Below are 72,089 nucleotides of genomic sequence, written 5' to 3'. Positions count from 1 at the left end.
ACCCCCTAAATAAAGACACACCCCAGAGAACCCGTATACAAGAGACCCCCCAGAGGTCCCCTCAGGTAAAGAGACCCCCAGAGACCCCCTAAGGAAAGGGACTGCCCGCAGAGACCCCCCCCCCCCCCCCCCCCCACAGACATCCCAAATAAGGACCCCTGTCAGGAAGCCCCCGTGAAAAGAGTCATTTGTGGAAATGAGTTCCAAACCTCCACCACCCTTTGGGTGTAGAAGTGGTTCACAGTTCACTTAGCAGGTCGGGCGCCATACCCATATATGGAAGCTAGAGAGCAATCCAGACAGAGGCAGTGAAAAATATTACTGTTCAAATATTCACCGGGTAATACACCTGCTGGCTCAGACAGAGGAAGCACCAGGTGTCAATTCCTGGAAAGAGAAACCAGGCAGCTGTGTTTAAACCCCTCAGATCATAGAACTGCAAGCCATTCATTCATTTCCTTTACTAGGCTGTGACAGGTTCCACTCACACGCAGCTGTCAGCTTTGCTTCATTTGTCTTCTTTTAAGGTTGAATACATCTGAAGTGCTCTAACCACAATCACTTTAAACATCAATCACTTCAAAGAGAGTTAAGTGGTCAATTTCTAGCTGAGTACTTCAAAATCACTCAAGCGTAAAGTGGGGTGATTGGAATGCACTGAACCTTTGGTGCAAATAAACAAGAATTCCTGAATTAGCACATGCCATTTCATAAGAACCTTTCTGGTGCTTTTTATTCGCTGCTCCCTCCTTCAAGGGAGTATTATGTGACCTGGTTAATATGGTCTTAATGCAACTGGTTATCAGTCCATACAAACTATGGAGTAAGTGATGTAAAAAAGCATCTATAACTGCTAATATCATTGCAGTAACTGAATACAAAACAGAACTATAATGTCAATGTATTAGCAATATTACAGAAACAGAATGCTGTGGATGCTTGAATACTAAAATAAAAACAAAAAATACTGGAAATACTCAATAGGTCTGGCAGCATCTGTGGAGGGAGAATCAAAAATGCAAATGAAGACACCTCCCCCACCACGCCATGTTAGATTCTCTCTACTGTCGGCATGAAACATGTTCGTACAACATGGTCCGCAGACGTCAGGACTCATCTGAACAATGCCTGGAACTGCCTCCAAAGTTCAGGATGGAGGCCGCCCGCATCCCTGGAACACCATAGGTCGGGGGAGCATCTGCAGGTGGATCTTCCAGATTAGGTGTCTTGGAGGGGGTCAATCTTCCAGCCTCAAAGGGCAGCACAGTGGCGCAGTGGTTAGCACTGCTGTCTCATGGCGCCGAGGTCCCAAGTTTGATCCTGGCTCTGGGTCACTGTCCGTGGAGTTTGCACATTCTCCCCATATGTGCATGGATTTCGCCCCCACAACTCAAAGATGTGCAGGTTAGGTGGATTGGCCTCGCTAAATTGCCCCTTAATTGGAAAAAATTAATTGGGCACTCTAAATTTCAAAAGAAAAAATCTTCCAGTTTCAGGACGCTCCTGGAAATCCATCTTCTTTCTCACGAGCTCCATCTTCCCATCTCAGAATGCTCCTGCGGGTCCATCTTCATTTTCAGGAGGCCCACTTTCTTTCTTCAATGGTGTATCAGTGATGTTGGCCGCCTTTTCAATACGGCACCATCCTATTTGTAGCTTGAACTTTTTAGTTGTGCCTGGTGCTGCTCCTGGCATGCCACCTTTCATTTTTAATTGAACCAGGTTTGATCCCCTGGCTTGTTGGTAATGGTAGAGTGGGAGATATGCTGGGCCATGAGGTTACAGATCATGATTGAATACAATTCTGTTGTTGTTGAAGGCCCGCAGTGCCTCATGGGCCCAGTCTTGCGTTCTTAGATCTGTTTGAAGTCTATTCCATTTAGTATCCTCAATGTGAAGACAGGACTTGGTCTCCACAAGGAGCGTGTGATGGTCACTCCTACCGGTACTTTCATGGACAGATGCGTCTGCAGCAAGCAGGATGGTGAGGATGAGGTCAAGTATGTGTTTCCCTCTTGTTGGTTCTCTTGCCACCAGCTGCACACCCAGTCTAGCAGCTATATCCTTTAGGACTCAACCAGTTTGGGCAGTAGTGCTGCTGCCGAGCCACTCTGATAATGGGCACTGAATCTTCCATCCAGAGTACATTCTGCAGCATTGCCACGGTCAGTGCTTCCACCAAATGGTGTTCAACATTGAGGAGTACTGATTGTTCAGCTGAGGGGGGACGGTACTTGGCAATCAAGAGGAGGTTTCCTTTCCCATGTTTGACCTGGTGGCATGAGACTTCTTGGGGTCCAGAGTTGATATTGAAGACTCCCAGGGCAACTCTCTCCCGACTGTATGCCACTGTGCCACAGACACCTCTGCTGGGTCCTTCCAGCCAGTGGGACAGGATATACCCAGGAATAGTGATGGTGGCATCTGTAAGGTATGACTCTGTGAGCATGACTATGTCAGGTTGTTGCTTAACTAGTCTGTGAGACAGATCTTCCAACTTTGACACAAGTCCCCAGATATTAGTGAGGAGGGCTTTGTAGGGGCGACAGGGCTGCGTTTGCCGTTGTCGTTTCCGGTGCCTAGGTCGATGCCGGGTGGTCTGTCCAGTTTAATTCCTTTGTGACCTTTTCAGAGTTCGATGTAACTGAGTGGCTTATAGGTAATTGTTGCAAAGGTATATAGAACATACAGTGCCGAAGGAGGCCATTTGGCCCATCGAGGCTGCACCGACCCACTTAAGCCCTCACTTCCACCCTATCCCCTTAACCCAATAACTCCTCCTAACCTTTTTGGTCACTAAGGGCAATTTTTCGTGGCCAATCCACCTAACCTGCACCTCTTTGGACAGCGGTAGGAAACCGGAGCACCTGGAGGAAACACACGCAGACACGTGGAGAACAGCAGACTCCGCACAGACAGTGACCCAGCGGAGAATCGAACCTGGGACCCTGGCGCTGTGAAGCCACAGTGCTATCCAATTGTGCTACCGTGCTGCCCAAGAATGGCTTGCGAGGCCATTTTGGAGTTTCAGAGGGCATTTAACTGTCAACCGCATTATTTTAAGCCTGGAGTCACACATAGACCAGATCAGGTAAGGACGGACAGGAGATTTGTTTTCCCCATCTATAATAAAGGTATTAACTCATTGAAAAGACTAATTTATTCACTTTGTATCAAATCCTTCTCACTGCTATTTTAACAAAGTGTCAAATGATTCAAAGATAGCATTGACTACAGTAATTTGTACCCCACATCCTCTTAATGGTAGTATATTGGATTAAATGCTCACATTTTCTTGCTTAATGCTCACATAATTATCTCAATCTTCTTTATGCAGACAGTTTGACTGGTGCCTTGCTGGATGGAAAATAACCATCATGTCACATTCATATCAAGAGTAGCTCACAAGATTACAAAATTACAAGATAATTAGAGATGACAAAGGCCATTTAACTGATCTTAGCCATGCAGCCAGAATGATCCTAAAGTCTTCACAGGAGAGAATCCAATCAGTTTTTAAATGACTCTCAGGTTTTCACTTCTACAGCTCCATGATCTTCGCATCTTTGTAATGATAAAGATGTTTCAGATGATGGCCGTTAGAATTACAAGGGTTAATTTTCCCCTGCGACATTGTCTGGAATACACTAATACATAGTGCGAGTCTGCCAGGTCCAGGGGCTGAGCACCTGAAGGCTCTTAGGCCACATCTAAAAGAAGGAGGATCCAGTTAGCTGCATGCAGGGGGTTGAATAGTGCAAGGGTGCATCCCCCTCCCACCCCACCCCAGAAGCAAAGTTGGTGTGGAACGATGGCATGCAGCTAAACGAAGGCCAAGTGGCACTTCGGCCCCTCACTGGAAAGCAAGTCACGCCCTCTGGACCTGATGCCCAATCGGATTGGCCAGCAGTCAGTTCCAGCAGCACCAGGATAATGTCAGTGGCAGCTGCCAAGACTAGGAGGAGAAGAAAGAAGGCCTCTGGATACCTGGATCAGGTATGTCTGGGGTCTGGGAGGGTTTGGGTAAGTCAAGGAGGGGATAGTTTTAAGGCTATGGGTGGGTAGGAAGGAAGGGAGATTCAATCGTACGGGGAGCTACCCACGATCGGCAAAGGTGAAGAGCAAACCCGGTCTTCCTTCCTGTCCTTTGAAGAGGTTTTCTTTAATAATCAGGCTGTTGGCTCCTACCCCACTACATACAGCAAACGTTTTGGCATGGGCAGCATATTATCAGGGTAAATTAGCTTGATAACAAGCCTATTGGACCCTTGATTATATATTTGAATATTGTGGGCGGGCTGGCGAATTTGGTACCTGCCCACCTTGGGGTGAAGGTGGGTGGGAAGGTGGTGGGGTGCATGGTGGTGGGCACCCATGCACCTCTTTTATGTGTACCCACCACCCAAAATGTATCCAGCAGGCGCAGGTAAAATGCAGCCTAGGATGTGTAAATTGTCACTTTTTGTTTCTTTAAAAAAAAATGTTGAGTATCCAATTATTTATTTTTCCAATTAAGGGACAATTTAGCGTGGCCAGTTCACCTATCCTGCACATCGTTTGAGTTGTGGAGGTGAGAATGTGCAAACTCCACATGGACAGTGACCCAGGCACAACTGGGACCTCAACACCGTGAGGCAGCAGTGCTAACCACTGCGCAGCCCTGCCGCCCTTTCACTTTTTGTTTCAAAGTTTAGGAATTAAAAACTTTATTTCAAAGCTCCAGTGTCCCATCCTTCACATTGTTGCCTGTCATATGCTAAGTGTCCTTCAACTTTGAGGAAAATGGTACGACGAGAGTAGAAAACACAGAATAGGTGTCAGTGTGGGGGACAGTTTCTTGACCACGGCACTGCTTCTGTGCTGTGAACAGTGAGGCACAGTGAGATCAGAATTGGTGTACCAGATGGCGCAATGCCTGAGGTAAGCTGAAACAGGCCTGAATGAGCCCGCCCCAGGCATGCCAGCCAGCAAAGTGAACAACTGCAGGTACCCGCACCACCTCAGGCCCCTCTTCCTCTTCCTCCTGTGGCTTGTCCTCTGCCTCCTGTGAGGGAGTAGCCAAGTGGTCCTCCTCTTCCTCGTCCTGCAGCCCCAGTCCTCTCTCCTGTGCCATGTGGTGCCATGGTCACTCTGGGGATCCTGTCTGTTGCACACTGAATGGCACTCCCACATCTGTCCACGCACATGAATCGCACCTTCCACATCCTGATGGCCTGCTCACTGATCAATCCTATGCTCACAGGGTTGCAATTGTGTCTGCGGTAGGTCTCTTTACAAGTGTCAACAATCATGTCCTTAGAAGGTAGCTTTTGTTTCCAATGGTGCAAGTGTCTTTGGCAGACATGACGAGCACAGAATGAAAACATCACGGTAGCTTCCTGAGTACTGTTCACACATACATGATAACCTTTCAGTGGTTGCATACCAGATGAGCAATAATGGAAAGGAAATTAAAGTGGTTCATCTCCGGGTGTCTTGATTGCCGCATGGGTGTACTCTATGACTCTTTATATCTGTGGGAATCCAGCCAAAAACAGCAAATTCTGACTCGTCACACCAGTAACGAAGTGAATGTAAGCGGCAGCCCTGACAACACAAGGCATCAACACCTGGGAGATACATCGGTGTGTACCAGATTGTGAGATTCTCCAGATGACACCTTGCAGGTTCCTGAAAGGAGCCAGAAGCAAAGGAATTTGGGCTGTAGTGACCGTAATTGCCATTGGTCGTGAATGATCACCTGGTTCACTTGGCAAGACTTCTTCCAGGAGACTGCAAATGTTAGCAATGACCTGACATGAAACCCTTGAGTTTCCTGAGGCGCTGGGGCACAGTCATGCAGAAAGCTAATCCTCTCCCTGTGTGCCCTATTTAGGAGTATCATTTCCAGTGAGCAGCACTTCTGTGCTCATCTTTTCTCTCCTGTGGAAACGCAAGTGGTTGAAATGAAGGGCGGGATAATCCGTTGCCCGATGCCGATATCATAATTGGCGATCGGGCGGAGAATCCACTCCGATGCCCATATCGGGGCTGGCGGCGGTGTGACGCCAGTCAGCCATGCTCCGCCCCCTCGGAAGAGGCATAATCGCGTCACGTGCCACACGCCATTGCACCAGGGTCTGAGCATCACCAGCAGGCTCTCCCGCGATGCTCCGCTCCCGATGGGCTAAGTTCCCAACCGCGTGGGGGACGTGTGCCTGAGTGGTCGGTAACCCAGCATGGCTGCTGTGGACTGTGTTCCACGCCACCACACTCGGCCGGGATCCGTGCTACTGGCCATGGGGGCTTCCGCGAGGGCTGGGGGACTGGTGGGGTGTGGCCAGGGTGGCCAGGGCGTAGCAGGGGGGTGGCCTGTGGGGTTGCGGATGGCAGGTCGGGTCCGCACACGGCTGCCGCCATGATGTGCAGCGCGGCCGCTGCAGGTCATTGCCGCTCGCATGCACGGCCTGGGACCCGGCCACTCTCAGGTTGTTTTCGGCGCGGAAGGTGGGGGTTTCACCCAGCGCCGCTGCCAGCCCCTCACCGGTCCTGGAATCGGTGGGGGTTCACCGCTGATGTTGGCCTTGTAAAACGCCCACAAATTCTCTGTTTGAGCCGGCACTTAGCTGCTGAAACGGAGGATACAGCCCGAAGTCTTCTTGTACTTCTTCAGAATCTAAGTTGGAACTGCATCAGCTGGTCCCATGGTGCTGAAGAAGGCTGACAGCTGGCAACTAAAGATCAAAGGCAAAATTGTCCTTAAAAAAAAAAGTGGCAGAAATGACCGCCAATGTTTTGAAAATCCAAGCAGCGAAAGTACAGCCTCAGAAAATGTCCTGTGAGCTAAAGCCTTTCATCTAGGCTAAGAGGCAGCTGTCTCATTCCAGTATTTAAACATTCTCCAGCTTGCCAATTGCTCAGTCCCATCAATCACCTGCTGTCCTCTCACCTTGTTCAGCCTGGCGCTGATAAACAAAAACTGAATCTATGGTTAAAAATGCACTTATGCCATTTAGCTTATTTTCACAGCGGACCCACCTGTGGTTCCCTGTTTCACCAAATACATTCAATTTAAACACAACTTCCTAACTTGCCAGCATTCACTGTTTCTTATCAGCTTCATCCATTTGGCCACTCCGGAAGGTTAAGATTCCCCTATCAAGTTTGAAAGATTGATTCTGCAATTAAAGGAGGATAATGTTGGATTGGGAATAATGTTTCTCTTTTTATTCATGGTGGCGTGGCACAATAGTACAGCTGGACGAAGCTCTTTATTTTGTGGTAGGGAGACAGGGGTTTGTTGCTTAACGACCCGGCAAATTACTTCACCAGCCGTTAAGGGGTCTTGTGGCTGATTCCGCTCACCTGTCTTGAAGTAAACCACATCACAAAAAGACAGGTAGGTATTTGGTAGTACAGAACTTCAGTATTGCTGAAACTGATGGCGGCTGCCATCGCCACCTGGTGCAGTATCCATGGCAACTCCTCCACCAAGCAGAGTCCACTTGCCAACCAATCAGCATTCCCTTCTTATACAGCATATAGGCGGGTTTTCAACAGAACCCGCTGCGTGTTTCACCGTGGCGGAGGCGAACTGCCATTGGTAGGCGGCAGGATCTTCTGGCCCTGCCGTTGTCAACAAGGTATCCCGTTGAATGCACTGCTCACCGCCTGGAAATTTGTTGATTTCACTTACATTGTATTCTTGCAAATTTCCTGATGAGTGCAAGGTGAAAAGCTTCGACAAAAATGTATTTTTTTCTCAGCAAAAGACAGGTACGACACCAATTGCGGCCTCGTTGTTATGCGTAAAATTGTAGTGGCATTCCAACAAGCATTAAAACAACAAAGCTGTTTTTGTGCAACAGATCAAAATATATTATGAGTCCATTCATTGCCTGTTTTAAGCATGAGTAAAGACTGCTTTTTGGAAGAGTGCGCATACATTTGCTGCCATTTTGGAGCCTCGGGTGACCATTCAGAGTTCAAAAAACAGATGCTGCACAAAGTGATTTCTCAGTCCAAGTTCATAGATTTCCCCAATGGTTCCGTAGCTTCATCCATTGAGCAAATGACCCAAACAGAACATGAGTTTCTCAGTACATTCAATACTCTGTACTGGATGACAAGGTTAATGTACACAGCTTCTAGTATAAAGTAGCAGCTCTATTTTTAAAACCTCAGCGACTGTCAAATAGAAAGGATACTGAGGAAATAGAAAGACCGCAGCAGGGATTCTGTGGAACCAGAATGTGAGCTTAGAAGGTGTAATAAAGGGGAAATCGAGAACCAAAATAAAAGAACAACATCACCCTCAGGCAGAGCAAAAAAGGTGACAAGTGTGAAAACGGAGGTGGTCAATGCAGGATTAAGGGTGTTGTACCTAAATGCGCACAGTATACGGAACAAATGAGCTTGTTGCGCACAATGAAATTGGCCGGTATTGTATCACAGAGACGTGGCTGCAAAGGGATCAGGGCTGGGATCTAAATATCCAAGGATATGTCCTATCGAAAGGACAGGCAGATGGGCAAAGGGGGCGGGGTTGCCTTGTTAGTAAGGAATGAAGTTAAATCGATAGCAAGGAGCGATATAGGATCAGAACGCATAGAATCTCTGTCGGTAGAGTTGAGGAATCGCAAAGGTAAAAAGACCCTGATGGGAGTTATGTACAGGCCCCCGAGCAGTAGTCAGAATGTGGGGCAGAAAATAAATCAGGAGATAGAAAAGGCATGTAAAAAAGGCAATATTACAATATTCATGGGGGACTTCAATATGCAGGAGGACTGGGAAAATCAGGTTGGTAGTGGATCCCAAGAAAAGGAATTTGTGGAAGATCTAAGAGATGTTTTTTTGGAGCAGAGTGTGACAGAGCATACTAGGGAACAGGCAATTCTGGATTTGGTGATGTGTAATGAGGCAGACTTGATTAGGGAACTTAAGGTGAAGGAACCCTTAGGGAGCAGTGACGACAATATGATAGAATTTACCCTGCAGTTTGAAAGGGAGAAGGTGCAATCAAATGTAACAGTATTACAATTAAATAAGGGTAACTACAAAGACATGAGGGAGGAACTGGCCAAAGTTGATTGGAAAAGGAGTCTACTAGGGGAGACAGTGGAACATCAATGGCAGGGATTTGGGGGCAGTTATTCAGGAGGCACAACAGAAATGAAATGAAATGAAAATCGCTTATTGTCACAAGTTGGCTTCAAATGAAGTTACTGTGAAAAGCCCCTAGTCGCTACATTCCGGCGCCTGTTCGGGGAGGCTGGTACGGAAATTTCATCCCAAGGAGAAGGAAACATGTTAAGGGGAGGACAAGGCATCCATGGCTGACAAGGGAAGTCAAGGACAGCATAAAAGAAAAAGCATACAGTGGTGAGGATTAGTGGGAAGCCAGAGGATTGGGAAGCCTTTAAAAGCGAGCAGAGGGCAACTAAAAAAGCAATAAGGAGAGCGATGATGAAATATGAGTGCAAGCTAGCTAGTAACATAAAGGAAGATAGGAAGACGTTTTTTCAATATATAAAAGGTAAGAGAGAGGCAAAAATAGACATTGGACCACTGGAAAATGTGGCTGGAGAAGTAATAATAGGAAACAAAGAAATGGCAGACAAACTGAATAGTTACTTTGCATCAGTCTTCACGGTGGAAGACACCAGTGGGATGCCAGAGTTCCAGGAGAACCGGGGGGCAGAGGTGAGTGCAGTGATCATTACTAAGGAGAATGCGCCGGGGAAACTGAGAGGTCTGAAGGTGGATAAATCACCTGGACTGGATGGACTACACCCCGGGTCTAAAAGAGATAGCTCAGGAGATTGTGGAGGCATTGGTGATGATCTTTCAGGAATCACTGGAGGCAGGAAGGGTCCCAGAGGACTGGAAAGTGGCTAATGTAACACCTCTGTTTAAGAAGGGAGGGAGGTAGAAGACGGGAAATTATAGGCAAGTTAGCCTGACTTCGGTCATTGGTAAGATTTTAGAGTCCATTATTAAAGATGAGATTGCGGAGTACTTGGAAGTGCATGATAAAATAGGACTGAGTCAGCATGGCTTCGTCAAGGGGAGGTCATGTCTGACAAATCTGTTAGAGTTCTTTGAGGAAGTAGCAAGGACGTTAGACAAAGAAGAACCAGTGGACGGGATTTTTTAGATTTCCAGAAGGCATTTGACAAAGTGCCGCATAGGAGACTGTTAAATAAGTTAAGAGCCCATGGTGTTAAGGGTAAGATCCTGGCATGAATAGAGGATTAGCTGACTGGCAGAAGGCAGAGAGTGGGGATAAAGGGGTCTTTTTCAGGATGGCAGCCAGTGACTAGTGGTGTGCCTCAGGGGTCGGTGCTGGGACCACAACTTTTCACAATATACATTAATGATCTGGAAGAAGGAACTGAAGGCACTGTTGCTAAGTTTGCAGATGATACAAAGATCTGTAGAGGGGCAGGCAGTATTGAGAAAGCAAGCGGGCTGCAAAAGGACTTGGACAGGCTAGGAGAGTGGGCAAAGAAGTGGCAGATGGAATACATGTGGAAAAGTGTGAGGTTATGCACTTTGGAAGGAGAAATGGAGGCATAGAATATTTTCTAAATGGGAAGACGCTGAGGAAATAAGAAGCACAAAGGGACTTGGGAGTCCTTGGTCATGATTCTCTTAAGGTTAACGTGGAAGGCAAATGCAATGTTAGCATTCATGTCGAGAGGGCTAGAATATAAGACCAGAGATGTACTTCTGAGGCTATATAAGGCTCTGGTCAGACCCCATTTGGAGTATTGCGACAGTCTTGGGGCCCCCTATCTCAGGAAGGATGTGCTGGCTTTGGAAAGGGTCCAGAGGATGTTCACGAGAATGATCCATGGAATGAAGAGCTTGTCGTATGAGGAACGGTTGAGGACTCTGGGCCTGTACTCGTTGGAGTTTAGAAGGATGAGGGGGGTCTTATTGAAACTTACAAGATACTGCGAGGCCTGGATAGAGTGGACCTGGAGAGGATATTTCTACTTGCAGGAAAAACTAGAAGCAAAGGACACAATCTCAGACTAAAGGGATGATCCTTTAAAACAGAGATGAGGAGGATTTTCTTCAGCCAGAGGGTGGTGAATCTGTGGAACCCTTTGCCGCAGAAGGCTGTGTAGGCCAAATCATTGAGTGTCTTTAAGACAGAGATAGATAGGTTTTTGATCAATCAGGGGTTATGGGGAGAAGGCAGGAAAATGGGGATGAGAAAAATATCAACCATGATTGGATGGCGGAGCAGACTCGATGGGCGGAGAGGCCTAATTATGCTCCTATATCTGATGGTCTTATGGTCTTATGGAATGCTGTCTGGTTTGAAAAAGCACAAATATATTACAAAAAGGAAACAAATTTGAATTCAGGGTCCCTTAAGGGCAGATAAGAAATAACAGGACGGGATAAAGTGTTCAATGCATCCAAACTAACTGGTTACTTGTTACTTATTAATTTTCATAACAATGTATAAATTAAATATTGGAAACACCAAAGTTCCCCACCACCAACTCTGTTCCATGGTTACCAACTCCGTCGCTCACTCTGGCAACTGCTGGAGGCAGAACCAGACTGTTCGCAACCTACGTATCCTATTTGATCCCAAGATGAGCCCAATCGCAATGTCAGGCAAAGGAGAATCTACTCCCTTATGTGTTACATATCCATAGGGTTCTCTTGTCTGATGCAAAGTCTGTGGGAACCTCAAAGAAATTTAAACCACATCACCAGTGTTTCCACATCTTTTCTGCTGAAGTTAAAGCATATTATCAGGGGAACCCTCTCAGAAATGTAACTCTAAATTTCAGCTCTGTGAGGACATAGGGAAATGGACTATTTGTTTAAAGAGCATATTGGCATCTTAAAAGGGAAAATGTTGCGGTATGTTCAGAGTGACACTGACCACAGCAAGCATAAATGGCGTCCGCAGACTCGAGTTGTATCGGCCGCAGTTTGGAAGAGTAAGAGGCAACTTGATTGAAACATTAAAAATCCTGAGGGGACTTGACAGGGTGGATGTGGAAAGGATGTTTCCTCTTGTGGGAGAATCTAGAGCTAGCGGACAGGGTCACTATTAAGGGGTTTCCCATTTAAAACTTTGTTGAGATGAGAACTTTGTTTTCTCTCCGAGGGTTGTGAGTCTTTGGAACTCTCTTCCTCAAAAGGCGGTAGAGGCAGAGTTTGAATATTTTTAAGGCAGAAGTGGATAGATTCTTGATAAGCCAGGGGGTGAAAGGTTATTGAGGGCAGGCAGGAATGTGGGGCGAAATTCTCCGGAAACGGCGCGATGTCCGCCGACTGGCGCCCAAAACGGCGCAAATCAGACGGGCATTGTGCCGCCCCAAAGGTGCGGAATGCTCCGCATCTTTGGGAGCCGAGCCCCAACCTTGAGGGGCTAGGCCCGCGCCGGATGTATTTCCGCCCCGCCAGCTGGCGGAAAAGGCCTTTGGTGCCCTGCCAGCTGGCGCGGGAATGACATCTCCGGGCGGCGCATGCGCGGGAGCGTTAGCGGCCGCTGTCAGCATTCCCGCGCATGCGCAGTGGAGAGAGTCTCTTCCGCCTCCGCCATGGTGGAGACCGTGGTGGAGGCGGAAGGGAAAGAGTGCCCCCACGACACAGGCCCGCCCGCGGATCGATGGGCCCCGATCGCGGGCCAGGCAACCGTGGGAGCACCCCCCGGGGCCAGATTGCCCCGCGCCCCCCCAGGACCCCGGAGCCCGCCCGCACCGCCTTGTCCCGCCGGTAAGGTAGGTGGTTTAATTTACGCCGGCGGGACAGGCATTTTAGCAGCGGGACTTCGGCCCATCCGGGCCGGAGAATCGCGCGGGGGGGGGCCCGCCAACCGGCACGGAGCGATTCCCGCCCCCGCCGAATATCCGGTGCTGGAGACTTCGGCAACCGGCGGGTGCGGGATTCACGCCAGCCCCCGGCGATCCTCCGACCCGGCGGGGGGTCGGAGGATTTCGCCCGTGGAGTTGACATCGCCGGGGTCCTGGGGGGGGCGCGAGGCGATCTGGCCCCAGGGGGTGCCCCGGCCTGCGATCGGGGCCCACCGATCCGCGGGCGGGCCTTTGCCTTGGGGGCACGCTTTCCCTTCCGCCTCCGCCACGGTCTCCACCATGGCAGAGGCGGAAGAGACTTCCTGCACCGCGCATGCGTGGGAAACTGTCAGCGGCCGCTGACGCTCCCGCGCATGCGCCGCCCCGAGATGTCATTCCCGCACCAGCTGGCGGGGCAACAAAGGCCGTTTCCGCCAGCTGGCGGGGCGGAAATTCCTCCGGCGTCGGCCTAGCCCCTCAATGTTGGGGCTCAGCCCCCAAAGATGCGGAGCATTCCGCACCTTTGGGGCGGCGCGATGCCTGTCTGATTGGCGCCGTTTTGGGCGCCAGTTGGCGGACATCGCGCCGATTCGGGAGAAATTCGCCCCTGATCAGCCACAATCTTAGTGAATGGGCCATTGAATAAAGAAGGAAAAAACAGTTCAGACCAGTTTTTTATTTCCCCATTTTACTGTTTTTTAAGGCTTGCTCCTGCTCTTAATTCACAGGGGATGAAAGAAAGCAACATTCCATCACCCAAGCAATGGAGCTAGAATTCAAAGAAATATAGTGTTCCAACCTAGTTGATTCCAAACCTTAATTTTTGAAATGTAGAGTTTCGGTAAAGTGGCAGATAAAAAGAGAGATATTGATGAAAGAACTCAAGTTACTTCCTTTGAAGGATATAAAGCAGCAGCTGTGGATTTCTGGCACATTTGTAATGTATCATTAAGTACCAAATCTCTCTTCATATAATTGTTGTTTTATGTTGGGTCTGATTGTTTATTGCACTATTGCTAGGGCTATGGTTATTAAAAAAAAGTTATATTTAGAAGCTGCCTCTTCCGCAGATACAGACAAACAGCATGTTCAGCAGTAAGCATTATATAGGTCCACCACAACACTATCAGTAATGAACTGCGATTGCTATGCTGTTCAAATCACAGATATGTATTATTATTTCATAAATGCATTTCTTCTGACTGCCTAAATCAAAAATGAACCCTTCTCACTGACAAATATTGTACAGTTTTTCAAAGCATTTGCAGCATTTTGGAAAACATTTATTTTAAACTGATAGATTGGCAGTCTTTCAGACTTGGCATGGTTTTAACAAATAACCATCTGTAAACTTTCAAATGAAAACATTTGAAATGGAAACTAACTCACAGCTTGTTGCAAAAAACGTCACTGCATATGGAAGCGGATTTAGGAAATTCAAATGTACTTCTTTCGTGCATCATGACTTTGGTGATAAAAAGAGCAACTGGATGACAGCATTTGGAGGATTTTCATATTAGGGCCCAGCAAATACTTAGCCAGACCAAAAGGTAGTGGGAATAATTCTGACCCTGAGAAGAATAACTGATTTCAGTCCAGGCAGCAGGAGGAGCACTACATTTGGCTGTAAGGACCCTGAACTGGTGAGGAAGGAGAGCATTCAGGCTGGGTCGCTTTCAGATGAGATGCTAAAATAAGGCCTTGTCTTTCCTCTCATATGAACACACATCTCACAGATAATAATAATCGCTTATTGTTACAAGTAGGCTTCAATGAAGCTACTGTGAAAAGCCCCTAGTCACCACATTCCGGCGCCTGTTCGGGGAGGCCGGTACGGGAATTGAACCCGCGCTGCTGCCTTGTTCTGCATTACAAGCCAGCTATTTAGCTCACTGTGCTCAACCAGCCATTCTATTTAGAAGAAGAGCAGGGGAGCTCTCTCTCGTGGCCTTGCCAATATTTATCCCTCAAACAAAATCACTGAAAAAAGAAGAAATCAGGTTATCACCACATTGGCAAACGTTATAATGTTCTCCAGCATCCAGCAATAGTGAAGACATCAAGTAGGCTAAGGAACCAATGAGAATGAAGAATTCTCACAGACAGCAATCCAGGGAGTAACAAGCACGTCTTATCATTCACTTTTTAAAATAATTTTATTGAAAAATAAGATCAAAGTTTTACAAAGACATGGGATTAAAGTAGAAGATGAAATTTCATAAACAAACTCCATTGAAAAGAAATAAAATCAACAAAATGTTTATCATGGAGTATGTAAGGGTCACTCATGTCTGTTCCCTGTCTATTCCTTTATTTACCCTTTTTTATTTTTGCTGTTACATTTTTGATCCATGGATGGCTTATGGACATATGTTTATTAGGGAGCCTGTATCTTTAATCAAAACAGAAGAAAGTAGTGGCATTTAATTCAAGCAGAGGGTTTCAACAGCAGGAGAGATCAGTGATGACTCGGTTTGATTGATTTATCTGGTAGCCAATGAATTGGCCCAAAGGCTGTGCTCTGCCCAGTAACAGGTGGTGATTTGATCTGATCCCACTGAACGGTTCAGAGGCCTAAGGAGCTTTCAGTTTCATTTTGACATCTTAGAGAGAAGACCCACTCTCTTTCCATTCCATTTTTCTCCAGAAAGATTATGTTTCTGACCTGGCAAGTGATGACAGGGTAGGTTTCTTCCAGTGTTGACATATATCAGCTGTATTGACTGGCCCCATTTGATCAGTATTCCTTGCAGACAAACCTGGCCTGGCTTCCCTCTCGCTGTCCAGTAGCTGTTACTGTCGTACTGGCCACTTCCCGACCCATACTTCAGCTCATGGTAATACAAGTGAACATTGCATGGGCCGTTATGCAGCTTGACCTCGGAGCCGCAGAGCACATACTGCCGATCGGTGACGAGGGACGAGCTGAGAATGGCACAGAGGGTGAGCCCCAGTGCGGAGCTCCAAGCTGGGGCCACCACCGTTAGCATCTCATGCCCACCTGGCCGCCCGTCACCACCTGCTCCCCCCCCCCCCCCATTGTGCACGGTGACCTGGACACAGCCCAGCCTCGCGCTGCCCCACCCCCTCAAATTCTGCAGCCAATCGGGGACTTCCCGTGGGCGGCATTCTTAAAGGTCCGTTGTGGCAGCTAGAGACTTCTTCCCCCAATCGGGAATGTCGCGACCAATCACTCCATGATCCTCCAGACACCCACTCTTTGAAAAACCCTGGGTGGGATTCTCCGACCCTGCGCCGGGTCAGAGAATCTCCGGGGGAGCGCAATTCACGCAACGCCGCTGCGACACCGGTCTGCCGATTCTCCGGTCACTGGAGAATTGGCGCCGGCGCGGTCGGCGAGGCGCCGGTCGGGGGCCATTGATAGCGGCCCCCCCCCCAAGCAATTCACCCCGCGCGATGGGCCGAGTGCCTGCCGAGTTCGGCCGAGTCCCACCGGCACTGTTCTCGTATGGTCCTACCCGGCGGGACCTCGCCGTTCATGTTGTGGGGGACGGCCTGGTCGGGGGAAGGGGGGATCCAACCCCAGAAGTGGCCTCCATGGTGGCCTGGTCTGCGATCGGGGCTTACCGATCGGCGTGTGGGCTTATCCTGGTGAGGCCTATGTTCCTCCGCGCCGGTCCCTGTAGCTCTCTGCCATGTTGAGTCGGGGCCAACGCGGAGAAGGCAACCCAAGCGCATGCATGAACTCGCGCCGGCCATAGCGTGCATGCCCGCATCCGCGACGCCCGTTCTGACACCCGTATCGGCAGCTGGAGCAGCATGAGGTTCTCCAGTGCTGTGCTGGCCCCCTGTGTGGTGCAGGATCGCTGATCCTAAGGGCCTGTTGAAGCCATCGTATAACGCTCTGGCGTTTACGACGGCGTCAACACTTATCCCCAGGATCAGAGAATCCCATCCCCTATTCTAAACTCTTAACTGCCTTCAGAAATCCAGAATTGGCTGAGTGGCAGGAAGCAGAGGGTGATGGTCGAGGGGTGATTTTCTAACTGGAAGCCTGTGTCCAGTGAGATCCCACAGGAATTATTGTTGAGGCCTTTGCTGTTGTGGTTTATATAAATGATTTAGATATGAATATAGGAGGGTTGATCTGTAAGTTTGCAGATGATACAAAAATTGGTGGGACGATAAAAAGTGAGGAGGAAAGCCTTCTTTATAGTAGGATATAGGCAGGCTGGTCAGATCAGCTGATCACTGGCAAATGGAATTCAATCTGGATAAGTGAGGTGAAGCACTTGGGCTAGATAAACAAGGCAAGAGAATACATGATAAATGGTAGGACCCTAGGAAGCACCAGGGATCAGGGAGACCTTGATGTGCTTGTACAGTGGCCCCTGAAGGCAGCAGAGCAAGTAGATTCAGTGGTTAAGAAGGCATATGGTATACTTGCCTTTATTAGCCGAAGCGTAGAGTTTAGGAGCAGGGAGATTATGCTGGAACTGTATAAAACGTTGGTTAGGCCACATCTAGACTATTTTGTGCAGTTCTGGAATCCACATTTTAGGAGGGATGTGATCACATTGGAAAGAGTGCAGAGGAGATTTACCAGAATGTTGCCTGGGCTGGAGAGTTTTAGTTATGAAGAGAGGTTGGACAGAATTAGATTGCTTTCCTTGATTGAGGTGTATAAAATTGCGAGGGGCAAAGATAGAGTAGACAGAAACAAACTTTTCCCCTTGGTGGAGGGGTCATAGATTTAAGTTGAGGAGCCGGGGGTTTAGAGGGGATGTGAGGAAAAACGTTTTTACCCAGAGGGTGGTGGGAGTTTGGAATTCACTGCCTGAAAGGTTGGGGGAGACTGAGACCTTCAGAGCTATTTAGATGTGCACTTGCGATCCCAAGGAAGACAAGGCTATAGGCCAAGTGCTGGAAAATGGAATTAGAATGGTTCGGTGGTTGTTTTTGCCCAGCTCAGATGCGGTGGGCCGAAGGGCCTTTTCTGTGATGTATGATTCTATGACTCTGTGACTCGAAATGGCTGAGTAAGTCAGGGTGGGTAACAAATGCTGACCTTGTCAATGATGGCCACATCCCATCAAAGACAAAAGATGAAATAGTAGAGAGCAATATAATGCCAGTGCCTTAGGTGTTCATACAATGACATTACTCATTGTAATTTAGAAGCCATTTTCTTTTATCTCTTTAGCACTTAAATATTCCTGAAAATTGCCACCAGTATTTTTTGCTTGCCTTGGAACCAGTTATATACACAATATAAGAGCTCAGCATCCAATGTGGAATTTGCTACTAGTGTATATGATCATACGATTCTCCTCTGAGAAATAATTGTACTGAATCAAATGTGAAACTAAGTGCTGATTAATAACCATCAATGAACTATGTAATTTCTAATTGCAATTTTAAAATAACTATTTGTACCTAAATAGCATATTATCCTACGCAGAGATTTAGTTGAGTAGAAAGTTGAAGTGTCTCAAAATGCTTCACAGACGGTGCAGTGATACTTGTAATGGCAGCTTACAGGGTGGTCATCTGGCAAGCAGGAAGATCGTACAAACAGTAATGAGATGAATGACCAGTTGGTGCCTCTTTAGTTGTCTACGTTGAGGGAGCAATGTTGACCTGTGCACAGGGAAAGCTTCCCACTCTTCCCCATAAAGTGTAGCGGAATTCTAAATGCTCACCTAAAGCTATGGTACACATTTCAGTTTAACATCTTATATGAAGGACTGCATTTTCAACACTGCAACATTTCCTCAGTAGAGCAATAATGTGTCACAAAGTACTTGGCCCAAATTGTCCTTTCAGCAGTGAAGCTATGACAGTTGCTACTCACCACGATAAAAACTGTTTCATTAACTTTTTGCACTGGAGTTTTAGGGACTTGATGTTCCAGCCGAGGGACTCAGCCATCAGCAAAGGCAGCTACGAGGTACAGAAGCATAGGGGTCTTGCCCTCCCACAGCATGGAAGGAATGTCCTATTAAATCCAGCAGGCTTGTCGAAGGTATGGTGAGGTTTCTAAAGTTCTTGAGTATTTTTTAAAACCATTTTAATCTTTTAAAATGTTTTAAAGCTTTCCTCCGGGTGCTCCAGTTTCCTCCCACGGTCCAAGGATGTGCAGGTTAGGTGGATTGGCCATGCTAAATTGCCCTTAGTGTCCAAAAGGTTAAGTCGGGTTATTGGGCTTACGGGGATAGGCCAGATTACTGAGTTTCCGGGGAAAGGGTAGAGGCGTGGGCTTAAGTAGGGTGCACTTTCCAAGGGTGGTGCTGACCCGATGGGCTGAATGGCCTCCTTCTGCACTGTAAATTCTATGATTCTATGATAATGTATTTTACGAGCTTGCATAACCTTTAATTTAATATGAGTAAATGTAGAAAAGTCTTGACATGAATTTTAAAAAGTGAAAGAATTGGCAAAGTGCATTAGGTTGTTGGGAATCTGTTCACTCCAAATTCACTGCATTACTTCTTTTTTATTGTTTGCCCAATGGATTAGAAGTGGACACATCTGTTCCCGAATGCATTAGAGCTCATGGGTGGGAGGCTCATTTGGGAGTGTAGGGTTGGTTGGGAGATTGGGGATTTGGGTTAGGTTGGGGGTGGCTGGGCTTGTGGTGCGGTTTGGGAAGGGTTGTCTGTTATAGTTGGGTTCTCTCGGAAGACAATGGATGTCTTTAGCAAGGGAGCTGCTAAAGTACTTTCCCTTAGAAGTACTTTTATTAACTGTATACAAGATTACAGAGCACCAGGTCTGCGTGATATTGCTCCTCTCTTCAGTTCTTCTCACTCACCTCTCTCGCAATGATATCATTATGACAGAGCTCCTTACACACACGCTCAATAGCTACTATTAGAGAAGTGTTAGAGTTAACCCTTTACTCTGCATCACCCCTCAAGTCAATGGGCCCGATTCTCCCAAAAATATGTCTGTTAATTTGTAACCTGTTTTTCAGGGAGTTTCCCGTCGGCTCTGCCGGTGAGCTCCCCACCGCTATCTGCAGCTAGGGGGGGGGGGGGGGGGGGGGTAGAAATCTGTCACAGTGAAATGTTTATTAAAACATGTCACACTTCATACATGTGAAGCCTCTGTCACGTCAATATTCACAGCGTGCCTTTCTGATTCCCCAACCCCTGTTGCCGGCCACTACCCCCCCCCCCCCCCCCCCCCCGAGCATAGTGATCCAAGATAAAAAGCCGCCCAATGCAGATCCCGTTCAGAGGATGGGTGGGAGTGCGCTGTCAGCAGTCAGACAGGAATCAGACATCAGCAGAAACTGAGGAGCACTAGAGCTATCCTGACAGTGAGTTAGCACTCTCCTGCCTTGTATATTGACCCGCTGACAGTGCCTGTGTTGCTTATTTAGGATGGTTGGCGTAGAGTTCCACAAAGATCACAGTATAGCTTTTACTTAAACAAAGCTATGATTTTATTTACACTACTAAACTGGGTTTCGATACTTAGTCCTTTAGAATACAAAATTGATCAATAACATCTAACTGCACTCATCTACTGCTAATCTCACTACAGGTATGAACTATAATCTAACCTTCTCACACTAACTGCTCTGGTGACCTTCATTAGCTGTCTCCTGCATACATTCCTCTCCTAAGGTCCAGCAGCACTGCTTTATAGAGTTGTATCTGCAGCTCCCTCTAGTGGCAACTCTTGACACTACATTAACCCTTGTAATTTGATAGTTATGATAATACCACAGTGCCAAAGCAGGACCTTCACCCTGGGGTGATGTTACACAGACCTTTGGAGGGGGAAGCAGGGTGGTCGGGGCGGGGGTGGTATTATGGAGGGTTAATAGAGGGTATATTGGGAAGAGGGGGGGTTGTGGGGGTAGGGAAATGGGAAGGGAGGGGAATTTTGAGGCAATGGAGGGAAATGGATGAGGGGGGATTGGGGGTGGGTGGGAAAATTAGGGGTTTTGGAGGGATCGGAGTTGGGGGAATGAGGTGGAGGGAGGAAAATGGGTTTGGCAGGCAGGTTGGGGAGAGAAGGGGAATGTGGGAGGGAAATGGGGGCATGGGAATGGCGGGAGGTAGGGAAATAGGGAAGGGGGATAGTAGGGAAGGGGAATGGGGAGGGAGGAAAATGGGGGGATGGCAGGGAGGGATGCGAATGGGAAGAGGTGTGAAAATGGGGGGTAGGGGGGATTGGGGGTAGGAATGAAATTGGAGGGAGGTGGGGATTGGGGGTGGAGGGAGGGAAATGGGGTGGGGGGTGGGTGTTGAGCTGATGGGTACCGCCTCGTTCTAGGAGAATTTGGAGATGATGACGGCCTCCCTGCTTCTCCTGGCCTGTTGGACCCTGGCCACAGCCTGTACTCCATCCTTCGGCTGCTCCTCGGGCTCATCCACCAGCCTGCTCTGGACTACCTAATTCTCCCCCTCGGGCGAGGCTGCAATCTCTCTGCCTCTTCCTGCTCCTCCTCCTACAGCATGTTGCCCCACTGCCGTGAAGATTGTGGAGGACACAACAGACCACCACAAAGCAGGAGACCCTCTCGGTGGTGTACTGCAGTGCACCACCAGAGTGTTGAAGGATCGGACCACAATTTGAGCAGCCCTATGCACCACTCAATGACAGCACGGGTGACAACATGGGCCTCATTGTATCGGGTCTCCACATCAGTCTCAGGCCTCCGCACAGGCGTCGTCAGCTATGACCTCAGCGGGTATCATTAGTCCCCCATGAGCCAACCCGTCATCCTGGAGTGGTCTTCGAATACATCAGGGATCCCTGTGTGCCCCAGGATGTAGATGGCATGCATGCTCCCAGGGTAGTGGGCGCAGGTGCATAATTCGGAGGCGGTGGTCACACATGATCTGAACATTCAGGGACTGGAGCACCTTCCTGTTCAGATAGGGCACCTCCTGATGCCCCAGTACTCCCAGGGTGACAAACATGCCAATGATCGCCCCTGGACCTGAAGCATCCCGGTGATGCCGGCAAATCCTACAGCCCGGGCATCTTGCTGGGCCTGGTCCAGCTCGAAGGTAATACACTTTGATGCCCAGGCATACAGAGCATCTGACACTTCCCGGATGCACTTGTGGGCGGATGACTGTGAAATGCCACACACACATCCCCGTTCGAGCCCTAGAATGACCGGGCGGAATTGAAGATTAGGGCTGCAGAGATCATCACGGCTACCGGGAGTGGGTGTTATCCTCCTCCACAGGTGCCATGCCGCACTGTCTCTACTGAGATGCAGTCTTCTGTGGCACATGGTGTCCGTCAGCTCATTGAATGACCAATGGTGCTTGTACACCTTGGGCCGTCATTGGCCTCCCTTTCTGGCTCCCTCCTCAGCCCGATGGCTGATGGCCGGTCAGGTCACATGGGGTGCCGGGGTTGTGGCACTACAGTGAATGAAATATTGGCTAATGTTGGATCATGGACTGAGAACAACCACCAGAATTATTATCCCTGATTGCCATCCAAAGACCCAATGGAAGTGTATATTTGTGGATGCTGGATGGGGACAGACTCAGATGCTGCTGCGATTAATTCCGTAATACAGTCGCCTCCTACCAATGTTAAGGTTCAGACATAAATAATGACCAAATAAAAGCAAAACACTTGTGGATGCTGGAAATCTTGTCATGGGAGTGTCCCTTTAAGAAATATTTTTGTCTTATCACATGGCTTCAGTGATGTCGTTGTGTGGGTGGAGCCGGGCTGCGGCTCTGAGTTTTACTTTCATTTTGATGTTTGGACTGGTTTTGAACTGCACAGGTTGAAAGAAGTTGACAGAGATGAAAATCCCTGGGCGTCATTCTCCGACCCCCCGCCGGGTCGGAGAATGGCCGTTGGCCGCCGTGAATCCCGCCCCCGCCCCCGCCGAAGTCTCCGAAGGGAGAAAAGTCGGCGGGGCGTTAATGGCGCCGCTGCCGCGGAGAATGTCACGGGCCTGCGCAAGGCAGCCGATTTTCGGCCTGCCGATATTCTCCCTTCCGGATGGGCCGAAGTCCCGTCGACGTGATGACCGTTCACGTCGACGTCAATCAAACCTCCTTTTCATCGGCGTGACCCGGTGCTCCAGGCTCACGCCGGCCAGCGAGGAGGTGAGTGACGGCCTGGGGGGTTGGCTCTGGGCAGGAAATGGCGTGGCCGCAGACTGATTGCCTGAGGAGAGGTGTGTCTCGGCTTGTGTGTGTGTGCGGCGGGGGGGGGGGGGGGGGGGGTGGTTAGAGTAGGCTGGGCTCCGGGGGAGTGCCGGGAGGGGGTCCGTGCCGGGGTGGAGGTTGGGGGTTGTGGAGGGGGTCCGTGCCGGGGTGGAGGTTGGGGGTTGGGGAGGGGGTCCGTGCCGGGGTGGAGGTTGGGGGTTGTGGAGGGGGTCTGTGCCGGGGTGGAGGTTGGGGGGGGGTCCATGCTGGGGTGGAGGTTGGGGGTTGGGGAGGGGTTCCGTGCCGGGGTGGAGGTTGGGGGGGGGGTCCGTGCTGGGGTGGAGGTTGGGGGTTGGGGAGGGGTTCCGTGCCGGGGTGGAGGTTGGGGGGGGGTCCGTGCCGGGGTGGAGGTTGGGGGTTGTGGAGGGGGTCCGTGCCGGGGTGGAGGTTGGGGGTTGTGGAGGGGGTCCGTGCCGGGGTGGAGGTTGGGGGGGGGTCCGTGCTGGGGTGGAGGTTGGGGGTTGGGGAGGGGTTCCGTGCCGGGGTGGAGGTTGGGGGGGGGGTCCGTGTTGGGGTGGAGGTTGGGGGTTGGGGAGGGGGTCCGTGCCGGGGTGGAGGTTGGGGGTTGTGGAGGGGGTCCGTGCCGGGGTGGAGGGTGGGGGGGGGGGGTCCGTGCTGGGGTGGAGGTTGGGGGTTGGGGAGGGGTTCCGTGCCGGGGTGGAAGTTGGGGGGGGGGTCCGTGCTGGGGTGGAGGTTGGGGGTTGGGGAGGGGTTCCGTGCCGGGGTGGAGGTTGGGGGGGGTCCGTGCCGGGGTGGAGGTTGGGGGTTGTGGAGGGGGTCCGTGCCGGGGTGGAGGTTGGGGGTTGTGGAGGGGGTCCGTGCCGGGGTGGAGGTTGGGGGGGGGGTCCGTGCTGGGGTGGAGGTTGGGGGTTGGGGAGGGGTTCCGTGCCGGGGTGGAGGTTGGGGGGGGGTCCGTGTTGGGGTGGAGGTTGGGGGTTGGGGAGGGGTTCCGTGCCGGGGTGGAGGTTGGGGGGGGTCCGTGCTGGGGTGGAGGTTGGGGGTTGGGGAGGGGGTCCGTGCCGGGGTGGAGGTTGGGGGTTGTGGAGGAGGTCCGTGCCGGGGTGGAGGTTGGGGGTTGGGGAGGGGGTCCGTGCCGGGGTGGAGTTTGTGGAGGGGGTCCGTGCCGGGTTGGAGGTTGGGGGGGGGGGTCCGTGCTGGGGTGGAGGTTGGGGGTTGGGGAGGGGTTCCGTGCCGGGGTGGAGGTTGGGGGGGGTCCGTGCTGGGGTGGAGGTTGGGGGTTGGGGAGGGGGTCCGTGCCGGGGTGGAGGTTGGGGGTTGTGGAGGGGGTCCGTGCCGGGGTGGAGGTTGGGGGGGGGGGTCCGTGCTGGGGTGGAGGTTGGGGGTTGGGGAGGGGTTCCGTGCCGGGGTGGAGGTTGGGGGGGGTCCGTGCTGGGGTGGAGGTTGGGGGTTGGGGAGGGGGTCCGTGCCGGGGTGGAGGTTGGGGGTTGTGGAGGGGGTCCGTGCCGGGGTGGAGGTTGGGGGGGGGGGGTCCGTGCTGGGGTGGAGGTTGGGGGTTGGGGAGGGGTTCCGTGCCGGGGTGGAGGTTGGGGGGATCCGTGCTGGGGTGGAGGTTGGGGGTTGGGGAGGGGGTCCGTGCCGGGGTGGAGGTTGGGGGTTGTGGAGGGGGTCCGTGCTGGGGTGGAGGTTGGGGCGGGGGGGGGTCCGTGCCGGGGTGGGTGATGGGAGGGCAAATGAGTTGGTCCACCTGGCCAGGTGCCAGCCTCCAACAGTTGGACCCATGCGGTCCATGCCACCTGGCTGGGGGGAGGAGGGGATATGGGCAATGATGACATGTCGTCGTTCCCCTCCCCCCCACCAGGTCGTCATGTTTTCAGATCATCCAGCGATGTTGGCCGCCGTGGTGGCAGCCGCTCATGTCTATGTTGCCCTGGATGAGGAGGAGGAGGAGGAGGAGGAGCGTGCCAGAGAGGCGGCGCAGGCTGCCGCAGAGGGGCAGACGGCAGCCGCCCAGGCTGGAGGGACACCTGACCGACAGGACGAGGAGGGGGAGGAGGACGTCGCGGCCCCACGGCAACGGAGGCACCCGAGGGCGCCCCGTGTGTACCGGCCCCGGCAGTCATACCAGGACCTCACGGACCGGGAATGCAGGAGGAGACTCCGGATGAGCCGGGAAACCGTGGCACACATCTGCCACCTGCTGGCACACCTGTCACCGCGTGGCACTGGCGGGGGACACCCTCTCCCCGTGTCCGTCAAGGTTACGGTGGCCCTGAACTTTTATGCAATGGGGTCATTCCAGGCACCGAGTGGGGACCTGTCCGGCATATCGCAGACATCGGTGCATCGGTGCATCCGGGCAGTGACAGATGCCCTTTATGCCATGGCGCACCGCTACATCCGCTTCCCCGTGGACCGGGCCAGCCAAGATGCCCGGGCCGTGGGCTTCTCTGCCATTGCCGGGTTCCCCATGGTCCAGGGCGCGATCGATGGGATGCACGTCGCCGTGCGGCCACCTGCAGATAACAGGGCCGTGTTCACTAATAGGAAGGGGACCTATTCGATGAACGTACAGGTGGTCTGCGACCACCGCATGATGATCCTGCACGTCTGCGCCCGTTACCCAGGCAGTGTACACGACTCATTCGTGTTGTCGCGGTCATCCATCCCCGGCATGTACGAGGGACGCCATCCCCGGCTGAGGGGCTGGTTGCTGGGCGACAGGGGCTACCCATTGCGATCGTGGCTGATGACGCCTATACGGAGGCCACGCAATGAGGCGGAGAACCGCTACAATGATGCCCATGTAGCGACAAGGGGAGTGATCGAGAGGTGCTTTGGCGTGCTGAAGATGCGTTTCAGGTGCCTGGACCTCTCTGGGGGCGCCCTCCAGTATCGGTCAGATAGGGTCGGCCGCATCATTGTGGTGTGCTGCGTCCTGCACAACATAGCCCAGCAGAGGGGCGATGTGCCGCAGGCAGAGGAGGGCGGAGTGGAGGAGCAGCAGGAAGAGGCCCAGTCCTCCCCAGATGAGGGGGATGGGGGCAATGGTCAGGGCAGACGGGGTAGACACAGACGGGTGGCTGTCCACCGTTACCGGCTGGCCCAGCGGGCACGGGACAGACTGATAGACGCCCGCTTCACTGACTAGATGGGCGTGGGAATCGGGTAGTATGGCCACAGACCGCACACCATGACAACAGCCGACCACCCCCACCCCCCACCCATCCATCCACCCAGCACCATCACCCCCCTCCCCAACCCCACACACCCCACCCGCATGCACACCACCCCCCCACTCCCAATTGCCGATCCACCGGCGGCACAACGGGCCGGGCTCACCCAGTTGCGGGTGGACGCGTGTCTATCGCAGGCCATGGAGAATGATGACAGCCCGCCTCCGATGAGCTCCTGGCTCTACATCGTTGGACTATGTCTGACCCATGGCCACAGTACCACCATCCACCCGGACCATCCCTGCATGCGGCTGTGACACTGCAGCCCACGGTCCCGTCCTCTGCCCGGGGGATGTTGATGGCGGCCCAGGGGGAAGGGGGCAGACTCACCTGGGGCTGAGGTAAGACCACCCCTCACACACACACTTGCGCTCAACGTACATGACACCCCCGCACACTTTGGACAGAGCACAAAGGCAGCTTCGGTAGGTGTAACATTGACTTTAATAACCAAAGGAGTTCATGCACGTGCCCTAGCGCCTAAAACTCATCTGTGCCCTGCACCCGTGCCAACTTACTCAGTGTCTAATTGTTTGGCCTTACGGGCCCTTTGACTACGTCTACGTGGTTCCCCAGACGGTACAGCAGAACTGGAGGTGGACTCCTGTGATTCCTGCCCTCTGACACTGGATCCCTTTGGCGGCCGTTTCCTGGGGCGTCCTGGCCTAGATGGGCCAGGCTGCGGCCCGGGCGACTGGGATGGCGAGCTGCCAGCCTGTCCTGCCCGTTGCCCACCCGATGCACCTGGGACGGAAGGGGGGGAGTCCGAGGTGTCGCGGTGTACCGGGACCTCCCCTACAGAGGGAGCCGGGACGGACCACACCACCTCCTCCTCCCTCGGGGTGCCCGATGGCCCCCAGGCCTCTACATGGGTGGGGGATGCGAACGGACTGGCCATCCGACGCGCCCCCGACATCTGGCGCTGCCAGTCCTGGAGGCCCGTGCTGGTATCGACAGGGGTCTGCAGGTTTGCAGCCATGGAGCCCAGGGGGTTGTCGAACCCTGTCTGCGACAGTGCGACGCCAGCTCGCACATGGCCACTGGCGCCGATGCCCTCAGCGATGGCCTGCTGAGACTGGGCCATGGCCTGCAGAGACTGGGCCATGGCCTGCAGAGACTGGGCTATGGCCTGCTGAGACTGGGCCATGGCCTGCTGAGACTGGGCTATGGCGTTGAGCGCCTCTGCCATCTGGCGCTGGCACTGGCTCATGGCCTCCTGTGAGAGGGCAGCCATTTCCTGGGCCACAGACGCCGCCTGCACGGAAGGCCCCAGGCCTCGCAAACCGTTCCCCATGTCTGACACCGTCGCACCCATTGCCTCCACCGCGGACGCCACCCGTGCGGTGTCAGCCTGGGTGGCACGCATGACCGGGACCACTCCCAGCTCCTGGACGCGGGTGGACTCCTCCACCTGCGACCGCAGCCGCCGCAAGCCACCCGTCACCCTATTCGCTCGTCTCCGTGTCGGTGGTTGCATCGGATCTATGTGTGGGTGTGGTAACTGCAGGAACCCGGGATCCATCTGGGCGGCAGATGTTCGCTTGGCCTGGGCTGCCCTCCGACCGCCCGGTCCCTCTGCTGCTCCTACCTCCACCTGCTGTACCGGGACGGCTGTGTTGTGCGCACCAGTGAGTGTACCAGACGCCTCATCACTAAAGTGCCCAACCGTGGTGAGTGTTTCTGCGATGGTGGAGGGTGTTGGTGACAGCAGTGGCGTTGTGTCGTGCTCTTCGTCCCACTCTGAGTCCATGGCACTTTGGGGTGGGGGTTCGTCTCCACCCATCCACTCTGAGTCACTGTCCGGTATTTTGTCTTCCCGGGTAGGGGTGTCCTGGGTAGTGCTGTCCCGGGTAGTGCTGTCCCGGGTAGGGGTGTGCTGGGTAGTGGTGTCCCGGGTAGGGGTGTCCTGGATAGTGGTGTCCTGGGTAGTGGTGTCCTGGCTCGGATGTGATGGGGGCCTGTGGCTGCCCCCCTCATCGCTGGGTGGTCGCTCCCGCACGTGACGGGGGTGTCGTCTCCCTGTTGCTCCAGGTCTCTCCGTCTCCCGTGGTCTCCGAGGGGCATCCTGCGGGCGTCGCATGCTGGAGGGTTCGGGTCTCTCCGTCTCCCGTGGTCTCCGAGGGGCATCCTGCGGGCGTCGCATGCTGGAGGGTTCGGGTCTCTCCGTCTCCCGTGGTCTCCGAGGGGCATCCTGCGGGCGTCGCATGCTGGAGGGTTCGGGTCTCTCCGTCTCCCGTGGTCTCCGAGGGGCATCCTGCGGGCGTCGCATGCTGGAGGGTACGGGTCTCTCCGTCTCCCGTGGTCTCGGAGGGGCATCCTGCGGGCGGTCTGCATCTGCGGGGATGGGTGCCTGGACGTTTGGTCCTGCGATACACAATGAAGCATGCATGGTTAGACATCAGGCAGTGATCAGGTGATACGGGAGAGGGGGATATAGGGGAGGGGGGATATGGGGACGGGCTGTTGGTGGCTCACTTGCTCGTGGGGCCCCGACCTCTGCATCAGCAACCTCCCGGTCGTCAGGTCCGCCAGCCAGTTCCAGGGCCCTTTCCTCGTGTACGGTCAGTGGCCTCTCATCAGCGGGCCCTCCTCCAGTCCTCACATGCTCCCTATTGTTGTGTGCGCGCTTCTCCTGGGGGGGGGGGGGGTGGTGGCAGGGGTAAAAGGCAACAGTGTTAGGCAGGTATATGAATGCACGCCATCGGTTGCGCGTGCATTGCAGAGGTTAAGGTTAGGGCTGGATTCACTTGGGGATATGGGGGATATGGGGGAGGGGGGGATATGGGGGAGGGGGTATATGGGGGAGGGGGGATATGGGGGATATGGGGGAGGGGGGATATGGGGGATATGGGGGAGGGGGATATGGGGGATATGGGGGAGGGGGAATATGGGGGATATGGGGGAGGGGGGATATGTGGGAGGGGGGATATGGGGGAGGGGGGATATGGGGGAGGGGGGATATGGGGGATATGGGGGAGGGGGGAATATGGGGGATATGGGGGAGGGGGGATATGGGGGATATGGGGGAGGGGGGTATATGGGGGAGGGGGGATATGGGGGATATGGGGAGGGGGGATATGGGGGAGGGGGGGATATGGGGGAGGGGGGGATATGGGGGAGGGGGGATATGGGGGATATGGGGGATATGGGGGAGGGGGGGATATGGGGGAGGGGGGGATATGGGGGAGGGGGGGATTTGGGGGAGAGGGGATATGGGGGATATGGGGGACGCTCACCCTGCCTGCTCTGACGAGGTCGTTCACCTTCTTGTGGCACTGGGTGCCTGTCCGTGGTGTCAGGGCCACAGCGGTGACGGCCTCTGCCACCTCCCTCCACAGACGCCGGCTGTGGCGTGGGGCAACTCTGCGGCCGTGCCCGGGATACAGGGCGTCCCTCCTCTGCTCCACCGCATCCAGGAGCGCCTCCACATCGCGTGACTCGAACCTCGGGGCTGAGCGACGGCCAGCCATCAAGTCGGGTGTTGCGGTCGGCTGTTCCGGTCGGGTGGGGGGAGCTGCGCGGCCTTATGAGCCGTCACGCCGTGCAGCGCGTATGACGCTGCACGGCGTGAACCACTGCGCAAGCGCGGATCCCGTTACGTCGCTGCTAGCCCATTTCGGGCCGCAGACTATCGGCCCATTTTTATGACGTGACGCAAGTGGGATTTGCGCCGTTTTTTGCGCCGATCGGCGGAGTTTCCGCCGATAACGGAGAATTTCGCCCCCTGTCTTCATTTTAAAAGCTGTTTCCAGACTGCTTGGTAACTTAAAAGAGGTAATTGCTTTCTGGAAGGAATTCAAATCTACGGTTTGAAAAGGGGTTTCTGGTTTTACTTGGATTTTGTTATTGAATTGGAACAGTTAAGGGGAATTCATTAAAGGTTACACATAGATTACTGTAACTGTGTGGGATCTTTGTTTGTAGTTGATAAAAATGCTTACTGTCTGTGTTTATACAAATATTAACTAAATTTGTAGAATAAATCTTGTTTTTTTATTAAAAGCACCTAAGAACTCTGTTGAATAACACCAGGCTCTTGTGCTCATTGTAACCAAAATCAATAAGATGTTGTAGGTCAGGTGAACTCCATGAATTGATGAGGGGCAGCAAAAAATAATGGCCATTTTGGTATATCTACCATGAATGGCACTACAACATGGGTAAGCACCTTTGGGGGAGAGATGAAAAATGAGAAAAGACTGCAAATATCTGAATTTTAAGCAAAGAGAACAGAAAGCTCCATTTAATCAAACGTTAAAAACCTTCTTTCCAGACTTCACTCTTGTGTAAGATTCTCATAAAGGATTTCCGAGGGTAAATGCGAGATACTTTAGGTATGCAAAGTAGTTTACTAACTGTCTTTATTTCTCAAGAGCAAAAACACAATTTTCTGTTACCATAGCAATGATTGTGAAAGGTTTTGATTTCTCCAGGAACGTCAACATAGATTACCTAAAATTAAAAGAGGTCCAATTAACTCCTTCCTAATCGATAGAAATCCATCATCTGTTGTAATGGAGGGCAGTAATGAAATGATCGGTAGGCCCCGATCGTGGGCCAAGCCCCATCGGAGGACCCCCCCGGTGAAGGAGACCCCCCCACAGGCCGCCCCCCCCCCCCCCCAGTATTCCCGCAGAGTTCCCGTCGGCAGCGACCAGGGGTGAACGACGCCGGCGGGACTGTCACAGAGAATTGGCGCGCCGTTTGTGGCGATTCTCCGAGCGGCCCGGCGCAATTCTCGTGCCGCTGGTTTCGGGGGGGTGGGAGAATCGCGCGTGTGTGTCGGGGCGGCATGGCGTGACTCGCGCGGCGGCCTGGCGATTCTCCCACCCGGCGTGGGGGGGGAGAATACCGCCCAAGGTTTTGATACGCAAAGGATCAATTGGGTAATCATGTGGCATGGAGGCTCTGTATGGCCTGAGTGAGAACTCCTGCTTTGCCATTGCCCAAAGGGAAGAGACGAAAACTGTACCAGTATGGGCTTTTCATTCCCCTCCAGCAAAATCCCCGTTAATTCTGTCAGATTTGGCCACAAGTCACTGCAGTCAACTCAGTACAAGAGGTTATATATGAGAGCCCTTAGCTTCTGGCAGCTTCAAGACAGGTAAGTAACCTGGGCAGTTTAACTGTCCACCCACCCCCTGGAACCCAGTAGATGGTATGGGGTTAAACATGTCCACAGAGTTACTTTACCTCATCGCTGTTTGTTTTAATGCAGAATGGCTGCTGATTGATTCCAACATAAAAATACAAACAAATTAATTACATGATGCACTTTGAGACACATTTATGAAATGATAAAGCACTATATAAATGCATGGATCTATTTTTAAATTCTTCATGCTTGGTTGGAACTGGTGATTAAAAATCACACTTGCTCTATTTTCAATAAAGAAATTGCCAAAAGCAGGTTTACTTTATTCAATCATTCTCCGAATGTGGTTGGCATTGGCAAGCTTGATATTAATTGTCTCTCTCTAGTTGCCATGGTGATGATGGGTCATCTTCTATGAGCTGTAAATGGTCTGACACAATTGAGTGACTTGCGAGACCACTTCTGAGGGCAAATATGTGACTAGATTCGCATATAGTCACCAGAGCAGGCATGAACGTTAGTGTAGTAGTCTAGGAGACACAAAGATGAAGGTTAAACTAATTTTATTTTAAATTCAAAAGTAAAGCCACACCCGGTGCATCAACACAGGTATCGCAGCCTGGGACCACAGGACTCCCAGTCCGCGTCTGGGCTGGTATCTAAAGGGCTCGATAATGAGTCCTAACTTAATGGGCCTGCAACCGTTACCATGGGAATTCATATTCCGTGAGGGTCATCGCATCTCTGCGCCTGCACCACCCCCCCCCAAGTCCAGATCCTCCCCCTCACTCCAGTGACAATGAGGCCTCCTTCATCTCTTTGTGCACGTCCTTGAGTCCACCATCAGTGGAGTCAGATCCAGGGACATGAAGCAGTTGGGGGATCGTCGCTTCCTAGCTGAACGTCAAAGAGCCACTGATGGAGTTTCTACCCCGATGTTGACTTCCAACTGCGGGTCCGGCATCTCAGTCTCCATTTCTGAGCTTGAGTGTTCTTGGGGATGACTCTTGGGTGTAACATGGGTTGAGCCCCCTGCTTGGGGGTAGGTTCAAAGGACATTGAGGGTGTCACTCCATCCCAAGTACTTTCCGCAGTAGAGGGTTCCCTGCTCCTGAGATGGTCCACGTGCTTTTTTTTACTGTCCTCTCGCTGGTCTTGACCTTGTACAACATGGGGCCAGTCTTTTCTATTTCAACTCTTGGAATCCATGGAGATCGTCTCCGATATTACGAACATAGATGGTATCTTCTGGCCTGATGGTCCTGTCGGGTATCATAATTATTTTCTGGGCCCTCTTGTTTTGACTCCACCTTCCCACCTAGGTTGGGAAACAATAGACTGAGTCTGGTCCAGAGGCATCAGGCCATCTGCAATTTTACTGGCACGACCCCTCTTGTCGAATGTGGCATGGTCCTGTAATTGAGACAATTTGGTGTCGAACGAGCTGGCGGCCTGTTTCTTCATGTCGCTATCAAACATTAGGACTGCCTGTTTGGCCAGGCCATTAGAAGCTAGGTGGTATGGTGCCGTTCAGATGTGTTTCATCCCGTTGGATTTTGCGAACACCTGGAATTTTCCACTGGTGAAGGGGTCCCATTGTTGGACCCGAGGTCCTCCTGTATCTCATGAGTGCAAAATGATTGCCAGAGTTTCTCTATAGTGGCGCTGGAAGTCGTGGAAGATATCCAAAGTATGTCTATCCATTTGGAATGAGCGTTGACCAAGATTAAAAATATTGACCCAATAAATGGCTTGATGAAGTCCGCGTGTACCCGTACCCAAGGTCTCCCTGACCATTCCCACGGGTACAGCGAGACCGATGCAGGGAGCTTCTGATTCTCCTGACATGATGAGCACCGTTTTACCAAATTTTCAATGTCAGAATCACGCCTGGGCCATCAGACGTAGCTCTTTGTGAGCATCTTCATTTTGGAGACTGCTGTAGCTCCTTCCAGATTGAGCGCTGCCCTGGGCGAGGACTCCCCACAGGATGATGCCTTCCTCCAGACTGAATTCCAAGCATTTAGATCAGAAGACCTTCAGATCCTCTGTATGGTGTCCTTGAATTCTGTCACTTTGGATCACGTGGCGTAGTTTCGCCAGTGAGTCGTCCTTCTGTGTCCATGTCTGGACTTCAGGCCTCAGTAATGAAAGTTGTCAGTCTTTAATATGATGCTTCCAAGGACTCCATCCTGCACCGGGCCAAGGGAATGTTCAGTACTGATGACTTCCGATAGTTGGACTTGCCCGTGCTGGCCCTTTGGCACAGAACTGCCTGTTCCAGTCCTCATATGGACCGTCCTTTTTGTGTTGTCTTGTTGTATGTTGTGCAGAGTGCTGATTCCTCTGGGGGCTACCATCAAATGCACCATAATTCGCAGCGACGCAGTGGTTAGCACACTGCTTTACAGTGCCAGGGATCCGGATTCAGTTCCCGCCTTGGGTCGCTGTCTGTGTGGAGTTTGCACTTTCTGCCCGTGTCTGCGTGGGTTTCCACCAAGTGCTCCAATTTCTTCCCACAGTCCAAAGATGTGCCGGTTAGGTGGATTGGCCACGTTAAATTGTCCCTTACTGTCCAAAATAAAGGTTGGGTTGGGTTGCTGGGTCACGGAGTTAGGGTGGAGTTGTGGGCCTAGGTGGGGTACTCTTTCCGAGAATCAGTGAAAACCCGATGGACCAAATGGCTTCCTGCTACACTGTAGGAATCCTATGATTCTCACTAAGATGGACAATAAATGCTGGTCGAACCAGTGACGCCCAATCCCGTAAATTAATAATAAAAAATGATTTTATTTTTTAAACATGGAGGGCAGTTACTGCACGGATTCAAAGGGGTTTACTGATGAAATTGTAACAAAAGAGTATAACATTTAATAAAGAAAAATGAACTATATTACACCAGCTAAAAGTATTGACAAGGCTTCAATACAGATACCAAATATTCAAACACACACTACTCCTTTTGTCAACAACCCTTACAGACACAAAATCCCAGTGAAGGTTTGCTAAAATCACAACACTAAGGTTTCTTGTTTGGGGTAACTCAGCTTCAAACAGTTTTCTACTGGCAGACTTCTGAACATTCAGCAGATGCTTTCCTCAGTTGGGATCTCTCAGGGAGAACACCCAAAAGCTAAAATCTAAACTCACTATCGTTTAATTTCTGAGTAAATACATGAGTTCCTTAAACTCCATTCCTTATCAAGCTTTTTGCAAGATTTCTTCTTGGAGAGATCAGGGGCTGGATTCTCCATTCCTGAGACCAAGTGTTGACGCGGGGGCATGATTCGTGGACTTTCACGACAGCAAAACTTTGGCTGAACCTGGACCGATTCAGCTATTGTAGAGGGGCTAGCACCGGCTCCACATGGAACACGATCGATTCCAATGGAAAATGGTGTGGGATTCGCAGGGCCTTGAATGATACTCAGGAGTCTGTCAAGCTGCAGCCACATATACACATTACAGTCCCCAAACACACTCGTCCCAGCCAACAATATGACACTGGTTGCACTGGAGCACTCCTATACAGCTGATGGGTCGGCTGGGGCCAGAGGACACCCAAGAGGGTGGCCTGGGGGGATACGTATATGACCCGTGGCCCTAAGTATACAGTGAGCTATCAGTGGTGTGCGCAGCTGCCCATCCACCCCGACCCCTCAGCCCACCTCCTGGACACTCCCGCTACTCCCCCATCGGCCCTGGCAGAAGCCCCCGGACAGTGACACAACTGTCAGCACACTGTGCCGATGTTGGGCACTGTCCGTACCCCCTCTCTCACCCTCAGCAGCCATTACACCGGCTTCACAATTTTTAAAAGCACAAGTGAACCGTGCCGTCGGGAACTTGGCCCATCGGAGGTGGAGATTCGCCGAGGCCCCCGAGTTAACCCGGTCAGGCCCGCTAATGATATGCAAACGGTGTTTTCTGTATTTGCGTTCCAGACCGCATTGACGCTGTTGTCGAGGTGATGGAGAATTGTGATTTGGCGTCAAATCGGCACCTGCCACGATTTTGCCGTCGGAACCTATACTACGCCGAATCGCGTTTCCCGATTTCGGCGTCATCCAATGGAGAATCCCGCCCCAGACCTTCTGCCTCCACTTTCTGGTCTGCACTTACTAACTGTGAGTGTCTTCCAGGATTTCGTCTAACCCTATCTGTGGCCACTATCTGAAACCAACAGATCCTGCATCTTCTCCTCAGTCTGCCCGCACATAGCACACTCGCTACTCGGAAGCCTTTCTCTGACTCCCTTCTTTTTTTTAAACTAGGACCTGTTTCTGTCCCCTGTCTTTGTCTCTAACCTGGAATGTCCTTTTCAGACCTTTCCTAGTTTCCCTCTCTTATCCCACATTGGGATGCTTCTTGGGACCTCTACATGTACCCCTCCCTTATTCTTCTCTCTGGGACACTTCTTTGGGCCCCTCTCTATCCCCCTCCTTGTCCTTCCTGGGACACTTGTATTCAGATCAAAACTGACTGACTCCTAAACTGCTTGTCACTGACCCTTGAACTGAGCTGGACAAACACGCTCACAGCAGGTCCCATCCTCGTCACTAGGCAGAAACCACAGTACCAGTGTTAGAGCACGCTCTGCCCCAAAATGTTATAATGTTCACAGATGGTGAACATAAAGAGCACACAGAATGAATGGATTTTATCACACTTTTCAAAGCACTTAAGCTACTCCCTCAACCACTTGCTGTTGTAACGCTGTCTACATTCTAACCATTCACTGAATAAATACATTTATCCGCATTTCCTATGCGATTTATTACTAACAATCTCATTTGTATTTGGTCTCTTGTTTTGGATTTTCTCCCAGCATTGAAATATTCACTTCACATGCACCCTGTCCAAACCATTCATTATTTTAAAGACTTCTAGCAGTCGAAGCCCTCTTTACTTTTGAAGAAAAAAAGCCCTAATCCTTCAGTTCTGGTACCTTCCTTATAAATAATAATTGGATTTTTTCCAATATTTCCATTTTCTTTTTATAGTGTGGAAACCAGAACTGTTAACAATACTTTTAAGTGCAGCGTAACACGTTTCTTATAAATTTAATAGAACTTCACTCTTTTATGATGATATATAACTGGAAATAAATCCCACTGCGCTGTTAGCATTTTTAATTGTTTTTCTGACATGCAATGCTTTTATTCACCTATATCTCTAGAAACGGAAGCTCTTCTACCTCATTTAGTATCTTATTTTCTAAGCAAACACCTCACATTTATCTATGGTCTGAATTTCACACACCCTCGCCGGCGGGACTATTGGCAGGGGTGAGGCAGGGGAGTGTGAGATGGAAAAGATAAGCTGCCTCTGGGCTCCCGCCTACCCCAACCCACAGTGATTTTACGCTGGGGGGCGGGCGAGACCTCGGCCGCAATTAAGGCCCTTAAGTGGTCAACGATTGGCCATTTAAGAGCTGTTTCCCACCCAACCTAAATGATCGGTGATGTGTTCTGGATCCGTGAAACACATACAGGCCACCAACATTTCAAATAGTGCAACACTATTTTAGTAAGTTAGAAACTGTTGAACATACTTTCACTATGGGTTAACACGATGTTAGATTAAACTAAAGACCTATGCCTGTCTGAACAAGTCTATGCACTCAGCACATGGTGAGGATCTGTGCTGTAAGCTGTAAGCTCTGTCCTTGTAGGAGGCTGCATCCCGAATGAGCGGGAACTCTGATGCCCCCTGTCTTTATAGTGAGTGTGCTCTAACTGGTGATTGGCTGCGGTGTTGTGTGTGTTGATTGGTCTTGCTGTGTGTCCATCAGTGTGTGTGTGTCTGCACCATGATATACTGGTGTATATTATGACAATCGGGTTTAGATCTCAAGCAGGAAGTGGAGGGGTGAGCCTCCATCAGAAACCCCTTTCTAACTTTGGGACCCAAATGGTCCAGTGGTAGCTGGACCACCCACCCCCAACCAGCAACCCCCCCAATCACTCATGTTCCACATCCCCAGGCCTTCCCTCCCCTTCCCAACCTGGGACCCCAAAAACTTGCGTTGCCATTCACACCCGGGACTTAGGCTCTATCATTCTCATGCACTTTCTCTTCTGTCCACTGCAGTGCCTGTCGTTGGAGGAACTGGAGAACTGCAGGCCCGAGGCTGTTGTCGGAGTCCGAAGGTTCACTGTGATATTTGAGCTCTAGCAAGTGTGCACTTTTGTCACTCAGTATCGTCAGGCCACAGCATCCCGCCGATACACGGAGGTTATGGGTCAATGCTCTTTCCCCCCCATCCCACATCGCCACCACCAACCTTCCCCCAATCCCAGTGCGTATCCTACTTGTAAGTAATATTATACATATTTTACATTGAACCAAACAAAAGCTTTTGCAGACGGCTGTCAGATTCAGCATTAATCTGACAGATAGGGTTCTGCAGACTGTTGAATGAAAGGATCTCTCTCTCTCTTCAAGCATGATGTGGAGATGCCGGCGTTGGACTCGGGTGGGCACAGCAAGAAGTCTTACAACACCAGGTTAAAGTTCAACAGGTTTGTTTTAATCATTCTTTAACTGATAATTAATTGTCAGCTATAATTGTGATGTTCAGATAGTTTAACACTGTTAATAATTAAGTTTGCTTTAATGCCGTATTTGTGCATTCAATCACTCCTGGAACGCGATATCCTTTACTCACAGCTTTTCGAATTTAAAAAAAAAGTGATCGGGCTCCTTCCCAGTGTCCTAGCAAATGTTGGGATCTGGTCCCAGATCATAACAGCCCCATTTGTTTTTAGTTCTTGTCTTTACTGCCGTTCATTTTTGCTTCATACATTTCTGTATTTTGTTTCTATCCTTGTTTCTCCCTCCACCATCTCCCTGCTCCGGTTCCCATCTCCCTACCATTTTAGTTTACACCTGACAGCACTAGCAAACACCACCACCTCCGCCCCCCACACCTCCCCTACACAAGGACATTAGTCCCCAGGCCTTCTATTGGCCATGGTTGGATGGATGTTTGGAGATTTCCCATTTTAATTAACTGCCTCCTCAATCATCACCCTCTATATCCCAGCGGCAGCACTTTTCAGCTGCTAACCGACATCTCCAGCTGATAGTGGGATCAGGTCTCGGGAACAAAAATTCAATACGATATGTTCTCAATGAAAATGACCACATTTTCAGTTTTAATTTGACCCACCCCACATATTCAGCTTAACTGGTGGTTTGGTCACAGTTTTGCCAACCCGTTCCTGACAGCAGTAATCAATGTCAGATCTCATAATATCCACCTGTGGATAGAACAATGCCAAATGTGCCAGCATGAAGGAAATGTCAGAAGTGAGATTTATTATCAGAAAGAGTGGGTTAGATCAAAAACGTGCTTAAAAGAATGGAGCTGTCATTATTATGAGTGGGACCACATAAGTAGTTGACCTTTGATAAACTAGACTGAGCGAATCTGCCTCCAAGTGAGTAAAACTTGTTATATTTGGCCACTGCTGTTTTGGGTCAAAGGTTTAGGGGGAATGGTTGGGTAAAGCCCTGAGGTGAAGACAAGTTTGCATTTGTCAGTGAAATTCTCTGCAGCCAAATAGCTTTCTGACACTCTCTACTTAAGACAATTTGGTGAGGACACCCACATCAGCAGAACATTATATGAAGAACAATCACCAGCTGAAGGAGAGCAAGATTGATTGATTGATTGCTATTTATGGTAAGAAGACTTACAACACCAGGTTAGAGTCCAACAGGTTTGTATCAAATCACTAGCTTTCGGAGCGCTGCTCCTTCCTCATTCACCTGAGGAAGGAGCAGCGCTCCGAAAGCTAGTGATTCAAAACAAACCTGTTGGACTTTAACCTGGTGTTGTAAGACTTCAACGTGAGTGGACCAGGACAGACTGTTGGTGATGGTGACCCCCAGGAACTTCAAGCTATCGACCATCTCTACTTCGGAGCCATTGATGTAGACGGTGAGGGGGCGGGGGGGGGGGGGGGGGGGGGGCTGTCGTGCGACGCTGTCTGAAGTCGATGATCAGTCCCTTGGTCTTTCCAACATTTAGAGAGAAGTTGTTTTCGGTACACAATGCAACCAAGTGATATATCTCCCTTCTGTAGGCTGATTCGTCGTTGTTTGAGATACGACCCACCACGGTCATATCATCCGCAAATTTATAGATTGAATTGGAGTTGAATCTTGCCACACAGTCGTGTGTGTATAGGGAATACAGTAGAGAACAGAGCACACATCTTTTCGGAGTCCCGGTGTTGAGGACTATTGTGGAGGAGGTGCTGTTACCTATCCTGACAGATTGCGGTCTGGTGGCAAGGAAGTCAAGTATCCAGCTGCACAGGGAGGGGTCAAGTCCAAGGTTGCAGAGTTTGGTTCGAATAAAAAGGAAGAGAAAACTGGCAAAATATCTGAAACATACTAAAATAAGTTAGAAAAGGTATATATACACACATAGATACATCATGAGAAAAGCAAATACTGTCAGAGGACAGGAGGGTAGTAATGTAATTCCTATATAAAGAAAGGGAGATCAAACAAATCCAGGGAACTGTAGACCAATTAGTTTCATGTCAATGGTAGGAAGGATAATAGAATCTTCACTCAAAGATGTAATATTTTTTTTAAAAACTGAAATAAAATAAAGAGCAGTCAGCACAGATCCCAAAATGGCAGGTAATGCTTGACCAATGTTACTGAATTATTTGAAGAGCTAATAGAAAGGGTAATAAGGGTAATGCCATTAATGGCCCAGATTGTTCAGTCAGCGGCAAAACGGGTGCGTTGCTGACTGATTTAAACTGCCCGCTTCATATTCAATGCTGGAGACTTTGTACCTTCCAATCCCCACTACAGTTTGAATCCAGCGATGAACACAGTTGGGAGGCCAAATGGCAAGTGCAATTCCAGCACTGGCATAACCGGTTTTGCGTGAAGTGAAGACACACCCCTTAAGGTCTGTCTTCAGTTCATTGAAATGAGTTTTAACTGGAACTGACAGCCCCAACACCCCCAATAATATTCAAACTTCCTCCCTCTAACAATATTCAATACCTCCCTCGTTTCCGAAAATATTCACCCTCACGCCTGACAATGCTCACACTCCCGCCTCATCCCCTCAGATGGCTAACACCCCATCTTCCCAAAATTACTCACCCTCATCCCACCAGTGAACATTCACCACTCCCCCAACAGTATTCACCCCTTCTTCACGGTCCAATAGGGTTCACCTGCTGACAATATTCACCCCACCTTCCCAACAATGCTCACCACCTCTCTCACCCACCCACCCATGCCCCCAATATGGGGGGGGGGGGGGGGTGAATATTGCCTGGAGGAGTGAATATCGTCAGAGGGGTTTGACATTGCCAAAGGGAGTGGATCTTGTTGGGAGAGGAGTGAGTACGGACCATTGCAGGGGCCACTGTGCTGCTAGATTATTTCAGAACAAAGAACAAAGAAAAATACAGCACAGGAACAGGCCCGTCAGCCCTCAAAGCCCATGCCGACCATGCTGCCCATCTAAACTAAAATCTTCTACACTTCCTGGGTCCGTATCCCTCTATTCCCATCCTATTCATGTATTTGTCAAGGTGCCCCTTAAATGTCACTATCGTCCCTGCTTCCACCACCTCCTCCGGCAGCGAGTTCCAGGCACCCACTACCCTCTGTGTACAAAACTTGCCTCGTACATCTCCTCTAAACCTTGCGCGTCGCACCTTAAACCTATGCCCCCTAGTAATTGACCCCTCTACCCTGGGGAAAAGCCTCTGACTGTCCACTCTGTCTATGCCCCTCATAATTTTGTAGATCTCTATCAGGTCGCCCCTCAACCTCTGTCGTTCCAGTGAGAACAAACTGAGTTTATTCAACCGCTCCTCATAGCTAATGCCTTCCATACCAGGCAACATCCTGGTAAATCTCTTCTGTATCCTCTCTAAAGCCTCCACATCCTTCTGGTAGTGTGGCGACCAGAATTGAACACTATACTCCAAGTGTGGCTTAACTAAGGTTCTATACAGCTGCAACATGACTTTCCAATTCTGAGACTCAATGCCCCAGCCAATGAAGGCAAGCATGCCGTATGCCTTCTTGACTACCTTCTCCACCTGTGTTGCCCCTTTCAGTGACCTGTGGACCTGTACACCTAGATCTCTCTGACTTTCAATACTCTTGAGGGTTCTACCATTCACTCTACAGTCTCTCCCTGCATTAGATCTTCCAAAATGCATTACCTCACATTTGTCCAGATTAAACTCCATTTGCCATCTCTCCGCCCAAGACTCCAAAAGATCTAAATTCTGCTGTATCCTCTGATAGTCCTCATCGCTATCCGCAATTCCACCAAACTTTGTGTCGTCTGCAAACTTACTAATCAGACCAGTTACATTTTCCTCCAAATCATTTATATATACTACGAACAGCAAAGGTCCCAGCACTGATCCCTGTGGAACACTACTAGTCACTGCCCTCCAATTGGAAAAGCACCCTTCCATTGCTACTCTCTGCCTTCTATGACCTAGCCAGTTCTGTATCCACCTTGCCAGTTCACCCCTGATCTCGTGTGACTTCACCTTTTGTACCCGTCTACCATGCGGGACCTTGTCAAAGGCCTTACTGAAGTCCATATAGACACCATCCACTGCCCTACCTGCATCAATCATCTTTGTGACCTCTTCGAAAAACTCTATCAAGTTAGTGAGACACGACCTCCCCTTCACAAAACCATGCTGCCTCTCACTAATACGTCCATTTGCTTCCAAATGGGAGTAGATCCTGTATCAAAGAATTCTCTCCAGTAATTTCCCTACCACTGGCGTAAGGCTCACTGGCTTGTAATTCCCTAGATTATCCTTGCTACCCTTCTTAAACAAAGGAACAATATTGGCTGTTCTGCTAGTGTCACAGGGAGGGTTTAAACTAGTATGGCAGGGGGGTGGGCACGGGAGCAGTAGGTCAGAAGGTGAGAGCATTGAGGGAGAACTAGGGAATGGGGACAGTGTGGCTCTGAGGCAGAGCAGACAGGGAGAAGTTGCTGAACACAGCGGGTCTGGTGGCCTGAAGTGCATATGTTTTAATGCAAGGAGTATTACGGGTAAGGCAGATGAACTTAGAGCTTGGATTAGTACTTGGAACTATGATATTGTTGCCATTACAGAGACCTGGTTGAGGGAAGGGCAGGATTGGCAGTTAAACGTTCCAGGATTTAGATGTTTCAGGTGGGATAGAGGGTGATGTAAAAGGGGAGGCGGAGTTACGCTACTTGTTCGGGAGAATATCACAGCTGTACTGCGAGAGGACACCTCAGAGGGCAGTGAGGCTATATGGGTAGAGATCAGGAATAAGAAGGGTGCAGTCACAATGTTGGGGGTATACTACAGGCCTCCCAACAGCCAGCGGGAGATAGAGGAGCAGATAGGTAGACAGATTTTGGAAAAGAGTAAAAACAACAGGGTTGTGGTGATGGGAGACTTCAACTTCCCCAATATTGACTGGGACTCACTTAGTGCCAGGGGCTTAGACGGGGCGGAGTTTGTAAGGAGCATCCAGGAGGGCTTCTTAAAACAATATGTAGACAGTCCAACTAGGGAAGGGGCGGTACTGGACCTGGTATTGGGGAATGAGCCCGGCCAGGTGGTAGATGTTTCAGTAGGGGAGCATTTCGGTAACAGTGACCACAATTCAGTAAGTTTTAAAGTACTGGTGGACAAGGATAAGAGTGGTCCGAGGATGAATGTGCTAAATTGGGGGAAGGCTAATTATAACAATATTAGGCGGGAACTGAAGAACATAGATTGGGGGCGGATGTTTGAGGGCAAATCAACATCTGACATATGGGAGGCTTTCAAGTGGCAGTTGAAAGGAATACAGGACCGGCATGTTCCTGTGAGGAAGAAGGATAAATACTGCAATTTTCAGGAACCTTGGATGACGAGTGATATTGTAGGCCTCGTCAAAAAGAAAAAGGAGGCATTTGTCAGGGCTAAAAGGCTGGGAACAGACGAAGCCTGCGTGGAATATAAGGAAAGTAGGAAGGAACTTAAGCAAGGAGTCAGGAGGGCTAGAAGGGGTCACGAAAAGTCATTGGCAAATAGGGTTAAGGAAAATCCCAAGGCTTTTTACACGTACATAAAAAGCAAGAGGGTTGCCAGGGAAAGGGTTGGCCCACTGAAGGATAGGCAAGGGAATCTATGTGTGGAGCCAGAGGAAATGGGTGAGGTACTAAATGAATACTTTGCATCAGTATTCACCAAAGAGAAGGAATTGGTAGATGTTGAGTCTGGAGAAGGGGGTGTAGATAGCCTGGGTCACATTGTGATCCAAAAAGACGAGGTGTTGGGTGTCTTAAAAAATATTAAGGTAGCTAAGTCCCCAGGGCCTGATGGGATCTACCCCAGAATACTGAAGGAGGCTGGAGAGGAAATTGCTGAGGCCTTGACAGAAATCTTTGGATCCTCGCTGTCTTCAGGGGATGTCCCGGAGGACTGGAGAATAGCCAATGTTGTTCCTCTGTTTAAGAAGGGTAGCAAGGATAATCCCGGGAACTACAGGCCGGTGAGCCTTACTTCAGTGGTAGGGAAATTACTGGAGAGAATTCTTCGAGACAGGATCTACTCCCATTTGGAAGCAAATGGACGTATTAGTGAGAGGCAGCACGGTTTTGTGAAGGGGAGGTCGTGTCTCACTAACTTGATAGAGTTTTTCGAGGAGGTCACTAAGATGATTGATGCAGGTAGGGCAGTGGATGTTGTCTATATGGACTTCAGTAAGGCCTTTGACAGGGTCCCTCATGGTAGACTAGTACAAAAGGTGAAGTCACACGGGATCAGGGGTGAGCTGGCAAGGTGGATACAGAACTGGCTAGGTCATAGAAGGCAGAGAGTAGCAATGGAGGGATGCTTTTCTCATTGGAGGGCTGTGACCAGTGGTGTTCCACAGGGATCAGTGCTGGGACCTTTGCTCTTTGTAGTATATATAAATGATTTGGAGGAAAATGTAACTGGTCTGATTAGTAAGTTTGCAGACGACACAAAGGTTGGTGGAATTGCGGATAGCGATGAGGACTGTCAGAGGATACAGCAGGATTTAGATTGTCTGGAGACTTGGGCGGAGAGATGGCAGATGGAGTTTAATCCGGTCAAATGTGAGGTAATGCATTTTGGAAGGTCTAATGCAGGTAGGGAATATACAGTGAATGGTAGAACCCTCAAGAGTATTGAAAGTTAAAGAGATCTAGGAGTACAAGTCCACAGGTCATTGAAAGGGGCAACACAGGTGGAGAAGGTTGTCAAGAAGGCATACGGCATGCTTGCCTTCATTGGCCGGGGCATTGAGTATAAGAATTGGCAAGTCATGTTGCAGCTGTATAGAACCTTAGTTAGGCCACACTTGGAGTATAGTGTTCAATTCTGGTCGCCACACTACCAGAAGGATGTGGAGGCTTTAGAGAGGGTGCAGAAGAGATTTACCAGAATGTTGCCTGGTATGGAGGGCATTAGCTATGAGGAGCAGTTGCATAAACTCGGTTTGTTCTCACTGGAACGAAGGAGGTTGAGGGGAGACCTGATAGAGGTATACAAAATTATGAGGGGCATAGACAGAGTGGATAGTCAGAGGCTTTTCCCCAGGGTAGAGGGGTCAATTACTAGGGGGCATAGGTTTAAGGTGAGAGGGGCAAGGTTTAGAGTAGATGTACGAGGCAAGTTTTTTACGCAGAGGGTAGTGGGTGCCTGGAACTCGCTATCGGAGGAGGTGGTGGAAGCAGGGACGATAGGGACATTTAAGGGGCATCTTGACAAATACATGAATAGGATGGGAATAGAAGGATACGGACCCAGGAAGTGTAGAAGATTGTAGTTTAGTCGGGCAGCATGGTCGGCACGCGTTTGGAGGGCCGAAGTGCCTGTTCCTGTGCTGTACATTTCTTTGTTCTTTGTTTGTTCTTTGTTCTCCAGTCCTCCGGGACATCACCTGAAGACAGTGAGGATCCAAAGATTTCTGTCAAGGCCTCAGCAATTTCCTCTCTCGCCTCCTTCAGTATTCTGGGGTAGATCCCATCTGGCCCTGGGGACTTATCTACCTTAATATTTTTCAAGATGCCCAACACCTCGTCTTTTTGGATCCCAATGTGACCCAGACCCACCCTTCTCCAGACTCAACATCCACTAATTCCTTCTCTTTGGTGAATACTGATGCAAAGTATTCATTTAGTACCTCGCCCATTTCCTCGGGCTACACACATAGATTGCCTTGCCTATCCTTCAGTGGGCCAACCCTTTCCCAGGCTACCCTCTTGCTTTTTATGTACGTGTAAAAAGCCTTGGGATTTTCCTTAACACTATTTGCCAATGACTTTTCGTGACCTCTTCTCGCCTTCCTGAGTCCTTGCTTAAGTTCCTTCCTACTTCCCTTGTATTCCACACAGGCTTTGTCTGTTCCCAGCCTTCTAGCCCTGACAAATGTCTCCTTTTTCTTTTTGACGAGGCCAACAATATCTCTCGTTATCCAAGATTCCCGAAATTTGCCGTATTTGTCCTTCTTCCGCACAGGAACATGCCAGTCCTGAATTCCTTTCAACTGACATTTGAAAGCCTCCCACATGTCAGATGTTGATTTACCCTCAAACATCCTCCCGAATCTAGGTTCTTCAGTTTTTGATACTGTAACGGTCCTTCCTTTTTATTTCCTTTGTTCCCATTTCTTTTATTTTGTTATTTTGGTCGTGGACCTATAATATGTCTTTGAGCAGAAGACACAAGGTTGAAGCAGTCTTCTTGGCAGCACACTGGGTGTCCAGGTTTTGTTTTTTGAGACTCCTCACCTCTGAGTGGATCTTAGGAACCATGTTTGGAGGGAGTCGGATCAATTGGTTAATTGGCAACCAGTGGGTTAGCCAGGGAGAGTGTTCTGCCTGACAATGGTTCGTGATTGGTTCATGCTTAATGCTTTCTAAGAGAAATGGGCAAAAAGCTTTTAGATCTTGAAAGCGAAAGGAACGCTCCTTCTTTCTGTCTCCTGCTTGCTGAAGTGAAAGAACTACTTTATTGTTCTCAAAGCAGTGAGTGCCTGGCACATCCTTTGCTGTGAACCTGAAATGATGCGGAGTCTGCAGAGAAAGTAAACAGCCTTGCAAGAGAAAGCTTAGAAGGGAGATGTATCGAAATGAAAGCTAAACTTCATCCCATTGCATCAAAGATCCTTATCATTTTATTTTTATTAATATTGTCTTTTCCTTTCCACCACCCTTTCCCCTCTGTGTTGTTTGTGTGTGTGTGTGTATAGAAAGTAGGGGTAGTTAGGAATGGAGGGGAAGGGAAATTAGATAGTCAGTTAAAAATTTTGTCCGTTTAATTATAATACTGTACATAATAAAAGATTACTTGTGTTAAAATTACAAACCTGGTGACTGCAGTTTATTGGGCTCAGGCAAGGACCTTGGGTATTTTAACTAAAACTTATTTCACCTGTGTTGCAGCTGCGGCTCAGTTGAGGCTGTAATAAAGCGTGCACCAGCCGATGGTGTCGTAACAGTACCCCATCTGGTTTACTTTGAGCAGTGTTCCTCAGCAGGCTTTACACTGCCAAAAATAATCTCTAAGTAAATCTGTGTAAAAAAACAAGTAGTGCAAATGACCCATGTTTCTCTGGTTCTGGGCATCTGATCTCACTGACACAGGGAAACACGGAGCAGGGCAGACAGGGTAAAACCAGCAATAGGAAATTGAAACTTCTTTTAAGCACCATGCATGTGTGCACATTGGGATTTCCTTAGTGTGCTCAGGTGTATCAGAGACATACTTTGATCATTTGCTTTTACCCATAGAATCATAGAATACCTTCAGCACAGAAGGAGGCCATTTGGGTCATTGAGTCTGCACTGATCCTCTGAAAGAGCATTCTACCCAGGCCCACTCCCCCGCCCATCCCCGTAACTACACTTAACCGTTGGACACTAAGGAGCAACTTAGCATGCTCAATCCACCTAGCCTGCACATCTTTGGACAGTGGGAGGAAACCGGAGCATCCACAGGAAACTCAAGCACACACAGGACGAATGCGCAGACTCCACACAGACAGACAACCAAGGTCAGATTCGAACCTGAGTCCCTCCAGTCAGTACAACATTCCAGACATTGTGATGAGTGATAATGGTCCTCAGTGGAAAGCTATGTATATTGACTGGGATATAAAGAGTTAACAAGTTAATGATAATGCTTCTTACCACTAGAGGGAACCACAGAACCGTCATATATATATCATGTGACTTTGGGGATTCTGGAAGTTATGAGTGAGGAGTTAGAAGGCAGCTGGAAGAGTGCCAGGCTTCGGAGCAGTTGTAGTTGAGAAGTCTGCAGTTAGAGAGAGCATAGTTTAATGTGGATACCTTCTACTTTAGGAATGTGAACAAATCTTAGTTAGTAGTGTAATGAATTTATAGTTTTGTTCATTTTCAAAGCTTTGTGTTCTTTATTCAACACTACTCATCCGAGCCATCCAGGTACAGAAAATAGAGCACACAACACTTAGTTCACAAGTGAAGAGTTCAGCCAATTCCCAAAGGATTGGGGAATTCAGCATAACACATCATCTCTGCACTATCCCCAATCAAATTGAATGGCTGAGGCGACAGTGAAAACGGTCAAAGGGCTCGTCGTCAATGTGGAAATAAAGAAAGCCAAATTTCAGTTTGACAAGACTGTCAAACCATTACCAGAGCTGAGCGCGGAGAGCCAGTCAGGATGAAAACCTTCAACGCATTCAACAGGAGTGGAAACTTGGCACATCTGTAGAGAAATTGTCACCTCGATCACACGGAGTGGCAGTGAACGACCAGATATACTCATGCAACCATAGGCATATCCAAACAATGAACAAAGCTGTTTCTTCACAACAAACGGCCGGTCAGAGAGATGGGACATCACCAACTGTACTGAGGAGAGAACTGCAATCAACACCAGAGGTCCACAGGTCCTCAACAACAACAATGGAACAATAACCGTCACGAAACAACAAGGTCGACTGGAACAACACTCTCCAGACAAAGAACATCACCTGGGAAAACAGTCTGTGCGCACGTGTTCCATTAATACAGCTGCACTGTTTAAGTGTCGGCTGGATTCTCTGTCCCGTGATGCCCGAATCGCATTCGCAGATGGGATGGAGAATCGGGCGTCATGGGAAAATTGGGATTGACGGACTTCTGGTGAGAGGGGTGTGCTGAGCAGATACAGGGAAGTTGGCTCTCCTCCGGCAACTCAGAAAAATAACATCTTTTTGTATGAAAAGATCCCACAAAACCTGATGAACCCCGCCCCCCCCCCCCACCCCCCCGTCCTCCACCCCCACCCTTTCACAAGACAGCCGTAATTACCGAGAAATGCCCGGCAATAACTCCAGGATCCGAAAGGATGGCAGGGCCAGCAAAAGTTTGGAGAGAAGAAGTGGGAGACCAGCTCCTCAGAGATCGGAATGCCATTTTTAAAGGGGGCCCGATCTCTCAGTGAGCTTGAGAGTCCCCCATATCCTGCATCCATGGACAATGTCAATACCTGCACAAATGGGCATACCCCCGCCCACAAAGTGAGCACACCCATTATGGAATCGCTGAGGGCCTCCACTTTCAGGCCCCCCCGCCCTCTATTTCAGGACCCTGCCCACCTTTCAGAACCCCTCTTCATCTCCCCACCCTTCATACCCTCCTCACCCCTCCTTTCATGGGAATGGCCCCTCTCAGGTCTTGATCCTTGGCAGTGCCAATCTGGCACCTGAGTACTCTGGCACTGCTAACCTGGAACCTGGGCAGTGCCCCTGCACCCAAGCAGTGCCAACCAGATACTCTGGAAGAGCCAGGCTGGCATTGCCAGGGTGCCCGGTTGTCATTGCCAGGGTGCCCAGTGCTGGGGGAAGTGCCAGGCTACTTCCCCACCCTGGGCCTGACCACCCAAGGGTCTCCAAGACCCCCGGAGTGGCCAACATGCCTGGTCTCCACATGGCATTTTTAAAAGTCGGCTGTTGCAGACGATCAGGAACGCCGCGATGGATGGCTCCGCGACCCTCCCGACTCCCGCCCGCGACACATCTGCGGATCGCGACCCCCGCTTTGAAAATGCTTGTTCTAGATCATGCACAATGATGGTATGATCTAGATTGCATTGGGGAGGGCAGCACGGTGGCGCTGTGGGTTAGAACTGCTGCCTCAAGGCACCGAGTTCCCAGGTTCGATCCCGGCTCAGGGTCGCTGTCCGTGTGGAGTTTGCACATTCTCCCCGTGTTTGCGTGGATTTCGTCCCCACAACCCAAAGATATGCAAGCTAGGTGGTTCGGCCACGCTAAATTGCCCCTTAATTGGAAAAAATTAATTGAGTACTCTAAATTTATTAGAAAAAAATAGATTGCTTTGGGTGCTGCGGGTCAGGTGACCTTAACAGAAAAGATCAAACATGCTGCGTTTTGTTTCTCTAACAAAACAATTGGTGGGATGGATCATAGAATCCCTACAGTGCAGAAGGAGACCATTCAGCCCATCGAGTCTGCACCGACCCTCTGAAAGAGCATCCTAGCTGGACCCACTACCCTGTCCTATCCCTGTAACCGTACTGAGCCTGCACATCTTTGGACACTAAGGGCAATTTATCATGGCCAATCCGCCTCACCTGCACATCTTTGGACTGTGGGAGGAAACCGGAGCACCAGGAGGAAACCCACGCAATCACAGGGAGAACATGTAAACTCCACACAGACGGTCACCCAAAGCCGAATTGAACCCGGGTCGCTGGCGCTGTGAGGCAGTGGTGCTAACCACTGTGAAACCGTGCCTTCCTAACCTAATGGATATCTTTAAAATCTGAAGTGGTTTGATAGGGAAGACGTAGAGAAGATGTTTGCCCTTGTAGGTGTTACCAGAAGTAAGGATCATAAATGTAGGGTCGTCACTAATAAACAGTCTTGTGGCGCACTGGGTAGCGTCCCTGCCTCTGAACCAGAAACTCTGGGTTTGAGTCCCATCCCAGGACTTCATGAAACAGTCAAACAGGTTGAATGTGTCTGTAGCGCACAAAGACTCCGTGAGCAGAATAGAGTGAAGTCGATGAGGCTTTATTAAGCGTGTCTGTTCCCCCGCAGCTCGATAGTAGAATGGCCTGCGGGGGAGGACTCCGGCTTCTTATACTCCGCCTTCAGGGCGGAGCTAGAGGTCAACGGCCAACCAGGACCCGGGATCTGTCAGCCAATGACATTAGGGCTTCCAGTCCCACATGACCCCTAATACATACTACCACATTCACCCCTTGTCAAAAATGAACCCGGCGGGGTGATGCTTCGTATGGTGGTAAGGGTTTACAGGGCTGGTCCTGGGAGGAAAACATTCACATGGCAATACAGTATTGTACAATTTTGTCCTGTTTCAACTATTTACAGAAGGTATCGGGAGAAAAGCAAAATGTTCTTGTGAAAAGTCCATATATTGATTTAAATCGACGCCACGAGTCGGTCGGGCGGTCTGGTCGTCCGTGTCGATCGCCTCGGCCCCGGTGGTGGTGGTGGTGCTTGTACCGGTGTTGTCGTCTCCGGGAGCCTAACGGTTTCAGCTTGGGCTTTATTCTTGGTCGGGCCTGAGGGGGAACCGATCCTCCTGGGAAGGAGGCGGTCGTGTTGATTCCCAAATTTCTTTCTCTGTCAGTCTGGCCTCAATAAAAGTTGAGATGGATTCGCATGTAAAAAGAAGTTATTTATTTAGCTTGCAAGCTTGATTCATTTCATAGAAATATAAGAGACATCCAGTTTCCTATATCCCAGAAAGCGAATGAACAAAGAAACAAAGGGATCTCTGCAAATCAATTCAAATGGTATCAAGTTTCACATACTCGACGCCCATAGGTCAGCCTCCTGACCTGTTTGATCTATTCTGATTGGCTCACTTCCAATCCCTTTCTCTGGCCCCTATCAATGCAGCATCACTCTCATAGACACACCTCTTCCTGCTTTTTCCATGCGGCCTCAAATCCCTTTCTCCCTAACTGCCAGAATCAAAGTGGCTTATTTCTACATTACATTAAGTAGTATCTCTAAAGTAACTATTTTATATCACATTCGTCATTCCCTCCTTTTATCATTCCATGATAACCGAACTATCCAATCCATAGCTACGGTTCCTCATCTAAAAGATCCATCGCTGCATTTCCAATTCCTGTCTTAGCCCCCCTTCATCTGCCTCACCCTCATGGATTTTAACAGTTAAATGTTTTTTCGGTGATTGGGGCGGTGATCTGATCCAGTGCACCCCGCATTCTACCCATCACACATTTAAGGATGGCCAGGCCCACAAAGATGCAGCCGATAGCTACCTCTAGATACATGGCCATATTTATCAACCAGTCCTTCCATCCTCCAAATCCCCAGTTACCCCAAGAGCCAGGATCCTGCATCCCGTCCAAGTGATCCCGTATGCGATCCATAAATTTAGTAATGTTAGCGGTCAAGTCCTGAACTCCCATGATACACTTGCCCTGTACTATGGCGCATACCCCACCCTCACGGGCCAGAAGATAGTCAAGAGCATACAGGTTCTGCATTGCAAACAACCGTAGCTGAGACAACTCCTTGGTTATTGCCCCGAGGGCTCCCAAGGTTTACTACCCGGGTTTTCCTCAGTTTGGCCTTTAACTAACTTAAGTGTATCTCCCGGTAACCTACGTTCTAGCTGTACTTCCCTTCTCATACGCCCCGTCCTCTCTCTAGTCCCTTTCTCTTTCTCATAGCCTCTTCCTACACTCTTCTGACAGCCTGATTTTACCTTTATTGTACCACTCTTAACACATCCAAAATCAAATTTACATGTATTCCAAAAACAAGGCAATGTCCATATAATGTTCCCTTCCTATCGCCGGGACCGGTGCAACTGCTTCATGACTCCTGCATTCTCCTTAACTTTGATGACCTTCCATGAGTCGATACCATGTCCTCGTATATGGGGGCAGCGAAGAACATCACCTTTGCATAGGTGATGTATCCTTGTAGATTGGTTGGGGCTACACAGATACATAATATTCCCCTTTTCCATGTCCATCGCCAATAACACGCCAAGCGAAGTGAGGCCAAATATCAGACAGACGATGCGTAGCCACTCCATCATGCTCCACACCTGTAAAATAGCACTGGAGAAGGGAGGCAGGTTAGTATCCGACCTTTTACAGTAGTGGAGATGGACTCAATTTACAGTGATGTAGGTGGACCCAAGCACTTCGCCCCTCCACTTTAACTGCTGTGGGGGTGGTAAGGAGAACTTGGAAGGGCCCGTCCAATCGCGGCTCCGACCCCTTCCTAGTCCAATTTTTGACCATGACATAACTACCGGGCTGGACTGAAAGTGAGCTAGGTACTGGGGCAATGGCTGGTGAGCCGCGCGGACTTGGCCATGGAGTTCCTTGAGCACTTGTGTAAGGGCTAGAACATAGGCGGTCATTTCTTCAGTCATCTAATGAAACTGAACCAGTCTGGGAACCTGCAGGCTCCAGGGAGTTCTAAGAGGCCTGCCATAAAGAATCTCGGCGGGAGAGAGCCGGGCCGGTCCCGCAGGTGTAACCCGCAGCTGGAAGAGGGCAACGGGGAGCAACTTAAGCCATGTCAGTCCCGTGTCTGCTCTTAATTTAGCCAATTTAGTTTTGAGGGTCTGATTGTGTCTCTCAACAACCCCGGCCGCCTGCGGTCTGTAAGCACAGTGTAACTGATGGTGTATGCCCAACTGGGAGCAAAAGTCCTTGTTAATTTGTCCAATAAAATGAGGCCCATTATCAGAACTTAACTGAGCTGGTATACCGTACCGGGGAATGATTTCCCTCATCAAGACTTTAACCACGGTAGCAGCTTTATTATCGATAGTCGGATACGCCTCGACCCATCTGCTGAACACATCCACAATGACCAAAACATATTTGTAACATTGACACCTTTCCAACTCAATGTAATCCATTTGGAGCGTCTCAAAGGGACCACTGGGCAACGGGGTTTGCCCCTTCCCACAAGGGATACCTTTTCCGGTGTTATATTGCTGACAAATCAAACACCGATTACTGATATTTTGGGCCAACCCCTGCATTTTAGGGTGCCACCAAGCGTCCAGCAACAAATCACTAGTCCCTCGAGCCCCACAATGAGTTGCAAAGTGTACACATTCAATGACCCATAAAGCCAGCACATCAGACATACAAGTCTGATGTGCAGGCGTGGTCCATAAAGAGGAAACAGAATCATATGTACAACCTAACCGTTTCCACATTTGTTTATCACTCTCAGGAGCGTCCTCCTGTAACCTTATGACATCTTGGATGGTTGGCATTGACTTGTCAGAAGCAGACATATTTATAGTAGATCGTTTAGTCTGACTTAACATCTTAGGCACCATCACTTGCTGAATTTGCGCGGCTGTCCGCGCTGCACAATCTGCTCGTTCATTACCAACGTCAACTGGGGTTGTACCATTCGTGTGGGCAGCGCATTTAATAACGGAAATCTGCGCGGGCATAAGGAGGGCCTGCAGTAGGTCATTAACTAAACCCCGGTGGGATATTTGACCACACATAATCATGTCAGGTTGTTCTGACGAAATGTCACTCAAATCGCCCCTTATTGTGGTAGTTTCCTGAATCAAGGCTAAACAGTCGTGGCCAGGTGCGTCTTCATGGACAGGAGGACCACTAAGAAAACAGGCTGGATTGATAGTGGTACAGTATTTAAATGTCAGACGTGGATTGTTAGAAGGTATATCTCATACCTATTCTGACGAGCTGCGGTAAGATGCTGAGTCTGCAGTTGCCTCAGTAGTGCGATGACCGAGTGGGAGCTATACACCGTAATATCCTGTTGGAGGGTGAGAGCATGTAACGGCTATGCGATGGCATTGATTGAACGTAAATCCTGTACTAATCGGTACTGGTCTGGTTTGGCTGATTTAGGCACAGCAAGTATGGGGGTGTTACATTCTGATTGGCAAGGGACCAAAATACCCTGTTTCAACAGCTCTTGAATTAATTTATCTATTGATGGAGCAGCTTGAGATTTCAGGGGGTATTGTCGAATGGAAGGTAGCTTTACATGATCCTTAATCATCACCTTAATAGGTGTAACATTTGTCTTTCCCACTTGTGATGGGTATTCCGCCCAGACCTGTGGATTGACATATTCCAACACATCATGTCCCCTGTGATGCTGCAGTCGAGTGTTAATCGTTTCAGGGACCTCAAAATATTTTATGGTAGTGCCGTCCGGCATGACTTGAAGTGTGTAGTCTGTTGGATCCGAATGATCCACTGCCCTCCTGACCATTCGCCCCATATCCCTGGCATGGTACTGGTCATGGACCTGACGTGTAATATGAGGGCTTACCGAAGCTGACTGTGGCCATAAATGTGGTGATATTGTAACAAAATCGGCTGTACCTTCTTTTCCCGTGACTGTGGCTGTAACCTTGACTGGCCATTCGGTCTCAAGTAATGGCCGGTATTTGTCCTCCAACTCCCTGTTTCGTCCAGTTCTGTCATAGGCCAGGGTAACGTGATGCAGTGACTGTTCAACGTCTAGCGTCCACCACTGGGGGGGTGTTAAAAATATAGCACTGTTGTCTCATCCTCCTCTTCGCTGATCCACCCACCCAAAGTCACTATATTGGAGCTCCTGCTGGTAAACTACCATTTCTGCCGCTTGTTGGGGTCGCAGATCATCTTTTTTCATTGCATACTCAGTCTTAACCTTTGTAACTGAGCCTCCTTCTTGGCCTACACCCTCCTTCCAGTAAAATCTGACTGCCCTTGCCATCTGGGAAGGGTCGTTCTCTGTCCAATTCATGTTATTACATTTCACAGCAGTAACCACAGAAGGTGGTAGGCAATGCATTAACATAGCACAGTATTGAGGGGAATTCTGACCATTTTGATACAGCAAATCGCCTGACTGCCCCCGGTAGATTTCATTAAAACGCTCCAGAAATTCCTCTGGCTCTTCAATCTTCCTAGGTTTTAGGTCTAAGATAACAGAAAGATTTATGGGCCTTTGAAATGTGCTATTCAACGCATTCAAGATCTGTGTCCTTCTTTTCTCTATTTGCTCTCTTTTTTTTTTTAAACTTAAAAATGTTTGAAAATTCAAATTGAATTACTGCAACTTGCAAGCTTAGCTCTGATCTCAGCTCAGAACTAAATTTACAATTTGCTTAACACAAACTTGTATAACATTTACAACTTAATTATTTCTTTATCTTAACAATTTTTCTTTTAACAAGTTTTTTTTTCTTTTACATACACATAAGTATTAGCAAAATCAACTATCATCTCCAGATTGACACTTTCTAAAATGGTGTCCATGATCTTCTTTAAGTTTCTATTAATCTCCAGATAAAATGAGATAAACCTTATTTCAAGTAAGTAAAACTTAAGATTCTGGCAATTTCAATCAATTGCTTTTGAAAATAATAACTTTTATCAAAGAGGTGGAGAAACCCACTGGTTTCCTTTAATTAATTCAAAACGTAACTTTGCTGGTGTTCACTGACTCAAAGGAAAGGTATCCGATTACACTACGGCTGCTGCTGTTATCTCAAAGCCTGAGTGAGAGGCACTGTCTGTTTTCAACTTCGCCTGCTGCTGTTAACGCTTTGAGAGACTTCTGCTTCAACCAATATGCAGCATTCCTCACAATCTCAACTAGACCTCGGAACTGCGTTGGTAGCGCCGGCGGGTCAGACGTGGGGCGCGGGGGGGGGGGTTTGGGGGGCGTTACAGACGCGCAGAACTCCCTCTTCTCCGGGGAGAGCGGTGGTCGAGACCCAAAGTGGAAGCGCCGGCGGGTCATACGTGGGGATGGGGGGGGGGGGGTTGGGGAGCGTAAGCGGCGTGCAGGGCTCCCTGTTCTCCCGGGACCGCGGTGGTCGGGACCCAGAGCGGCTGCGCCAGCGGGTCGTACATGGAGCGCTGGGGGGGTTGGGGAGCGTAAACGGCTTGCAGGCTCCCTGTTCTCCCGGGACAGCGGCGACCTCGCGGGACTGGCACACAACCGCGAAATGGCCCTTTTTCCCGCAGCTCTTGCAGATTGCTGCGCGGGCCGGGCAGCGCTGCCGGGGGTGTTTCGCCTGGCCGCAGAAATAGCAGCGGGCGCCCCCAGTGCGACTTGGCATTTGGACCGCGCAAGCCTGTGGGGTGTCCGGGGGGGGGGGTTTTGTCGCGACGGGTACGTACGGAGCCCAATGGGCTGCCGCGCGGTCGGGGCCGTAGGCGCGGGTATTACGCGCGGCCACGTCTAGGGAGGCTGCTAGGGCCCGGGCCTCTGAGAGTCCTAGCGACTCTCTTTCTAGAAGTCTTTGGCGGATTTGGGAGGAATTCATACCTGCCACAAAAGCATCGCGCATTAACATGTTTGTGTGTTCATTTGCGTTCACCGAAGGACAGCTGCAGGCTCGTCCCAAAATCAGCAGCGCGGCGTAGAATTCGTCCATCGATTCTCCGGGACCTTGCCGTCTCGTCGCGAGCTGGGAGCAAGCGTAGATTTGGTTAACTGGGCGGACATAGAGACTTTTCAGTGCTGCGAACGCCGTCTGGAAATCCTCCGCGTCTTCGATGAGGGAGAAAATCTCCGTGCTCACCCTCGAGTGCAGGACCTGTAGTTTTTGGTCTTCTGTGACCCGGCCGGTGGCCGTTCTGAGGTAGGCCTCGAAACAAGTCTGCCAGTGCTTGAAGGCTGCTGCCGCGTTCACTGCATGGGGGCTGATCCTCAGGCATTCCGGGATGATCCTGAGCTCCATAGTCCTTTTTAGGCACGCTTAATAAATTGTAGCGCACAAAGACTCCGTGAGACGAATAGAGTGAAGTCGATGAGGCTTTATTAAGCGTGTCTGTTCCCCCGCAGCTCGATAGTAGAATGGCCTGCGGGGGAGGACTCCGGCTTCTTATACTCCGCCTTCAGGGCGGAGCTAGAGGTCAACGGCCAACCAGGACCCGGGATCTGTCAGCCAATGATATTAGGGCTTCCAGTCCCACATGACCCCTAATACATACTACCACAGTGTCAACCTGTAAATTCTTCCAAACACTCCAGACATATCACACATATAAGTGATAAGAGTAGGGGAGACCCCTGGCCAATCATGCTTGATGCAGAATGCTGCCCCTCAAGCCAAATGCATCTGGCGACAGGTCAATGACCTGTCCCGGAAAAAAACACCTCACTATGGGAACAGATTTGTCTGCCTTGTTGCACCACTAGGTGCGGGAAGCAAAACTAACAACGATGTATAAACCTAATCGAGAATTCAGGATAAACCTCTTCACCCAGAGAATGGGTGAAGTGCTTGAGCCATATAGCATGGATAAAGTGAAGAGAAAACTAGCCACGTATATGAAAAAGTAAGGAGTGGAAGGATTTTTTTTCTTATTCATTTGTGGGATGCAGGCATTGCTGGCTAGGCCAGCATTCCATAGACCCTTCCATAGATGCCCTTCAGAAGGTGGTGGTGTGTTGCCTTCTTGAACCCCTGCAGTCCCTGAGGTGTAGGTACACTTATTGTGCTGTTAGAGAGGGAGTTCCAGGATTTTGACAGTGAAGGAACAATATATTTCCAAGTTAGGGTGGTCAGTGACTTGGAGGAGAGCCTCCAGGTGGTGGGGTTCCCAGGTGTCTTGCTGCATTTGGACATGGACTGCTTCATTATCTGAGGAGTCATGAATTCTGTTAAACATTGTGTAGTCATTTGCAAACAATCCAACTTCTCACCTTATGATGGAAGGCAGATCATTGATGAAGCAGCTGAAGATGGTTGGGCCTGGGACACTACCCTGAAGAACCCCTGCAGTGATGTCCTGGAGTTGAGATGATTGACATCCAACTATCTTCCTTTGTACCATGTTGACTCCAACCAGGGGAGGGCTTTCCCCTTGATTTCCAGTTTTGCTAGGGCTCCTTGATGCTATACTCGGTCATGCACTACTTTGACGTCAAGGGCACTCACTCTCATCTCACCTCTGGCATTCAGCTCTTTTGTCACATTTGAACCAAGGCTGTAATGAGGTCCGGAGCTAAGTGCCCCTGCAGAACCCAAACTGAGCAGCCGTGAGCAGGTTATTGCTGAGTAAGTGCCGCTTGATAGCACTGTTGATGACTCCTTCCATAACTTTGCTGATGATGGAGAGTAGACTGATAGGGTGGTAATTAATAATAATAGTAATAACCTTTAATTGTCACAAGTAGGCTTACATAACACTGCAATGAAGTTACTATGAAAAACCCCTGATCACCACATTCCGGCGCCTGTTCAGGTACACAGAGCTGGTCGGGAATGAACCCACGCTGCTGGCTTTGTTCTGCATTACAAACCAGCTGTCTAGCCCACTGAGCTAAGCCGGTTCTGTTAGCTAGTTGGATTTGTCCTGTTTCTTGTGTACAGGACATACCTGGGCAATTTTAAATACTGTCGGGTAGATGCCAATGGTGTATCTGTACTGGACAGGATATATTGATTGGGACTGTTCAGTATAGGATACATTGATCGGGTTAGATGAAGGAAGGTGGATGGAGGGAACATAGACCTGTGCTGAGTGGTGTGTTTCTGTATTGTAACTACCTTGCTAATTATCATTTGTCTGTTTCGAAGTGCTCATTGGTACAAATGGCAGTGGATTAAACAGCTCAATCATGTGTATTCATTTTAATCTCTCGGCAGTTTACAATTTAGCATGACACTATTTTATAACATAATTTCATTCGCCACTTAAAAACTCAAAGGACAAAAATTAGTCAAGATTATTTCAATTGAATGTTCTTGCTTTTATCCCTGGAAACAGCATTGATATCATTGTGATAACCTAGTGCCCGTGATGTGAGTGTAATGTGTCCTGCATTACAATCTGTTTCAAAAGCACTTCGTTGACTGTGAAGCAATTTGTGATGTGCTGAGGACATGAGGTACAATATAAATCTCATGTACCACCCGAGGGTCAGAGGCAGGCTTCCTGGATACTTGGGTTCGAGGCCAGCAACGAGGAGTAACCTAATAAGAATTTTTTTAAAACACCAAGGTAGATAAGGTACCAAAAGACTGCCCAACCCGGGCGGGGGCGGGGCGGGGGGGGGGGGGGGGGGCATCACTGAGAAAGGTCAGCGTTAAATTTATTTACGGGATGTGGGCATCGCTGGCGAGGCCAGCATTTATTGCCCTTCAGAGGGTGGTGATGACTTGCCTTCTTGAACCACTGCAGTCCTGAGATCTATGATGTGGAGATGCCGGCGTTGGACTGGGGTGAGCACAGTACGAAGTCTTACAACACCAGGTTAAAGTCCAACAGGTTTGTTTCGATGTCACTAGCTTTCGGAGCGCTGCTCCTTCCTCAGGTGAATGAAGAGGTCTGTTCCAGAAACACATATATAGACAAATTCAAAGATGCCAAACAATGCTTGGAATGCGAGCATTAGCAGGTGATTAAATCTTTACAGATCCAGAGATGGGGTAACCCCAGGTTAAAGAGGTGTGAATTGTACCAAGCCAGGACAGTTGGTAGGATTTCGCAGGCCAGGTGGTGGGGGATGAATGTAATGCGACATGAATCCCAGGTCCCGGTTGAGGCCGCACTCATGTGTGCGGAACTTGGCTATAAGTTTCTGCTCGGCGATTCTGCGTTGTCGCGGGTCCTGAAGGCCGCCTTGGAGAACGCTTACCCGGAGATCAGAGGCTGAATGCCCTTGACTGCTGAAGTGTTCCCCGACTGGAAGGGAACATTCCTGCCTGGTGATTGTTGCGCAATGTCCGTTCATTCGTTGTCGCAGCGTCTGCATGGTCTCGCCAATGTACCACGCTTCGGGACATCCTTTCCTGCAGCGTATGAGGTAGATAACGTTGGCCGAGTCGCACGAGTATGTACCGCGTACCTGGTGGGTGGTGTTCTCACGTGTAATAGTGGTATCCATGTCGATGATCTGGCACGTCTTGCAGAGATTGCCATGACAGGGTTGTGTGGTGTCGTTGTCACTGTTCTGAAGACTGGGTAGTTTGCTGCAAACAATGGTTCGTTTGAGGTTGCGCGGTTGTTTGAAGGCAAGTAGTGGGGGTGTGGGGATGACCTTGGCAAGATGTTCATCGTCATCAATGACGTGTTGAAGGCTGTGAAGAAGATGACGTAGTTTCTCCGCTCCGGGGAAGTACTGGACGACGAAGGGTATTCTGTCGGTTGTGTCCCATGTTTGTCTTCTGAGGAGGTCGGTCCGGTTTTTCGCTGTGGCGCGTTGGAACTGTCGATCGATGAGTCGAGTGCCATATCCCGTTCGTACGAGGGCATCTTTCAACGTCTGTAGATGTCTGTTATGCTCCTCCTCGTCTGAGCAGATCCTGTGTATACGGAGCACTTGTCCATAGGGGATGGCTTCGTTAATGTGTTTAGGGTGGAAGCTGGAGAAGTTGAGCATCATGAGGTTATCCGTAGGTTTGCGGTAAAGCGAAGTGCTGAGGTGACCGTCCTTGATGGAGACGAGTGTGTCCAAGAATGCAACTGATTTTGGAGAGTAGTCCATGGTGAGTCTGATGGTTGGATGGAACTTATTAATGTCATCGTTTAGTCGTTTCAGTGATTCTTCGCCGTGGGTCCAAAGGAAAAAAATGTCATCGATGTATCTGGTGTATAACATCGGTTGAAGGTCCTGTGCGGTGAGTAGGTCCTGTTCAAACTTGTGCATGAAGATGTTGGCGTATTGGGGTGCGAATTTGGTCCCCATGGCTGTTCCGTGCGTCTGGATGAAGAACTTGTTGTCGAAGGTGAAGACGTTGTGATCCAGAATGAAGCGGATAAGTTGCAGAATTGCGTCTGGAGATTGGCAGTTGTCGGTGTTGAGTACTGAGGCTGTTGCAGCAACGCCGTCGTCATGGGGGATGCTGGTGTAGAGTGCCGAGACGTCCATTGTGACGAGGAATGTTCCTGGTTCAACTGGTCCATGGGTGCTAAGTTTCTGTAGGAAGTCCGTCGTGTCGCGACAGAAGCTGGGTGTACCTTGTACGATGGGTTTCAAGATGCCCTCGATGTAGCCAGAGAGGTTCTCACACAGGGTCCCATTGCCTGAAACGATAGGGCGGCCTGGTGTGTTGGCCTTATGTATTTTCGGGAGGCAGTAGAGATCTCCAATGCGGGGCGTACGTGGGATGAGAGCACGTAGGGTGCTCTGAAGATCTGGATCCAAGATCTTGATCAGTCTGTTAAGTTGGCGGATGTGTTCCTTGGTCGGATCTGCGGGTAATTGTCTGTAGTGTTCTTGGTTGTTCAGTTGTCGGTATACTTCTTTGCAGTAGTCCGTTCTGTTCAGTACGACAGTGGCCCCTCCTTTGTCTGCTGGTTTGATGACGATGCTGCGGTTGGCCTTGAGAGCGCGGATGGCGTTGCGTTATGCTTGCGTCCCAAATGAATAAAGGTTATAGTTTCCATTGACCAAATCCTCACAATATCACAGGATATACACACACACACAAGGGCGACAAAGTTTCAAATAGGATGTTCTCCAATACGCACTGGAAAATTGCACAGGACGAAGGCATTCCTTTTTTTTTCTAGTGTACTTTTTTTTAAAGTTTATTGGCATTTCCCATATTTATAAACAGTTGTATATATACACATCACATTTTTCTCGCCCGCGCTAATTTCCTTTATTATACAGAGAGGTGGAGCAGCACGGTGGCACAGTGGTTAGCATTGCTGCCTACGGCGCTGAGGACCCGGGTATGAATCCCGGCCCTGGGTCACTGTCCATGTGGAGTTTGCACATTCTCCCCATGTTTGCGTGGGTTTTGTCCCCACAACCCAAAGGTGTGCAGGTTGGGTGGATTGGCCACGCTATATTGCCTCTTAATTGGAAAAAAGAATTGGGTACTATAAGTTTATTTTAAAAATTAAAAAAATTATACAAAGAAGTTTAGTTTGTCCTTCGTTTAACTGACCCTACGTGCATTTCATTGCCCTCTGGATCAGTCTATGGTTCCTCCCCCTTCCTCGTTGTCCCCTCCCCCTCCCTGCCCCCACCCCTCCCTCCGTCCCCCCCTGGCTTCGGCTGTGCTTTTCTTTTATTTTCCGGACAGAATGGAAAAAAAAGGGGGGGGAGGGTTCCAAAAATTCTTATTAGGTTACTCCTCGTTGTTGGCCTCGAACAGGTTTTGGAACAGACCGACAAACTGCCCCCAAGTATCCAGGAAGCCTTCCTCTGACCCTTTGGTGGCGTACTTAATCTTCTCCAGGTGGAGAAATCCCAAAAGGTCAGCGAGCCAGTCTGCAGCTGTGGGTGGTGCTGCCGATCGCCAGCCGAGCAGGATTCTCCGACGTGCGATTAGGGAAGCGAAAGCAAGGGCGTTGGCCCCCTTCCCCATGTGTAACTCTGGCTGCTCCGATACCCCGAAGATTGCCACTATTGGGCATGGCTTCACCCTCACCCCCACATCCTTGGACATTGCCTCGGAGAAGGCTGTCTAGAACCCAGCAAGCTTGGGGCAAGCCCAAAACATGTGGGTGTGGTTGGCCGGGCCCCTGGATCGGTGTACCCCCCTCGAGGGGTTCGATCGCTAGCGCAAACAAGAGTGGGGCCAGGGGGCAGCCCTGTCTTGTTCCTCTCTGCAGCTGGAAGTATTCAGAGATGGTGGTGTTAGATCCGAAGCTCGCTTTGGGAGCGTTTTACAGGAGCCTCACCCAGGCGGTGAACCCCGCTCCTAGCCCAGTACCTCGAGGAGGTATTTCCATTCGACTCTGTCGAATGCCTTTTCTGCATCCGGGGAGACGATCACCTCTGGTGTTCTCTCCCCGGAGGGGGTCATTATTACGTTCAGCATTTTCGCATCCACATTCAGCAGTGAAATGGGTGTGTATGATTCACATTCCATCAGGTCTTTATCTTTTTTGGGTATCAGTGAAATTGTGGCCTGCGCTAGTGTGGGGGGCAGGGTGCCCCTTGCCAGTGAGTCCGCGAACATGTCCCTTAAGTGTGGGGCCAGGACTGGTGCAAATTATTTGTAGAAGTCCGCCGGGAACCCTTCGGGTCCCGGTGCCTTCCCGGCTGCATGGAGCTGATGCTCTCCATGATTTCTCCCAGGTATATTGGTGCTGCTAGCTCCCCCCATCTGTCTTCCCCCACAATTGGTAGTTCCAGTCCGTCTAGGAACTGTTTCATCCCCGCACCCCTGTTGGGGGGCTCGGAGGCGTACAGTCCCCAATAGAAGATCTCAAATGCCCGATTGACCTCCTTTGGTTCTGTTACCAGTCTGCCTCTGCTATCCTTTACCTGCGCTATTTCCCTTGTGGCTGCCTGCTTTCTCAGCTGGTGAGCCAATAGGCGGCCAGCCTTGTATCCGTGTTCGTAGAAGGTCCCCCGTGTCTGGCAGAGTTGGTACACTGCTTTCCTAGTGGATAGCAGGTTAAAGTCCATTAGCAGCTTTTTTCTCTCCGCCAGCAGCTCTACGGTCGGGGCCTCGGAGTATTTTCTGTCGACTTCCAGGATGGATCCCACCAGTTGTTGCCTGGTCACCCTCTCTTCCCTATCTCTGCTTGCCTTGTAGGCTATGATCTCTCCTCTAATCACGGCCCTTCAGTGCCTCCCAGGACGTGGAGGGTGAGACCTCCCCGTTTTGGATGTTCTAACGTAGTCGCCTATGGCCAGCGATGTTTTTTGACAGAAGGCCTTGTCGGCCAGGAGGTCCGTGTCCAGCCTCCACGTGGGGCGCTGGGCCCAGCCTGTCACAAATCTCACATCCATATAGTGTGGAGCGTGGTCAGAGATAACGATCGCGGAGTACTCCGTTCCCGTGATCCCTGGAAGCACCGATTTCCCCACTGCAAAGAAGTCGATACGGGTGTATACCTTGTGTACTTGTGAGAAATATGAAAATTCCTTCCCCCCCCCCCCCCCAGGATCAGTTGGTGTGTGTCAAGGTCGGGGATTTCTGCCTTGGTCTTCTTTATGAATTCTGTGTTGTCCCAGTTGGGAGCGTACACATTTACCAGTACGACCGGTACCCCTTCCAGCACACCGCTGACCATGACGTACCGTCCCCCTGAGTCCGTAACTGTCTTGGTTCCCGTAAACCTCATCCTCTTGCTAATTAATATTGCTACCCCCCTAACCCTCGTCCCGTAGCATGAGTGGTATGTCTGTCCCACCCAGCCCTTCCTTACCAGCAGTCGGTCCTTCTCCCTCAGGTGCGTCTCTTGTAGGTAGATTATGTCTGCTTTTAGGCTTCTTAGGTGAGTGAAGACTCTGGATCTTTTCACCGGGCCGTTGAGTCCCCTTACGTTCCAGGTAACAATCCTGGTGGGGGGTTTTCAACCCCCCGGTCCTGCGGGATCACCCATACTTACCTGGTGGACTCACCCCTGCCCTCCGGGGTTTCCCTTCGTTAGGGGGCCGTCCAAAATCGCTGGGTCGCCGCTCTCGCCATGAGGTCGGGCCCCAGGGCTCCAGGGTTTCCTTTTGTCCAGGGGGCACCCAACATGGCCGCCAGCTGTGTGTACGCCACGTGGCTGCGCCCCTGCACTCCAGCGCCTCCCTTCGCCGTGAAGTCCTCCCGAGTGGCTGTTCGTGGCGCCATTTTGGTTACTCGCCCTGCTCCATGCCTGCCAAGGCCTGTGTTCGTGCTGCTTATCTACCTCACCGTCTCTTTGCTTCTCTTTTGTTCTGCGCTCTCCCCCCCCCGACTCCTCTCCCCCCCATAGTCCCTGTCCCTCTGTCCCCCTCCTGTGTACTTCCCCCCCTTCTGCCCTGTCCCTCCCCCTCTCTTTGTGCCAGGTGCTCCCTCTCCTGAGAAGCATGCCGCGGCCCTCCTTTCTTCCTGCCCTCCCGTGTTAGCCCTCCTCGCTAGCACGGTGGTCCCCCACCCAGTACTTGCCCTGCTCTAGTCCTGTTTAACCTTCCTTTTGCTAGCCCTTGCCTCGCCCTCCTGTCCGCCTTTCTCACCCTCATTCACCTTGCTTTGCTCCCCCCCATTGCATTGAGAGATGGAACGAGCCTGGGAACGAGTTAGCACAGTCCCGCACAGTACACCAAACACGTGTGTACAGTTTGTGATCGTATTGTCTCTGTTTGCGGTCTGCCCGCTGCTCTTTGTCCCTATTCTTCCTTTCTTTTCCATCCCCGTCGCTTTCATGATGCCGTTGCGGCTGTCCCTCCCCCAGTTTGTTCGCTCGAACGAACTCCTCCGCTGCCGCTGGGGTGTTAAAAAACAGCTCCTTCCCCTCGAATGTTACCCAGAGTTTGGCTGGGAATAACATCCCAAATTTCACATTGCATTTGTAGAGTGCTGATTTGGCCCTGTTGAATTCAGCCCTTCTTTTGGCCAGGTCCGCCCCAATGTCCTGGTACACCCTTATGGTCTTCCCTTCCCACGTGCTCGCTTTCGTCTGCCGGGCCCACTTTAGGATTTTCTCCCTGTCTTGGAACCTGTGCAGCTTCGCTATAATCACTCTGGGCTGCTCCCCGGCTTTGGGCCTGGGTCGGTGCGACCTGTGCACCCTGTCAATTTCTGGGGGGTTTGGAAATTTCTCCCTTCACACTAGCTTGCCCAGCATTTGGGTGATGTAGTCTGTTGGGTCTCTGCCCTCCATCCCCTCTGGCAGACCCACTATTTTAACATTTTGCCGTCTGGACCTATTTTCCTGGTCCTCCCATTCCCCTCTTTGGCTCCCCTGGGTCGTTACCGGCCTTTTCACCTCGGTTTCCTGAGTTACCATCCTGTCGGTCTGGTCCGAGGCGGCCCTCTCCAACTCCTGAATCGTTTTCTCCTGCATCTCCACCTTCCTTTCCAGGCCGTCGATGGTTCGCTGCATTTTGTCCGTTGTCTCCGCCAGCATCTCCTTCATCATTGTGTAGAGCTCCATCCTGAGTGCCTCCCTCATGGCGTTTATCTCCTTTTTTATCTCCTCCCTTCTGGCTTTTATTTCCGTTTTCAGCACGCTTCTCCATTCCTCCCCATGTGCGGGGGCGGGGATGGTCGCCGCGTCCTGTTCCTGCTCTGCTGCTCGGCTCGACAGCTTTTCCGCTACCTGGTTCACCTGAACCTCCGCCTCGCCCCGTGGGGTCATCTGCCCGCGCGGCCGCAGCTCCTGCTTTTTTCCCTCGCCTTCGCTGCTGCTCCTTCTTACATCTCGCCGTCCCCCCGATTTATTATTATTTGCAGGCATATTTCTGTTATGTGCCTTTCTCTTTTTTTCCTGGGTTTTGGTGCGGAAAATAAATTATTTTTTCTCCCCAAAGAAGAAAGGCTTCTTTTTCCTTTTAAAAACGATTTTGTTTTATAAAAAGGAATTTTTTTGTTAGAAAGTTTTTTTTAAAAAGATTTTTGAAATTTTCAGGAGAAGAAAAAAAAAAGGTTCAATAAAATATTTTTTTTTTTTTGTCTTATCCTCTCCGTGCTCCGGTTTTATGGTTGCAGCCATTATTGTTTTTTATATAGCTGAATTGATACAAATGTGCTATTAAAAGTTATTTTTAGTACCGGAATCAGTAGCCAGGAAGACTGTCTCTGTTCTACTCATAAGAACATAAGAACTAGGAACAGGAGTAGGCCATCTGGCCCCCCGAGCCTGCTCCGCCATTTAATGAGATCATGGCTGATCTTTGTGGACTCAGCTCCACTCTCCGGCCCGTACACCATATCCCGCTTAAGTTTAAGTTTGTTTTACAGATGAGTTTTCTGACCAAATTCTCTCAGTTATCACACAGGAAAAAACACAAAGACACAGACATTTTGTCAGTTTTATATGTAAATGTCATATTTATTTCATTGAAAGTGAAAATGTGCCATGTTTCCATTAAACTAATATGGTTCACCATTTTTACATTTTCTTTTTGAAAGTGCTTATAAATAATTCATGCAAATTGACACATAAAACCTGAACACCTGGTGATACAGAGAAATAAATTCAAATAAATGCAAAAAATGTCAAAAACACAAACATCAGAGTTGGGACTATTTTAAATTTGATTCTATTTCTCTATTGATGCACAAATTCAATATTTATATTTTCATCATTACATATGCAAATTATGCATTCTATGAGAGACACATGGCAATTTACCAAGTTTTGGTTTGAAATGCCAAACTTTCATCTTGCATTATTTTTTCGGCATTTTGTTCTGAAAGCCTCTTCAAATTAACAAAATGGCTTCTTATACCTCAGTCTGTGTCCTCCTCCCAGCTCCAAGGCACCGCTGAGGGTTGCTGGTGGTTTGTGATTGCTCCCACCCATGAACTCCTTCCCCTACCAACTGTTGTCCTTCCCATCACCATCAAGGATTTACCTGAGGGACAGAAAGATGGGCAGCCCCAAATTGATCAGCTGGAAGTGGGCGAGCTAGCTCAGGAAGTGGAATGTGCATCTGCAACTTGTCCACACTACTGACATGAGACCCATAGTCCAATTTAAGGGAGGCGGTGTCTTTCCAGTTCTGGTAGGCACTGTCTTCATGCCCAAGAACAAATTGGAGCCAATTGTTAACCAACTGCCACTCCTCGCTTTCCTAATGTTTAAAGCTTTAAAGATGGGAGTGGGGGCTGCAAATGGTGCTAATCACCAAATCCCACGGCGATTCATTGGCCTGGTGACCTGTACATCAACATCCAAAGCATCCAATCCAGTGATTTTTTTCTTTTATTCGTTCATGGGACGTGGGCGTCGCAGGCTGTGCCAGCATTGATTGCCTTTGAAGGCAATGCTGTTCGTCTGGAATTACATGTAGGCCAGACCAGGTAAGGACAGCAGATTTCCTTCCCTAAAGGACATTCATGAACCGAGTGGGTTTTTTATGACAATCAACAATGGTTTCACGTTCATCATTAGACTTTTAATTCCAGATTTGTTTTTTCAGTGGCGGGATTTGAACGTGGGCCCTCAGAGCATTAATCTGGTTCTCTGGTTTACTAGTCCAATGGCGATACCGCTATTCCACCGCTTCCCCTATAAGGCATTCCCATTGACAGTAATGTCAGCTCTGAGCAATAGTAATCATTAGCTGAGCAGAATGCACCAGTTTCCCCTTTCTTGCCTCATGGGGGATCTCATGCGAGTACTGTTCTTTCAGTGCATCACTTCAGACCACAAGATAACTTAAAGCAAAGCACCTAGGGCCCCAACTCTACCCTTGATGTGTTGGGTGTTCTGGATTACATACAGATCACCAACACTTGAAGTAGTGCAACACTATTTTATTGAATCATAAACTGTTTAAACATACTTAGACTGTGGGTTAATACGATACTAGCTTTAACTAAAGACCTCTGCCTTTGTCCTAACCAGTCGATGCACTCAGCACATGGTGAATGTCTGTGTTGCAGGCTGTGAGCTCTGTCCTCCTAGCTAGCTGCAACTCGAATGAGTGGCAACTCTGATGCTCCTGTCTTTATAGAGCGTGTGCTCTCACTGTTGATTGGCTGCGGTGTTGTGTATGTTGATTGGTTCCACTGTGTGTCCATCAGTGTGTGTCTGCACCATGATTATACTGGTGTATATTATGACAACCCTCAGAGAGCTCTTATGGGCGGCATGGTGGCTCTGTTAGCAATGCTGCCTCACAGCGCCAGGGACCTGGGTTTAATTCTGGCATTGGGTGACTTTGTGGAGTTTTGCACTTTCCCCCGTGCCTGCGTGGGTTTCCTCCGCGTGCTCGGGTTTCCTCCACAGTCCAAAGATGCACAGGTTAGGTGGATTGGCTACGCTAAATTGCCCCTTAGAGCCCAGAGATGTGGAGGTTAGATGGGGTCATGAGGTTACGGGGAAAGGGTGGGGAGTGGACCGAGATAGAATTGGTGCAGAGGGCTGTTGGACACTGTGCAGAGGGTCAGTGCAGACGTGATTGACTAAATGGCCTCCTTCTGCACTATAGTGATTCTACGTGATTCTATGTTCCCGGCCACTTCCTGGCAGATGGTGTGTGACCCTGGGCTGGGCTTCTTCCAACTCCTCAGCCTGCATGCTCCTGACCGTGTACATCTTCTGCACGTTCCGAACCCCATCCACTGAGTCCCTGGAAAGTAGTTGGATCACTCACAGTTTTCCTGTGAAATGCATTTGAAGAGCAACTAGCCCCAGAGCCACAATGTACTAGTAATGAAACTTCTAATAAACACTAGAGGGATTAACACAGACGATTAGAGCTGAAACATGTGGATGGCCCAGAGTGCATTCAGTGACCCTGGGTGTTATGAATGAGTCTGGGCTGTGTGTCCCCGGATACTATTTAGACAATATGGGTAGAACTTCAGATAGCAGGAATGCAGCCATGTTGATTGGTAAACCTCCAACCAATCTCTCAGAAAACCAAAAACACAAGGTTCATGAAGGCAGCCATCATTGATGAGATGGGTGGTCATCTTCAGCATGACAATGCATCTCCCTCTTGCTTCCAATTGACATCCCAGTACACAGCTCAAGAGGAAATCTGTGTGATGCTCAATTCAGAAACAGTTTATTGTTAACCAGGACACAGGGAAACATTGGGTGGGATATTCTGGCTCCTCCTGCGACGTGTTCTCCAATGGTGGCAGCAGCTCACTGTTGGTTGCTGTGGGGATCTTCCCATCCTGTTGATGCATTTTGCATGGATTGCCCATCAGGCTACCTACCGGGAACCCACCGAGAGGGGCCGAAGGCCGAAAAATCCCACCCAGGCCAGAAAGAACTAAGGAAAGTTGCAGCTACTGAAAACTCTGATGAGGCCACAGGAGGCGAGGAGATTGTGAGAGGTTGAGTGAGAGAGAGATTGAGTGAGGGAGAGATTGAGTGAGAGAGAGGTTGAGTGAGAGAGAGCTTGAGTGATTGAGTGAGAGAGAGATTGAGTGAGAGAGAGGTTGAGTGAGAAACAGGCTGAGTTAGAGAGAGATTGAGTGAGAGAGAGGTTGAGTGAGAGAGAGATTGAATGAGAGAGAGAGGTTGTGTGAGAGGAAGATTGTGTGTATGAGAGTGTGTGTGAGAGTGCGCGGGAGTAAATGTGAATCCTGAAACTGGGACAGAGCAGACTATTTCTGCTGTTGTAGCTTCACCAGGTTGACATCTCATTTTTCGGTATACCTGGTGTTGTTCCTGGCATGCTCTCCTGCACTCTTCATTGAACCAGGGTTGATCCCCTGGCTTGGTGGTAATCGTAGAGTGGGGGATATGCCAGGCCGTGAGGTTGCAGATTGTGGTTGAATACAATTCTGCTGCTGATGGCCCACAGCGCCTCATGGATGCCCAGTCTTGAGTTTCTAGATCTGTTCAAAGTCTATCCCATTTACCCAGTGATAGTGCCACCAACACGATGGAGGGTATCCTCAATGTGAAGACGTGACTTTGTCTCCACAAGGACTGTGTGGTGGTCACTTCTACTGATACTGTCATGGACAGATACATCTGCAGCAGGCAGGTTGGTGAGAATGAGATCAAGTATGTGTATCCTTTTTGTTTGCTCCCTCACCACCTGCTGCAGATCCAGCATAGCAGCCATGTCCTTTAAGGCCTGACCAGTTCAGTCACCGAGCCACCTTTAGTGATGGACATTGATGGATATTCTGATTTGTACATAGGATTGTTGGTTGTGGTGCTTGTGAGGGTTAGGTTTTTTGGATGTTGCTGTCCAGATATTGAGTAGGGCCAGATTCAAACAAGAGGAGCTGGTTGCATGATATGAATAAACAAGTTGTCTGTGATAGGCTGACAAAAATGTGGTTATGTAAGGCGTGATCAAACAGCAAGTGTCATTTCAGGCAGATTTGGCTGGGAGTTTCTCCCCAGCTCTTTCGGCAAGATCCCCACCGCTACCGAACCACACTTAGTCACTTTTTCGGGCCCTGGGCAGTTTCTCACCAGGCTAGTCCACACTTTGAATTATTTTCATCACTGGGGAACTGAACTCATTGGCCAGACTGGGTCCTCAGAGATCAGGCCACCATTTTGAAAGGGTTCCCCGATCTCTAAGTGAGCTTGAGGGTCCCCCACACATCCATCCATGGGCAACGTTACCCCCCGCACACATGGACATTACCCCACATACCCCCAAGTGAGGACACCCCGCTATGGAGTCGCTGAGAGACCACCCCTTTTCAGGCTTTCCCATGCGCCCTTTTGAACCGCTCCCCTTCCAGCCCCCTCCCCCACACCCATAATCTTCCAAAGGCCCCTACCCGCCCTTCACACACCCCCACCCTCCTTAAACCCCTCCACCTCATTTCATGGGCATGGCCCCCCTCAGGCCTTGATCCTTGGCAGGGCCCCCCTGGCACCCAGGCACCCTGGCACTGCCACCCTGGCAGTGCCACCTGGGCTCCTTGGCAGTGTCAGGATGGTAGTGCCAATTTGCTGGGTGCCAGAATGCTGCTCTTCCCTGTCCCTGGCCAGCCAGGGGTCTACAATGGCCCAAGGTGCCATGACGCCGTGTCCATATTTGTGTAGACCAATACTAATCGGCTCCCACGTGACCTCTCACTGGGGAGCCGGTTACATCATGGGAGGGCATTAGATCAGGCTTCCATCTCGTTAATGAGATGAATGTTGCCCTCAATTGGCCTCAATTAGCTTTGCGTTGCATCTACACAGGATCCTGCCAAGGGGAGCGGGCTGGTTAGATCGCAAACTGCTCGGCGCCTGGCACGGTTCCCAATTTGGGCCTCTCCCTCAATCTAACCGGCCTGCACAGATCCTCGCCGGGCGCAACCCGACCGTTAAATCACGGCAGTTGTATATCATGCTGAAATCTGAGCTTTCAATGTGCTTTATAAATTGAGGCAGATACAAAAGCCAAGAGGTTTTGCTAAGCCTATCTAAACCAATTCAACCCCACTATCAAAATAGTTCCCAATTCTGAGCACCCTAAGGATGCGGAG

Source organism: Scyliorhinus torazame, chromosome 5 (assembly GCF_047496885.1).
Source record: "Scyliorhinus torazame isolate Kashiwa2021f chromosome 5, sScyTor2.1, whole genome shotgun sequence".
Taxonomy (NCBI): domain Eukaryota; kingdom Metazoa; phylum Chordata; class Chondrichthyes; order Carcharhiniformes; family Scyliorhinidae; genus Scyliorhinus; species Scyliorhinus torazame.
Note: the sequence above shows the minus strand (reverse complement) of the source record.